This window comes from Homarus americanus, unplaced genomic scaffold, assembly GCF_018991925.1.
Source record: "Homarus americanus isolate GMGI-L3 unplaced genomic scaffold, GMGI_Hamer_2.0 scaffold47954, whole genome shotgun sequence".
In the NCBI taxonomy this organism is placed as follows: Eukaryota; Metazoa; Arthropoda; class Malacostraca; order Decapoda; family Nephropidae; genus Homarus; species Homarus americanus.
In genome coordinates, this window is record NW_024738371.1 from 1 (window position 1) to 59,758 (window position 59,758).

At 42.1% G+C, this 59,758-nt stretch overlaps 1 protein-coding gene across 1 annotated transcript; it reads left to right on the plus strand.

The window, feature by feature from the left end:
* Window positions 1-158: 158 nt before the first annotated feature.
* On the plus strand, window positions 159-36,483 carry LOC121874043 (organic cation transporter protein-like; the record flags this gene model as incomplete). The annotated part of the gene is made up of 7 exons (XM_042377910.1): window positions 159-262; window positions 5,156-5,310; window positions 8,888-9,056; window positions 17,204-17,351; window positions 24,645-24,832; window positions 33,816-33,906; window positions 36,343-36,483. Coding segments are annotated over 7 exons (996 nt in total), but the record flags the coding sequence as incomplete, so codon positions are not given.
* Window positions 36,484-59,758: the final 23,275 nt, after the last annotated feature.

The following is a 59,758-nucleotide window of genomic DNA, read 5'->3' on the forward strand; positions in this document are numbered from 1 at the left end:
TATATCAACAGTGACCATACTAAACTAACATATATCAACAGTGACCATACTAAACTAACATATATCAACAGTGACCATACTAAACTAACATATATCAACAGTTGGCCATACTAAACTAACATATATCAACAGTGTACTAAACTAACATTTATCAACAGTGGGACCTGGTGTGTAATCGGCGAGCGCTGTACTCCACCACACAGGCAATGGTATCAGTTGGGAATTTCCTTGGATATCTGTTATTTGGCTGCCTGATCGAAATGTAAGTAACGGTTTAGGGTTTTCATCAAGTTAAACGCTGCTTGTACATTTCTGACAGATATATGAATCGTTAATAATATTTAGGTCGGTTAACACTCAAAAATGTTATTAACAAAATTTTACTTTTAGTATAAAATGACTTACACCTTCTTAGGTTTACAAAAGATGTAGAAATGATTCCCTCCCTGATCCTCCGAGGAACATGATTATTTGTTGTTCCTGTCATATAAACGTTATAAAGGGATGAACAAAGCGATTTACACAGTTGCAGGTTGAAATTAGACACATAGAATGACCGTCACCCCGATGATGAAGATATGCATTTACTGATAAATAAAAAGTGACTGTAAAACCTTGTAGTGATAATCGCCACTTTATCCCATGAAGCGGTGTGAACTTTTTTGACAAAGGAAAATCTTTTGTTTGTATCAGTGTAACCCGAAAGCAAGTGTCAGACACACACACTTTCACGGGTTTACGTGCAAACTATTTCATAAGTGAACCATCAACGACCCTTAATCCTGAGGTAAACTATTCAGGCACTCAGGTTCGGACCCGTCCTGGATATAAACCTTTGTGCAGGGGGTCAATATATAGTTGCCGAGCAGTGATATTTGTATTTCCTCATAACTTTTGACTAAAGTTTAACTAATTGTTAAAGTGAATTAATGCTCTGATCCCATTGAGTATATTCATTTATAAAGATTTGTCTCAACATTTCCACATTTCTTCTTACTGAGCGGAGTAGGTGTTACCTGTCGAAATAAACGATGACGTCCCCTCAAAAGAAATCATGAAGGCAGTAATCCACTCAACGACTTCACGACCACCTCAACCCATGCCAGAAATGGACCATGACTTCCCTGACTTAGGCCAAAGTCAACATAACCGTAGCCCCGAAATGGCCAGTCAGTCCTCTTGAGATCACAGGTCCTCCAGCGACACCGTAAATCTCCATGACACAAAGACATATACTCCCAGCGACGACAGAAACCATTGGACTGCAACTACAGCCAATGATCGAGACTAGGTGATGGCCACTTACTCCACACGGGAACAAGACCCTCGAGCTGCAGCGTCAGTAGATGACTTCGACACGCAGGCCCAGGACCTGAACATCTCCCTGTACACGGGTGACGGGAAGTTCGAGGATCCGTCATTCGCTGACAAGTAGATGTTCGAAGGTTCTGGTAAGAAGTTCCAGCCTCCTAAAAATGGCAGAAGCCAAGCAAACACTCCAAGCGACGCCCCAAGCTACAGTCTCCGAAATGGCAGTCCTTCTCAGGATGAAAATTGTCCAACATAATGTCCTACACTGGTCCCCTAATAGACGTAACAAACTGTCTAATCCACACTATCAATTAGACCCAGACGTTATTCTGTTAAACAGTACTGGCATAAAGGACGAAAATAAGCTGAAGATTTTTGGCTACACTGTATACCAGAGGAATATGGCGGGTGAGCTGAACGATGGTGTCGCTGTGGCTATCAGGTCACGGCTGGTTTAAAAATAAAGCATGTGAAATGCAAAGATTTGTGGATCAACACAATATATTGCCCAAATACTCATGGCGCGACCCCACCTCTACTCATCCAATGGTAACTCCCTCATTAAAGACAATGAAGGCCTCCTTCAGCACTGGAAGGAGCACTACCATTCACTGCTCAACCGAAACACTGATGTGGATGTTCTGACTACCCAGCAGGTCCCTCAGCATCCAGAGCTGACCCACCTCAGCTATCCTCCATCCCTAGATAAGATAGCTACTGCCATCAAACGGATGAAAATTAACAAAGCCTCTGGGCCTGATGGAATCTCAGCCGAGATGTATAAAGCAGGAGGACCTCTGCTTACAAGGCGTCTCCACTCTCTCCTGGAGAATATATGGGAAAAGGAGGAAATCCCCCAAGCTCTTAAAAGACGCCTCCATCGTCAATATTTATAAGAACAAGGGAAACCAGTCAGACTGTGGCAACTACCGTGGGATCTCGCTGTCCTCTAAAACAGACTTCTTCCTGAGGCGGAAAACTTCCTCCCAGAATCTCAATGTGGCTTTAGACCAGTGGTTCTTAACCTTTTTAGGGTCGCGCCCCCTATAGCAGTTGGTCCTCATCTCCACGCCCCCCTCCTTCCTTCATATAAAATTTTAAAACCATGATAATAAACACCACCACCACCACCACCACCACATGGCCATAAACATCACTCAAAGTAGACAACGCTTGATTTTGAGTTGGCAAATTTCATTCTCGTTATTAAAACGAAACAATTAGCATTCTTTTCAATTGTTATAAGTAATTATCATTATTGTTTCGTTCATAAAAAGTCTACCCTACATCATAGCTCAATTGAAGAAAGAATTGCATGAGTGTGAGAGGTAGAAAGTTGTCACGGACGGACGTCGCGGGCGACTGGCACTGGAAATCGTCTCAGTCAGTGTTGACAATTTTTCAAATGTGAATTATCGTACTAGAGCCTCAAAATTATCGTTTCTTCATCAAATTATCGTACACTTACCGACATTATTACTACCTTAATTCAGTCACTTTTAGTGGAATTTTACATTTTGATTAACGTAGTTATCATTTACGACATTTTGAAGTATCTGTGGGGAACGAGAACCCCTCCACCCCCCTACGAAAATCCAAATATGGTCATACACACACTTGTTAAGGCCATTCCTTATTTTTTGCTCTGGGTTCGCCCCCCCCCCTGGAAATTACTCAGGCCCCCTTAGGGGGGCGTGCCCCCCGGTTAAGAACCGCTGCTTTAGACCATTACGTGGCACCACTGACATGATCTTTGCTGCTGGTCAGATACAGGAAAACTGCAGAGAATAGCGTTGTGACCTGTACATGGTTTTCATCGACCTAACCAAGGCCTTCGACTCGGTCAACAGGAAAACCCTCGGGTGAAACCTCAGTCGTTTTGGCTGTCCACCAAAATTCATCGCCATTGTGAGGCAACTCCACGATGGCATGAACGGCAGTGTCCTGCACAATGGCACCCAGTTTGAGTTCTTCCCCATCCAAACGGTGGTTAAGCAAGAATGTGTACTGGCACCAACACTCTTTTCCATTTTCTTGGCTGCCTTCCTTACTCGTGCCAGTGCCAATCTAGCTTGTGGGGTGGACTTTTAGTACTGGATGAAGGGTCTTTTCAAAAGACGACGACCTCCGGCAGGAACAATGGTGTCGGCAGCTTCCAATACTGAGCTTCTGTATGCAGACGACCTCACCCTTGTTGCTCACACTGAACACGACCTACAGGAGATCCTGAACACCTACGCAGATGCGTATGCACACTTACGCCTCGAGGTGAATGTACGTAAGACTCAAATTCTCTTTCAGCTTGCCCCTGGTTGAGTCACACCTCCACCATCTATCCAGCTTAACGGTACTACCCTCTCTAATATTACCCACTTTCGGTATCTCGGCTCCCACCTGACCACCACTGTGGACATTGATGAAGAGATTCAGCATCGGATCAGATGTGCATCTCAAGCCTTTAGCAGGCTCCGAAACCGTGTCTCCAGCTGTAGGGAGCTGAAATTATCTACAAAGTTACACGTATGCCGAGCAGTGGTCACCCTGCTATATGGCAGCAAGACTTGGGTCACATACATGAGGCACATCAAGGCACTTGAAAATTTTCACCAACATAGTCTACGTTCTATCCTCCGAGTTCGCTGGAAAGATAAGAGAATAAATGACAGTATTCTTACTGACACGAAGTGTAGAAACATTGAGGCTACCATTATCCATAAACAACTACGCTGGACTGGCCATGTTACCCGCATGGATGATAGTAGACTGCCAAAGCAGCTTCTTTACAGTCACCTAACGCATAGTAAACATAACGCTGGCGGATAACTGAAAAGGTTTATCGATAGTCTTAAGACAAACCAGAAAAAAGTGCCAAATCGACCCCCTCACCTGGGAGACGATTATTCCACACCTTGGGGAATCACCACACAAGAAATTGTCAATAATTTCCAGTTAACCCGACTGCATAGCAAGGCAGACAAGCGCCAACGCCGGAAAAACGCTTTCATTGCCCCTCCCGCACTAGATGTAGCCCCCCACATGTGCAACAACTGTGATCGACCCTGCCGGTCCCGTATCGGCCTCTTTAGTCACCCCAGAACTCACCAACCTAGGTGACAGCCTTAATAACTCATATCAATGTATCATAGATGTATGATCGTCATACTTCATTCCGAATGACAGCAAAGTAGTAGTAGTAGTGTGGGTGGTGTTGGAGGGTGTGTGTGGGTGGTGTTGGAGGGTGTGTGTGGGTGGTGTTGGAGGGTGTGTGTGGGTGGTGTTGGAGGGTGTGTGTGGGTGGTGTTGGAGGGTGTGTGTGGGTGGTGTTGGAGGTGTGTGTGGGTGGTGTTGTGTGTGGGTGGTGTTGGAGGTGTGTGTGGGTGGTGTTGTGTGTGGGTGGTGTTGGAGGGTGTGTGTGGGTGGTGTTGGGTGTGTGTGTGGGTGGTGTTGGAGGGTGTGTGTGGGTGGTGTTGGAGGGTGTGTGTGGGTGGTGTTGGGGGTGTGTGTGGGTGGTGTTGGAGGGTGTGTGTGGGTGTGTTGGAGGGTGTGTGTGGGTGGTGTTGGAGGTGTGTGGGTGATGTTGGGCGTGTGTGGGTGGTGTTGGGGGTGTGTGTGGGTGGTGTTGTAGGGTGTGTATGGGTGGTGTTGGAGGGTGTGTGTGGGTGGTGTTGGAGGGTGTGTGGGTGATGTTGGAGCGTGTGTGTGGGTGGTGTTGGGGGGGTGTGTGTGGGTGGTTTTAAAGGGTGTGTCTGGGTGGTGTTGGAGGTGTGTGGATGGTGTTGGAGGGTGTGTGTGTGTGTGTGTAAATCTCAGCAGAAGGATGATGATGACGATGGTGTGCCGGTAGGATTGGTCGCCGACGGTCTGTGTTACTAAGTGGTGCGTTATCGTTTGTGACTGGGATGGTAACGGCTTTGTCCCCAACTCTCGCTTTCTACATGGTGATGCGCATCTTGGTCGCTGCATCTTGCATTGGGTACTACAGCGGCTGCTTGATCATCTGTAAGTATCCCATAGTTTAATTAAAATAATAATAATAATAATAATAATAATAATAATAATAATAATAATAATAATAATAATAATAATAATAATAATAATAATAATAGTAATAATAGTAATAATAGTAATAGTAATAGTAATAGTAGTAATAATAATAATAGTAATAATAATAATAGTAATAATAATAATAGTAATAATAATAATAGTAATAATAATAATAGTAATAAATAATAATAAATAATAATAATATAATAATAATAATAATAATAATAATAATAATAATAATAATAATAATAATAATAATAATAATAATTATTCTATCACAGTTAAGTTCAAAAGCATTGGCAAACAAACATCAAGAAAGTAACAGATTATAATGGTAGTTGCAGGAACAATATATGAGATGCCCTCTTACGGGTTTTCCTCCAGTCATCATTGCATCTACACTTACATTCACCTGTTGCCCTCACGTTTGTGTTGGGCGTTTCTATGGCTCTCCCAAATAATAAATCTATAATTATTTATATTTTGTAAATTTACTATTTTACTATGATGTAGTTTTTTATTAAACCTCTCGTGGTCTTTTGACGCAAATTGCATCATTAAGCACTCCTGTGATGAAACAACCCCTCCCATTCAGCCATATCTCACACTAAGAGCACTCCTCCCATAAGCAGAAATGCAGGAACAGAGAACCGGCCCTATCAACCAACTAAGTTCCTCCCACTAACCACGTGCGCTGGACAATGCATCTATAAGGGTTCAAGTTTGGTCTGGATCACTCGACCCAATGTTTACTAAAATGGAAAAACCGTTCCTGTTACTGACGAAACCTACGCCGAAAGACTGCGAGGGGGTGAGGGTTAAGTTCGGTACATAAGCAAATCTTAGTAAATAGGTTTCCCACATCACGCCAAAACATTATTTCTGAATTACTTGTACTTCGGGCAGATCTTTCAAATTTATTTTATTTATCAATCCATCCGAGTTCAACGTACAGTCTCGTTCAATTCAATTTCAATTGTTTATTCCTTGATAGAGGAAGCGGGATCCTAGTGCTGTCACTAGGTACCCCTGTACAATGACACCAGATGCATCTGACAAGTGTGATAAGTATATACAGTATAAATATTATAAAGGGGCTTACTAAAGCCTAAGGAAGGAAGGAAGGAAGGATATTCCTTTAACACATAATCAATGTTATTTACAAAATATCTGGCCAGCATGGGGAGGATCATCGTGTCTCCGTCAGGGGGTCGTGGAGTGGTGGTCCAGCAGGCGTCACGGAAGCGTTGTGTGTGGGGACATCTTAGGAGCTAGTGGATAAGGGTAGTCTCGTTCAGGATTCTTCGAACACTGCTGGAGACAGCTGGCAACTCAAGACCGTTTGTTTACTATAGTACGTAGTATAATATAATACGAAACAACAAAGCCCAACCATTAATTAAGCAACATGGAACTAAGTAACCAATCACCGACCAATTTTACATTCATTCCTAATTTTTTCTATGTACTATAGTAAACAAACAGCCTTGACTTGCCAGCTGTCTCCAACAGTGTTTGAAGAATCTTGAACGAAACTGTACGTAAGCATTTAATCAACGTAATAATCAATAAATTTATATAAAAAAATTACATTTATATTTACATTTAGAGTGATATCTCCATTAGCCAGAACAATTGGTGCAGAGCACTTCTGGGAATGAGAGATTTCTGGGTAATGAGACGACTCTCTCAAAGCGGTAAAAAAAAAACCTCCTCCCTGGAATTTTCCTGGTAACAGAAAAACGTTCTCGGAAGTTCCAGAAATTGTGCACTGCATTATCTCTTGAACCCGGAAAAATATTCCCCCATCTCCGGAATTTTCTGGGAATGGGAAATTTTTTTCTGAATTTCTGGTAAAATGCTTCTGATTTTCATCTCTCAAAAATGGAAAAAATTCCCCTATCCCTGGAATTTTCCAGTATCAGGAAAATTTTCTTGCCCCTCAGAAATTCGTTCCCAAAGCCGGAATTTTCCGGAAAATTCCAGCTTTGGGGATAATTTTACAAGGCAATTTAAATTCCGGCTGTCGGAGAGTTATATGTTTGAGGGATTCCGGCTTATGGGGATATTACTGTATCACTTTACTTTTCGCAATATTGTGGGGGCTGTAGGGAAGACTGTATTCCTATTGAATACAGGCGGTTAATTCCTACATTATTGGGGATCTTAGTCATTATGACTTACTTTCCTGAGTCAACCCTTGCAACGTTCGGCAGCCTTTCTTTTGGTAGTCATTACAGCTAAACTTAAGGAAAGCATATCTGTTGCCTTTGTTTGTACAACATCACTGAGTTCATCCTGAGCTTCATTATTACACTCCACAGATTCATCCAGTGGATATAGAAGCTTTATCGAACGAATTACTTTCCCCAGTCTCCAGTGATTTCTACTACTAGAGGTTAGAATAATTCCATCCCTCATAAATTATGTAAGATTCTTGATTAAGCTTGTTTGTTCCCTGGTGTGTGGTTCATTTGACTCCTCATCAGGCTACATATTTGCACTAACCTCTTGAATTCCGTAGTTGTTGATCTACGCACTTAACTGCTCAGAGAAGGCCACTCCCATATGCATACAGTGGTTGGTTCCTCTGACTGTAACACTTTATTCAGGTGTGATAACAACTGCCTTCTGAGGGTGAATTTACTGTTTCCAGTCTTGTCAGACAAAAATGCAAATAGTTTCTGCTTGTTATCTGAATCACGTAAGAAAACTTGCCACTTTACTGGAATTTTGTTTTGAATGGCACCCTTTCTCTTTTTACCTTTCCCTCCTCTGTCTCTTGTAGACAATTTTGTTCAGTTTTGAGGTATGTATCCCACATAACATTCAGTCTCTTGGCTTCCTTTAGCTGCTGCATGTTGAACTGAAAGACGCCATTGGCCTAAAATAGTCTCCAAATATTCTGATGCAGCTTGTAGAGAAGAGGTGCACCACAGCGGCACAATCAAGTACAGTACTTTCATGTCAAAAGAGCTAGATGGCTCTATCGTAGTTTTTTCACCAGGCATGTCAACAGGTCAGATTTCTTTCCCAGACAAAGTTTAGTTCTATCAGAAACATGGTGGGTATGGCTGATTCTCATGACAGAAAAAGATACAGTACCCATATCAGCCTCCCTATTCAAGTTAGGACACCTGAAGAGGTCATCGGATCATGAATGAGCATTGATTGACTTGTGGTAGTCAGTGTACGGATTCGTGTCGAGAGCTTCCACACTGCGGACAGTGTTCAACATACACTCATTGAATACAACATGTGTTTCCACTGATATTATTTGGTAGAATGATACATTTAAATTACATTCATCAGTTTCATATTCATATTTTCCCTGGAACCATGATTTTCACAAATTTCCTTGCCAAACCTGAAAGTGTACGACATACTGATATCTGTGATTTTTTTTTATTTAATCTATCCCTATTCACTGAAATGCAACTCTAACCTGCACGACTAAAATATTAACCTTCATTTTCATCTTTGTCTTCATAGGCTGGTCTAATGAAAATTTCTTCAATAATTCCATTTACAGGTCTCGAAATTTGCTCACCAAAACACCGATCAATAATTGGATCGCTCTACGCTATTCCCTGGGCAGTGGGTTACATGGTGCTGCCCGGGGTAGCCTACCTGGTGAGGGACTGGCAGATGCTGCAGGTCGCCCTCACTATCCCCAGTATCTTCTTTGTCATATATATCTGGTAAATGGCCACTAGTTTACTAATGATTTGTTCTTTTTTCACACTTTTAAGTCTTTTCCTATTATGCTGCAAGATGACAGAAATTAAGAACAACACACGGTCACTAATCTTCATCCTTTCATTCAAACTGCTATGACATCCCCACAGACCTCTCGATGCCATGATCTCCTCTCATTTATGTTCATTGCTGCTTCTTGGACATTCTTTTCATATCACCTCGTACCACTTTACCATCCATATCCGAATTACCTTTTACCAATAATTATTTTCAACTTTGTTAATGGACAAAAAGGTTCAACCTGAATTTTGGATTTTATTGACTCTTGTCTTGGGATTTTGGATAATTGTAGTAAACAAATTAATTCCTTAGTTTTATTTTCTATGTCAGACCAGTAAAACTCTTTGAATTAAAACCGCAGTGTAATAAGGGGAAGAGATGTGTGTGTGTGTGTGTGTGTGTGTGTGTGTGTACACAGGGTGGTGTAATGCATCTTTTGTGGCAGCATTTTGTTAGTGTTAAGGTACAAGCACTGCTTGCTTCCTCTCACTTTCAGCTACCGCCTGGGGCTAGCCTTTGTGGTAAGCAGGGAAGGAACTTATATGAGTCTTGCCCTGCCAGTACACAGCCTCTTCACCAAAAAGAGTCCTGCTGTGCCTCCTCATGGCAACACGTGATAACTGGGTGCCTCACGGCTCCAGGCTAGACCAGCAGGGATAACAAGAAGGAGTGGGCCGCAAAGGAACAGCGCATAGGCTCACTAGCATGTGAACATGTCCTGGCGTCTTTGCTGATTAACCTTGGTAGGTATAAGGCTACGGAAGTAAAACCAAAATTAAAAATCTGCAGTGGAGCCCCGCATGAGGCAGACATGCTTACAGAGCTCCAGTAAGTCCCCCAACGGTGGCAAAGGCGGAAGAGGTGACCACCATGGGAACCCAACGACTACACCGTCAGACGAAAGCAATGCCTGATGGAGAGGCTACTAAGGCGAAACCCAACAAACTGGGCTATCGGCAGTCCATTGCAACTCTCCCTTTTCCCCAGTCTTTGCAACTACTTGCACCACTGAATCAGGAAAAGGGAGAGCCAAGATGTGTGGTTGCAGCCTGTGCTCCTGCCTCACCACATAAATCGACTCATACACAGCCATCATCCAGCTCATCATACCTCTGACTATCGTCAAAACCCCTATACCCCCACAAGTCCTATGGCGACGGACGAGTGGCGACGAGGACAGGAGATGACTGCCAGGAGTCACTAGTCACAACTCTGCACATGGGCGGCACAGATAAGATGGTCGTATATGCATTGGGATCGAGGCAGCAGTGCAATCCGGTGCTGTCTGTACAACTGAGCAGCCCTTTCGAGGAGCCACTCTGCTCAACCCACATAGGAGGGGCTAGTAAAGGTGCACTCAACATAGCCTGCCTAAAGAACCAACCTGACTGGGCAACCCACCCAGTAAGGTCATCCTTATGGGGTCGAAAACACAATCAAGATCACAGGTCAAAGCAAAAACAAACTATACACCCTCTTATGGTCGCTGCATGGAATGTCTGGATACTGGCACAAATGAGCATCCTGAAAGAAGAACTGCCCTTGTGGCAAAAGAGCTGTCAGGTTTAACGTCGACATAGCAGCCATTAGTGAGTCCCGGCTCCCAGACGAGGGTCGATTCATAGAATGGGGGTCCGGCTATGCCTTCTTCTGGAAGGGTAAACCTGCTTTGGAGAAAAACTGCATTTACGTAGTTGGACTTGCCATTCGCCAGTCCATCCTACATAGACTAATTGGAAAATGCCTGTTAGGCTCAAAGAGCGTCTCATGATGCTCCGAGTCCCACTGAATTACTCTCGTCATGCATTCTTCATCAGTGCATATGCCCCAACACTGTATGTAAAGGATTACCTCAAGGAGGCCTTTTATGCCGACCTTTACAGAGTGCTAACCTCTATCCCAAGAGAAGATAAGGTTGTGCTCCTTGGTGACTTCAATGCTAGAGTTAGCAGAGATGCTAACATTTGGCAGGGAACCATGGGGAGAAATGGACTAGGGAAGTGTAATCCCAAATGCACACAACCTCACTATCACCAATACTTTGTTTAGGCAGGCCGACAAGTTCAGTGGTTCTTGACAACACCCATGATTCAAACATTGGCATCTCATTGACTACATCATTGTCAGAGAAAGATATCACCGAGATGTCCTTATCACCCGAGCAACGCATGGCTCAGACCACTGTGATACAAACCAATGGCTTGCCTAGCCAAACTCTCCCTTCATGTTGTCCCAAAACAGCGAAGGCAACAAGACTCCAGAAGAGGCTTTAACATCAAGCAACTGGAGGATCCAGTGGTAGCACATGCTTTCAGAGAGCAGCTCAACGATGGGCTGATAAACAGTACCCACAACAAACAACAAAAATCCGAGTGCTAAATGGGGTCCCATCAAAGATGTCATCACAAAATCCTGCAACGAGACTCTCTGCCACATGAAAAGAAAACACCAGGATTGATTTGATGAAAGTGATCTGGAAATGGAAATACTTGTCAATAGTAAACGTGCTGATCTCACTGACTGGCAAGTAACCCTAAGTCTCGGACCAAAGCTGAAACCTTCCACGAGAAGAAAGTGGCGATCCATCACGGACTTCACAACCTAATGAATGAATAGTGGAAAAATATAGCATAGAAATGCAAATATTTTTAGATCAACACAAGATGCGTGAATTTTTCAATTCCGATAAAACATTGTAAGGCCAAACTACTCATGGCGCAGCCCTCCTCCACTCATCTTACGGTAACTCCCTAATTAAAGACAAAGAAGGCTCCATCAGCGCTGGAAAGAGCATTACCATTCCCTGCTCAACCAAAACACCAATGTGGATGTTCTCAGCACACAGAGCTGACCCACCTCAGCTATCCTCCCTCCCTGAATGAGGTAGCTACTGCCCTCAAGCAGATGAAAAATTACAAAGCCACAGGGCCTGATGGAATCCCAACCAAGGTGTATAAAGTAGGACGATCTCTTCTTATAAGCCGTCTCCACTCTCTCCTGGAGAATATATGGGAGAAACAGGAAATCACCTAAGAACAAGGAAAACCGGTCAGACTGTAAATGCCTGGATGATCAAAAGGTCCCCAGTGAATGGAAAGTGGTTTATGTGAGACCTATCTCCAAGAAGGGCGATCGTCACTCCACGAACAACTATAGACCGGTGAGCCTGACCAGCATAATATGTAAAAGTACTTGAGAGTATTATCAGAGATACCGCAATGGAACATCTAATACGAAACAACTTTGTAAAGGATTGCCAACACGGTTTTATGCCGGTGCGCTCCTGCTTAACACAATTGCTCAAGGTATTAGATATTTGGACCCATATTCTGGAACGGGGTGGTAATATCGACAATATTTACCTAGATTTTGCCAAGGCTTTCGACAGTGTACCCCACGAAAGGCTGAAAATCAAACTGGAAGGGTACGGAATTCGGGGAAATGTCCTAGCGTTTATAAAAGACTTTCTACTTGACCGCAAGCAGTGCGTAGTGATTAATGGCACGAAATCATCATCCTTACCTGTCACAAGTGGAGTACCACAGGGCAGTGTATTGGACCCGCTGTTGTTTGTTTGTTTCATAAATGACATGCCTGACGTTGTACACTCGTCCATACAAATGTTTGCCGATGACGCCAAGTTATTTCCGGAAATCAAGAACCAAGCGGACTGTGAAGAGCAGCAAGAAGGACCTCTGCGGGCTCCAATAATGGTCGAAGAAATGGCTACTGAGATTCAATGTCACGAAGTGTAAGAGGATGCACCTGGGGCGTACCAACGGTAAGGAGGCGTATCATATTTCCCAACGGGATGAAGAAACTGCACTATTTGAGACTGAATGTGAGAAGGACCTAGGTGTGTATGTTGACAATGAGCTGAAGTTCTCGGGCCATTGCGAGAAGAAGGTAAATCAGGAAAATAAATTATTGGGTCTCATATGAAGGTCGTTCAGATATCTAGACGGTCCGTCCCTCGTAACGATCTTCAAGAGTGAAGTGTTTCCCCATCTTGAGTATTGTCACCCCGCCTGGTCCCCGAGATATTGCTAGGGACTGTCAGTTGGTTGAAAATGTTCAAAGGAGGGCCACCAGACTGGTGCCTGCACTTCGGAACCTCAGCTACCCTGAGAAATTGGAGAGCCTGAACTTGCCTAGCTTATACTGCAGACGGGCAAGGGGTGACCTAATTGAGGTGTATAAGCATCTCAAGGGGCACTACTCAGTCGAGTAACCTTACTTGGAGCTGGCGGACGCTCGCCCCACAAGGGATCACAGCTCAAGATTGAAAAAGCCGCAAGTCCAGAAAACTGTGAGGGCAAACTTTTTCGGAGTGAGGGTTGTAAACTCTTGGAACAATCTACCAGAAAATGTTGTGACGGCACCGAGTGTGAGCTCTTTCAAGACAAGACTTGACCAACACTGGAGCGGGTTCAGGTACATTCAGGAGACGGTGCATGCCCAGTACTTGCCAACAGTGCGTGACAGAGACGTGACCGATCGCCCAAGCGGCTAATGAGCCGATCTTTTGGTGAAGAGGATAAAAGAAAAGGAAAAGTAATCAGAGACGTGACCGATCGCCGAAGAGGCTAACGAGCCGGTCAGTGGTGAAAAGGATAAAAAGAAAAAAGAAAGAACTCACTGCTGTCCAGAATCTCAATGTGGCTTTAGACCATTTCGTGGTACCACTGACATGATCTTTGCTGCTCGTCAGATACAGAAAAAGTGCAGAGAATAGCGTCATGACTTGGACATGGACTTCATTGACCTTACTAAGGTCTTCGACTCAGTCAACAGGGAAGCCCTCTGACCCTCAGTCATTTTGGCTGCCCACAAAAATGCATTGCCAATGTGAAACAACTCCACGATGGCATGAGCAGTAAAGTCTTGCACAATGACACCAAGTTTGAGTTCTTCCCCATCCAAACGGGGGTAAAACAAGGATGTGTTCTGGCGCCAACTCTCTTCCATTTTATTGGCTGCCTTCCTGACTCGTGCCAGGAACAAAGGTGTCTGCAGCTTCAATCACTGAATTTCAGTATGCAGACGACCTCACCTTCTTTATTCACACTGAGTATAGAGACAGGTTAAAGCATCTTAATTTGCACTCCCTCGAGAGACGTAGAGCGAGGGGCGACCTGATAGAGGTGTATATAAGTGGAAGGCAGGGCTAAACAAAGGGGACATTACAAAGGTACTCAAACTATCCAACCAGGAGCGAACTCGTAACAATGGTTTTAAATTAGACAAATTAGATTTAGTGCGAACAGGTAAACACTGGTTTGGAAACAGAGTAGTGGATGAATGGAACAAGTTACCAAATATCATCATTAACTCGAATACGCTGGATAGCTTCAAACATAGGTTGGATGCTTATATGAGCAATAGGGGTTGGGTGTAAACGGGACTGCCCAGTATGGGCCAATAGGCCCGCTGCAGTTTCCTCCATTCGTATGTTCTTATGTACAGGAGATCCTGAACTCCTACGCAGATGCGTATGCACACTTCGGACCTGAGGTTAATGCACATAAGACTCAGAATCTCTTTCAGCCTGCCCCTGGTTCAACTACACCTCCACCATCCATCTCGAATGTTATCCACTTCCAGTACCTTGGCTCCCACCTGTCCACCACTGCGAACATTGATGAAGATATTCAACATCGGATTAGATGCGCATCTCAAGCCTTAGGCAGACTCTGTACCCACGTCTTCAGCTGTAGGGAGCTGAAACTATCTATAAAGTTGAACGTGTATCGAGCAGTGGGCCCCCCCACCACCCTGCTGTATGGCAGCGAAAACTTTCACCAACGTAGTCTACATTCCATCCTCTGAGTTCGCTGGGAAGGCAAGAGAACAAAGGCCAGTATTCTCGCTGACATCAACTGTAGGAGCATCGAGACTACCATTATCCATGAACAACTACGTTGGACAGGCCATGTTACCCAAATGGACGACAGTAGATTGCCAAAGCAGCTACTTTACAGTCACCTAACGAATGGTAAATGTAACGCTAATGGACAACGGAAAAGGTATAAGGATAGTTTTAAGACAGACCTGAAAAGTGCCAAATCGACTCCCTCATCTGGGAAACGATCAATACACACCATAACGCTTGGAGGAGCACCACATGATAAGGTGTCAATACTTTCAAGTTAGCCTGACTGCACCAGCGCCGGAAAGATGCTCACGACGCCCCTCCTGCACTACTGTATATGTAGCCCTCTACATGAGCAACATCTATGGACGGCCCTGCCAGTCCCGTATCGGCCTCTCAAGTCGCCTCATAGCTCACCAACGAAGGTGACATCCTTAATAACTCATATCATTGTATCCTAGCTGGATGATCGTCATACTCGATTCCGAGTGACAGTAAAGTAAGTTGCAGTAGAGATGTTTAAGTTTAAACTTTGTAAAAAAAGTTATAATATCACAAAATCACATAATAGGTAAAAAGCAAACATAATGAACACTGATGTAGACAAAATAAATCCCTTCACTAAAATATAACTGAAGATACACACATTTGAAATGTAAAAAATAAAAATATAAACAATGAGAATGTCCTCAAGTGAATAATATCACTTATCTGTCCTTAACCATGCTGAACATACGACGTGAATAAGAGTACTGGATCTCTCTGTGTAACTTGGAGAAGATTGACAAAGCCAGCAGTTTTGGGTCAGAGGTTGACTTAAGTTTGGATTCCTGTCATCAGGGATTTGCATCGCCTGAGGGCAGGTTAAACTATTGTACGTGGCTCGTGAACAACTGTGTGTGTGTGTGTGTGTGTTTGTATTGGTCAGCCCGCACTAAACAACTAATAGTGGAATTGAGTCAAGAATGGCTGGATTGTCATCCTTGAGGGTTGATCTCATCACAACTTACAAAATGTCGTCATACCACTTTTACAAATCTGGCCACTTCTCTATCTTATAATTCTTTAATTTCTATCCCTCTGCTAAATTTACCTCAAATATGTTATTCTGTAGCTTTCATTTGTTTCTTCCTCTAGTGATTATTATTTCAACTCTATAAACTACCATCACCAAAAGGTTATCGGATATGAGTACCATTCATCAGTAATTTGAATGAATTGACAAAGATCATTACAGTCTCACATATAAGGTCAGAAATACTCAACAGAAGCTGTTTGTTTGTTGAGTGATGCTCAGGTGAGGGTTAGATGGTGCTTTATGGTGTCTTCACCATGAATTTAGCAATTAAATCCAGATTTAGAAAGAAAAAATAATAATATATATATATATATATATATATATATATATATATATATATATATATATATATATATATATATATATATATATATATATATATATATATATATATATATATATATATATATATATATATATCTTGATAAAATCACACGGGAAGATGGAAACAACGGAGTACCTTAGCTTTCGTCTTTATTCAAGACATCTTCAGAGGCAACTGGATTACATGGACAGAGAGAGGCTTAATATACAGGGTGACCTAAAACATGAGGTCAGGTCAAAATGATGACATCCACTAATCCCCACACCAACACACACGTAGAGGAGCTTAAGAGAAGGGAGGTGACGTGACTAGCCAAGTCAGGTCAGAAAAAGGGGACCCAAAATAACTATCATACATCTAGATCAAAGGTTTTCAAAGCATTTTTAACCTTGGGCCACTGACAAATAAATTTATGTAACATATTATCAGTTTTGAACTGACCATCACTAAGGTTTATTGATTTTAATTCTTAATCAAACTAGCTTCAACAAGAAGTCTTTCACACAAGATGATTTGAATACTTCTAAGCTTTTTCCCAAGCAATGGGGTGATTATTATTCCTAACATGAACAAACAAGGCACTGCTTTCAGATGCAGTTCTGATATTATACTTATGTTGTTTGATTCTGAGCTGCAGTGTTTTTCCTGTCTGACCTACATAATTACAATTACATTTACATGATATATATATATATATATATATATATATATATATATATATATATATATATATATATATATATATATATATATATATATATATATATATATATATATATATATATATGACAAGGTGGTGGTGGCTCTCCATCAGGACATTACCAGAGTCCCCGCGGTGGCTGGTGATTCACGGGAAGAAAGAGGAGGCGCTCAAGGTGCTCACCAAGGCAGCTTCAGTCAACGGTAAGACACTGCCACCAGAACAAGAGATGCTGGCTGCTATGGATAGGATCAAACAGAAGGTGAGCGTCACAGCTTTTTACTTTTATATATTGCACACAAGAGTTTCCACGGCGCTACACTGTCAGGTACAACAAGAACAGTGAATTTGTAAGGTTACAGCTTTATGTGAAGTTTTTGTTTAATTAATGAATATTTTCTTTGATCTACCATTTAGCTACAATACACCTGAGGTGGACTTGAACAATTGGTTTTACTATGTTTATTTTGTTGTTGTATACCGTACCAAGGATGTTTTATGTCGACAAATCATCAACCTTGATGCGAAACATGTAAGTCGTGTATTATTGAACTGTATAATGTAGAAGCTTTCTTTTAGAGTATTTAGACTGAAGGAGATCTGGTAGATAAGGCGTATGGAGTTATTTTCTCGGATAAAGTTGATTTTTTAGTTCTTTCCAGTAGTAATAGAATGGACCTATGGACTCCACCCCTACCCCACACCCAGCCTGACCCCAGGGGCAAGGCGTCTCCACCCTTTCCTTCACCCACCCAACCGCCCTTTCGAGTCCATTTTTTTATGTAGAGAAGGAATGGGGTGAAAGAAGATTGGAGGTAGGGGAATTGATAGCACAAAAATTGAAGAAATTGAAAAGATACAAGAAGGTGGTCTGATTGCCTTGCTAGTTATTGTGGCTGGTTTTCTTAAGGCTGGATTGTGGTTGGCTGGTCTCTCAGTCGGCAGCATCATTAGGCAGTCTACTCTATCCCATATATAGGCGATTCGAGGGTAATTTTTCTTTTTCCGCCGACCCTACTGGCGGATGCTGGTCTAGAGAGGTTGTCTATTGCCTGGCCGTATAGATCGGGGGTGGTAACTTTTTGGGAACCATCTATGGTTGTTGTCATAGTCTGGTGGGAGTCTTTGTTGGAGTTCTTGCTCTGATCTTTCTATGTTTTGCCAGACTCTGCTGGCCAGGGTGTACAGCTGCTGGTTGATGGGTCTTAGGGCCAAATGCAAAACTTCTGTGGTGTACACGATGCTGTGGTATCCCGGCGGTCGTAATACAATGGAAGAAAAGTGTAGTGATTATTCAAGAATGGCCATGGTGGTTCCCGACCGTCGTTTGTTGTTACTACGTCATCGTGGTGTAGTCAGGTGTACCAACTGGCGGAAGACTGGGAGGTTGGTATGCTTGCACCCTCAAAACGTTGTCAGTGGCACGACACGTTTACTCTTGCTACACGATTTACGAGCATGAAAAACTTGTATCCCAAGTTAAGGTGCACCTCATTTTCCTATTTTCTTGGATTATAAACCAATTCTGGGAATAAAATACGATCACTTACAGTGAATATATATAAATAAAGCCTGTGGCAACCATAAGAACATAGGAATAAAGTGTAATATCTGTTCCTTTCTTCTTTATCCTAATTAAATCTAACAATAAAGTAATAAGTTTGTCACGAACTTGGGGTTGGGTGAGTGTAAATAAAGAGAATTATGGCCTGTTCTGTGGGTGAAGTCAGTAGACAGGGCCGGATTCAGGAGTGGGCAAAGTGGGCAGCTGCCCAGGGGCCTCCACATATTACAATATTTTATTTATTCATGTTTATCTATTCTATCACGTTATGTTCAGCAAGAAGTGTGATAGAAATTAGGCTGGCTACTCCTTGAAATTCATGCAAAGAAGTGTGATTGAAAATTTTTGACAATTAGGGCTGGTCTCCACATCCCAGTGTCATCACTTTTTTTGAAGTCATCTCTCTGTAATAACTAATAATATTTTCTTTTCTGTGAAGACCGTTGAAAATTTTTGACATGTGCGGTAGTAGCTATATCAGGGCTGGTCGACTTGAAACCACATGAATGACTCCAGTCATGTCTCACTTTTTTTGTGTGTGTGCTGGGAATTTGTACACTATCAATAAATATACAGTTAATTAAAAATTTCTCAATGTTCTAAGTTCCTCAATATAACTGCATGTGGCTTCAAAATTCTCCAAAGAAGTGTTCAAATTTCAAGATTTTCCCGGGGGGCTTACAGCGCTCCCCGGAACTCCCAGATGTTTAGGCTCGCTTTACTCGCCATCCCACCCTCTCGGGTAGTTATAATGAGGGGGGCCTCCACAAAGAGGCTGCCCATGGGCCTCCACAGGTCTAAATCCGGCACTGTCAGTAGAATATAACGAAGTACAGTATTAGGTATTATAGTTTTGCTATGACAGTTATGAACTCACTGTACAGATGAATTGGGATAAAATCTTGAAAAATATCACCATAACTGTTAGTTTTCTACCAAACAGGAAATTATCTTTGTACCCAAAAATCTACATGATATGAAACCTTGAGATAATGTTTCCTATTTGTCTCCACCTGATTATAGCAAGACATGAACACTTTCCCAAAGTCAGGAGTAAAAATTTATACAATACAGTCAACCCTCGCTTTACGCGGTCCCACTTCATGCGTTTCCACGTTTACGCGGTACCCTGCCGAACATGGAATGCTCACTTTCCGCGGTGTGTGTACCCTTTTACGCGGAGAGCGGCGCGAGCAGGGTGCGCACAAGGTCGCCCAGTCATCAAACATTACCGAGTTCTTCACCCGCCACCCACCACAGCCGGCCCAAGTCAGTGATAGTGATAATGATATGGACTTATATGGACTTTGAGGGGTTTGACAAAGTGGCCCTGCAAGTCTCTGAGGTGGATAGTGATACAATTGATACAAGTGATTCAGGTGAGGGCCAATAATCTGCCCTCTGCCTCGGAACCAAACCCCCATCCCTGTGTGCCCAGCCATCTTTTCTACTAATGTAAGTATTAAAAAACCTAATATTATTGATATTTCTCTTAATTATTAATCGTGTGTGCATACCATCATAAAATTAAGAAATTATTTTTACTACAACGTAGGTATTGTGTCTGAAAAAGTGGTTTGGGGGTCGGCCCGGTCTCTATTTCAATTAATCCCATATGTTATGTTGTTCACTTTACGCATTTCTCACTTTACGCGGGCCGCCGTGGGTTCAATTGACCGCGTAAAGTGAGGGTTCACTGTATGTTAATGACATGGACTAAACCAGCAGTTAAAGAAAAGTATCCTCTGTTTAAATGGTCTTTTATTTGGAAAATCATTCCATGTAAATACTGTATATGGATCCTCACCAGAGAGTCTTCATATAGTTAGTGTGCAGACATTTGTTTACAAGGCATATACTCAACTATTATGGAAAGGAAGACATATTAGGTTAGGTTAGATTAGGTTCATCTTGTGAGCAAATGTCATGGAACCCATATACAGTAGGTATATTCATGAAATTCTACCTCCTAATCAGAGACTAAAAATGTTAAACATAAAACAAGATGATAATTAAATGGCTTAAAAATATCCTCAATACAGTCTGCAATGTTAATTGCAAATTATTTCTGCATATAGTCGCTGCCTCAGCTACCATGTTTAAATTTTTGGATGTGAAAACCGATGAAAAATATCTGTTTAGATTATTAATCATTTCATCGTCTCGTGTTTTAGTTTGATACATTTGGAAGAATCCCTTTGGGTTTGACTTCGCCTTCCTTGCTATCTTCAGTTCATTATTCCTCTCTACTTTTCTTATCTGTCTTAACCCTACTGGCCAATACTTTATAATAAACTCCAGTAATATTCTTTAAATAAAGATTTATTCATTTGGGGTCATTGTTATTTGATTTGAGTTTTCTGTATGGTATGTTCTGCCTTTATGCATTCAGTAATTCAGTATTTAAATTATGGAACTCGTTAACCTCAAATCTCATGGTCAGGTCATCCTCAACAGTCATATTTTGTGAGGTTACCATTGTCAGGTCACCAGGTAAAGTGAGGTCGCCTTCTGTGGGTACATTATGTGAGGTCACGTCATGTAATTCAACCCCAAACATAATACCCCTTCTCTCAGCTATTTTTTCAACCTATCAAAGTTTGCCTTTCTGAAATCATTGACTTTAACGGAATTTTCCTTGCGACTGACATTAAGTTCTACTTTAAATCTCACATCTTTGTCGTCGCTGTTAGCTAGTTCGTTCCTTACCACGACATTACTGATGAGGTTTTCTCTGTTTGACAGAACTAAATCGTATATATTATTACCCCGGGTCGATTCGAATATACAGTATGTTGACTTAGGAAACGGTCCTGAACTGTTTCAAGAAAATCCTCTGTTTCTGAGTTACTCGTAAGGTCAATCCAATCTATTTGACTAAACATAAGAACATAAGAAAATAAGGAGTCTGCAATAGGCCGGTTGGCCTGTGCATGGCAGCTCCTGTCGAGAGTTACTACCACTCTCTATCGTCCATGAATCTATCTAGCCTCCTTTTGAAACTTTCCAGAGTTCCCGCACTTACTACAAAGTTGCTAAGCTTGTTCCACTCGTCCACCACCCTATTTGTGAACCAGTTTCTTCCTATCTCCCTCCTAAACCTAAACTTATCCAACCTGAATCCGTTGCTCCGAGTCCTATCCTGCTCGGATATTATAAGAACTTTATCTATATCCCCTTTCTTGATTCCTTTCACCCACTTAAATACTTCTATCATATCTCCCCGCACTCTTTGTCTTTCTAGGGAATGCAAGTTAAGTTTCTTCAACCTATCCTGATATGGAAGGTTTCTAAGTCCCGGAATCATTTTTGTCATTCTTCGCTGCACCGACTCTAGTGAATTTATATCCATTCTATAATAGGGCCACCAGAACTGGACCGCATAATCGAGGTGAGGCCTGACTAGCGCAAGATATAGTTGCAATAAGACCTCTGCACTCTTGTTACTTACACTAAAGTTAAAGTCGCTAGTATACAGACTTTGCTATGTCTGGATTTCCTGCATATTTCATCTCAAATAAGTTGTTCATTAACCCTATCGAGATTATGGGATCCATATATTACTCATATGATTATTTTTTCCTACCATCGGTTAATTCTATCCAGATTGTTTATGTATTCAGTTCAGTTTTTATTTCCTTATTAATTTCACACTACAAATTATCCCTGACATAGATTGCTACCATGTCTCCATTCCTAATCTGCCTAATGGTATGAAAAAAATTGAAATCCTTAGTTTGGTATTTGACAGGTAACTCACGTGAGTAAGTTTATCCACGTTTTGACGAATGCTATTATGTTGATTTCTTTGGTACAACCAACACCTTGATTTTATCCATTTTCTTTCTCATACTTCTACTCTTTGCATAGTACACATTTAAGCTAGTTGACACACAATAGTACTGTATAGAAGTAGCATAGCAGTATCAATACCAGTAACGTATAGCATCATCAACATCAGTATAGAATAATCAACAACAGTACTATATTCACCACCACAGCACAATATGTTCAATAGCATGGCACTATATGCAACACCACATCCCAGCATTATATTTTTCACCACAGCATGGTACTATAATCGGCACCACAACCCATTACTGTAATCGGCACCATAATCACACCAAACCACAGCACTATGTTCAGCACACTTGCTTTACTCAAAGTAAGGCATGTAGTTTCTGTAGTTTCCTCTCACTTGGACGGTGGTGACTTGATCCGTTAGGGGAGACACCGACCTAGTGGTTTTTTTTTTTTATGGGAATTAGCCCACCCAGGCACAAGTCACTGACCCACATCGGGGCCTGGGGGGCGAAAATGTAATAATAATAATGATGATGATGATGATGATGATGATGATGATGATGATGATGATGATCCACAAAGAAATACAAAATGAAAAAAAATCAAAAGTGAGGAACAATATATGTATGTTGCGTTGTCAATAGTAAGAGAAACAATTGAGACCCTGCAATTGTGTGTAAATGAGGCAGAAAGTCAGATCAGCAACCTGGGACTTTGTCACAATTTTCGTGATGCCATGTGGCAGCAGGGTCTACCACAGACAACACATTATGCTTCCAATATCTTCCCAGGCGGTAGTGCCTCCCTGTTTGGTAGCTTCCTAATACCTACTACCTAAGAATCTTGTAGACGCCGTAGACCTCCTCCAGCTTTTGTGTGGCAAGGAGTTCCGGGAGACATTCTCACCGTCACGTTTGACAAATAGCCACCTGGAAGGAACGGTCAAATCCGCCACGTGGACTCGATACAGTTTATTTCGGTCAAACTGTCAAATAATAATACTCGACTTTCAAGAGGGAACTAAAGGTTTAGTGTTATATCAGATATGAATACATTTACCTAATACTGGCACCAAAATGAGTAAATTATCCTAATATTGATACACAATAGATTGCAAATTGTTAGGAGTTAATTATTATTCTCCACGTCCACAGTTAAACACAGATAGTTTTATACTTACATGTTGTGGGACTGATTCAGAGAGCCTCGCTACTGTCCATATGTTGACGTCTCAGGGCCAGGCCTGTACGCTAAACGCTAAACAGAGAATTCCTTGTCATGTCGAGGGAGCCAACACACTACTGTACACTTGGTTGTCCACCCTTCCTACCTTACCATTTGTCTAGTTGTAAAATACTTACTGTAAATTCTACAAGCTTACGTTATATTCTAAGTCAGAGTAATATAATTAGCTATCAATTACAACCGGCTCCGCAGACCACCGACTAGCACCCACCATCTCCATACTCTTGTGCAGTCCAGGAATGCTCTGCCCTCTTCCCTCAGGTTTTGCTCAAATACAACTACGTTCGAGACCACAGACAATTCAGATACGAAACTCTGAAACACATAATACATGAGCCAAAACTATGAATCATACAATGAATCCATGACTCAGGTCCGGAACATCGAGTCAGGAGATGGAATAACCGGGGGCAGTGGTCGGGCAGCAGAAATGCACGCTGATGGTCAAGCACCAATCCGCTCACTGAAATTCTGTTTTATCAACATGTATCTCAGGGCCGTGCAGAGGAGGCCAAGGAGCTACATTACATGCCCCTTTCCATCTATGATTGAGTAAATGTGGAGGGAAAGTGGTCAGCTTCAAATTTAAATTATAGATAAAAGAACACCGCTTAATGGCATATGTCATCGTGATCCATGATTAGCGACGGCTGAAAAATGCTCACTCATCACCCTTTTTCGGGTTTCAGCCCCGGCCACTTAATGTTCTCTGCAGGTTCAAGGTCATTCTGCAGTTTAAGACTAAGTTATTTGTATTATAAAACAGGGGGTGGATAAGCAAGGTGAAATGGGACTAATCCAATAAATTGAGAAAGCATTGGGTAGCTTACTGTTCACTTAAAGTTAGCCTCCTTAGATAGTTGAAACACTCCTTTATTGGCAAAGTTTTGCCGTCACTGACTGTCGTCAAAGAGAATCAAGGATCAAAATAGTATTTTTCAGTGCCTGAACATGAAGGAAGAGCCAAGGGAGGAGCTGGGCTTGTGGAGGCAAGTGGTGGCGAGAGTACAGTGGTTCGTAGCCCCAATACGCCTGCCCCATTTGAGGAAGATCGCTCTGCCTGTCTTCTTCTGCTGGTTCACCTGTGCCATGGTCTACTATGGCGTGTCTTTCAGTGCCACCAACCTCAGGTGCGTAATTGATAACTTGTGATAAAACTCAGTTACCAACATCAATTGTGTGTGTGACTGAATGCTGTACTACCATTTTATGATGTGTTTGTTTATTTGTTATTATTATAATAATACACTTCAACAAATAAAGGTTTTAAATTCAGAAACTGGGTTAGTAATTACATTCAATGCAACCAACTGCAATTCAGCCGTTGTGTATGTGAAGTAACACGGATTACTGCTACCAATCCCAGGTGTTTTTGTGACTTCATTAGGATAACCTATTATATCCAGGGTCATGTGTTAGTCAAACGAAATACAGGGCCAAAAAGAACTTTACACCTGACGCTTTGACACTGAAAAAGTCCTTAGTGACAACACGTCAGGATGTAAAGTTGTCTCTCTGACCCTGTGTTTCCTATTCTTTGTAAAGAACCTCAGTTGTGTACGTGACGTGACATGACTCAGCGTCAACAACCTCGGGTGTGTTTGTGACTTCTTTTGACATATCATTGCACCAGCCTTCATTTTGTATATAGCGTTTTGACATAAATCAATTCTACCAACTACATCTAACCTGTATACTATTACTACCCCAATACCCCAGCACTGTACTACTAATGCCACACTTAGCTGAGTAGTAGTTGTACCACAGTCAAGTTTAATATAGTACTACAACAAAGTAAATTCCTACTATTATCACAACTACCGTTTAACTACTGCTCTACATCTGCCCAACTACTGCTACTCTACATCTGCCCTATTACTGCTGCTCTACATCTGCCCAACTACTGCTGCTCTACATCTGCCCTATTACTGCTGCTCTACATCTGCCCTATTACTGCTGCTCTACATCTGCCCAACTACTGCTACTCTACATCTGCCCTATTACTGCTGCTCTACATCTGCCCTATTACTGCTACTCTACATCTGCCCTACTACTGCTGCTGCTCTACATCTGCCCTATTACTGCTTCTCTACATCTGCCCTACTACTGCTGCTTTACATCTGCCCTATTACTGCTGCTCTACATCTGCCCTATTACTGCTGCTCTACATCTGCCCTATTACTGCTACTCTACATCTGCCCTATTACTGCTGCTCTACATCTGCCCTATTACTGCTGCTCTACATCTGCCCTATTACTGCTACTCTACATCTGCCCTATTACTGCTGCTCTACATCTGCCCTACTATTACTGCTGCTCTACATCTGCCCTACTACTGCTGCTCTACATCTGCCCTACTACTGCTGCTCTACATCTGCCCAACTACTGCTCCTTACTTGCTAGTAATACTAACACAGTCACTTTCCTATTCCTACTACCACAACTACCCTACTACCACTGCTACTATAACTACCCTCCAAGTATAACAACTACCTCGCTTCTTCTCAAACTACCCTACTACCACTACTACTATAACTACCCTCCAAGTATAACAACTACCTCGCTTCTTCTCAAACTACCCTACTACCACTACTACTATAACTACCCTCCAAGTATAACAACTACCTCGCTTCTTCTCAAACTACCCTACTACCACTACTACTATAACTACCCTCCAAGTATAACAACTACCTCGCTTCTTCTCAAACTACCCTACTACCACTACTACTATAACTACCTGCTCGCTTAGGTCCATTATATACGAAGACTCCAGACTGCTTCTGTTTTGACCAATAATAGTTTCCTGTGCTGTATTTTCACTGTCATTTCTGAAATAAAGGAGTTAAATAATTCATTTTAGACATACTATTTAAATGTGACATCCATGTTCCTTTTATATTAAGGTGATGGTGAAGTGCCACACAAAAGTCCTTTTACACACTTGAGAATCCGACTCTCTGAACTGCATGTATAGCTAACGTGACCCCTTAGTATTTCATTTGAGATTAGTACAACTTCGAAGAGGAATGTAAAGGAACTTTTGTACAGTTTGGGACTTTTCCAACTGTTACAGTCAGCGTTGTTAATCCGTGATGTGTGAACCCCGAGAGTTTCGACTCGTGAATCCAAAGCATTTACGATTGAAGGGGAGAGGTGGTCCAGGGGATGACAAGGGTTGGTGTGTGAGTAGGTGGCAGGTTATCTGCGTTGAGGAGAGTGTTCAGGACTAGAGGGATGGGAAATTTTTAAGGAGATACTCGTGCAGTTACCACGTAGTATGTATTAACCAAGGATATAAATTGCATTTCACACAGTATACTGTATGTACTGAAACGATTGAAATATTTATTGCCTCGCCAGCGAGTAGACCCGGGTTCGATTCCTGAGCAGGATGAAACTAGGGGCAAGTTTCTTTACTTTATTTGCCTCTATCCAGAATTATATGGGGACCTGGGTGTTAACTGATTTATGGATCGTGTTCTGGGGTAATGGTTAGTCAGTGCAGTTGGCGATTTGTCCGGTCTTCTCGGATTATTCCTTGATACTGGGTCATCCAACTGGTTAACTCGGGGTGTGGTTGTTGTGTTGGCGACAGCTTCCACACTTTAAACAATTTCACGCCTAGGTGGCGGCCGTAGGGCTGGCCATCCTCGAACACGAGGGGCGACCATTACTTTTTTACTTGTGTGTGGAGTAGAGGGAAGAAGGGGGCAGACCGCCGAGACACCCACTATAACCCACTATACTTGGAAATCATAAATATCAAATCACGATAATCACTCATATCGTTAATAATGACAGAAGCAAACCCACCGTGATTGCACGGTCGTCAGCAGAGGTGGGAAATATGACTGTGAACAACTTCATATTTAACCGCCTCTGCTAACGGCCGTGTTATATTTCAATGTGATTCTGATCTTTTAATATGTTAGTTTTTGTATAATGTAGTATTAATGATACGTAATTTGTCGGTAAAAATAAGTATATTTTAAATGCATCCTCCGAAAGCGTGAATTTGCTACCCGAGTTTAAGAGTTAATTCACGTATAATACTTCTCATAAACTTCCTACGTGCTTATGTTTGAAATAATGAATGTATGTATCTTCATATAATTTAGCAAAATATCTCTCGTCGGAAACGGTCATCCCAACGATTATGAATAAACTCATTTAAAAATACAGCTGTAACTCTTGAGGAGGGGGCGGGGCATCTCTTCTCAGCTGAGAAAAAACGCACTATAGTGTTAGTTGTGAGCAGGTCTGTGCACTTCTGACGGCCGATCGAGTTAGTGAAGATCAAGGACGAAAACATGAAATTCAAGGAAGTGATTGCGAGGATGAAGGAGGAAGACGCGATACAAAGAAAGCCCGTATCTATTAAGTAGAGCGGGCGGGTCGAATCGTGTTGCGTCTCTGTAACAAAGCGTGTTTGGCATTCGGCCCTTCGATGTTGAGCGGCAGGAATTGGACAGTGATTACATAAAAACATCAAGATCGTCTTAGTGATGTGAAAGTGTAAATCGATGTAGGATTTTTAATGCTAGACGCGATTGTATTTTTAAAAACTCAATTTCCACCGAGTTGGAGGTACAGCCCAGGTCAGGAGGCAAACACAAAATCACTGCCATATGACAAAGCTTCAATTTTTTTTTCATGTAGTTGTGGTCACGGCTGTGATAAAGGCCAACCAGGGAGTGTAGTACTGTGATTTTAGGTAAATCAGTTCATAGTGTCATCAGTGACCGTGGAAGAGGTTGTAAATAACTTAAAGTGAATACAAACTGGCAAGCAAGCTGGTAAGGCACCGTGCCAGCAGAGACCAAGTCGTGTCATAGATGCCACAGAGACTTTAAATTTTATTTTGTTTGTGTGCTTTCTCAAGGACTGAAACTGTGCCTACAATACACCATTCACAGGGAGATACAGTGTACACAGTGATAGCAGAAGACAACTCTATAGGCAACAGGGGAGGTGGTTAAATCCAGCAGAGAGCAGCTAAGTACTGTTCTTTTTTTCTATTTAGTTTTAAATAGGTGTAGATCTATACACAGTCTGCACCCCCCCCCACAGCAACAACAACAACCATGAGTATGATATGCAATTACTGCAGGGGGACGTTGGATATGGAGGATACAGGCCTGACGAATGCAACGTTTAGGAAGATGCTAACTGCCGTAAAGCATGAAGGCTGTTGCTGGTATTGCCCTGACTGCATAGTCAAGGTGAAAGAGGTGATTTCCAGCCATAAGGGTTCCCCAGGGACGAAAATAGATGAAGCTGGAGCCCTGCTCGTTGCCAAACTAGAGCAAGTTGGGAAAGAGATCCTTGCTAAGACTGAGGAAGTAGCCGATAGAATGGAAGCATTAGCAGGGCCACGGGGAGTGGCGGAGAGTAATGCAGGATCAGAACAGGTTCTACAGCAGCTAGGGACTCTGAAGAAGTGGGCTGAAGAAATTAAAATTAACGGACCTACTGTTAGGGGAGAGGAGGATCAACGGAAACGTTGCCAGCGCAGGAACAATGTAATATTTTTTGGAGTCCCTGAGAACCAGGCGGAGGGAACTGAGAGTAAGGTAACACACGATAAGATGCAGTTTCAAAATATTTGTACAGAGGTTCTGAAGATGCCATCAACCCTAAAGGATGTGAGGAGGCTGGGACAATAGCAGGGGGATAAGCCTCAGCCCCTCAGGATCACACTAGTGAGCGAGGAGGAAAAACGGGGGGCTATTCGGCAGGCAAAAAACTTAGTAAGAAGCGAGGCACCTCGGGGTGTATTCATTCACCCAGACCGCTCGGTAATGCAGAGGGAACAGCACAAGAAGCTCCTGTAGGACTTGAAGCAGAGGAGGGAGGAGTCAAGAAGGAACGAGGACGGGTGTACATGGGTTATATTCATGGGGAGGATAGTGGAAGCAAGTGTGCCGACACAGGGCCAGGGGGCAGCAGTGCGCCCTCCACCCGCTCTACCCCCCACCCGGGAGGCGGCACCAGCTCCGCCTAACGGACAGGAGGAGGCGAGCGCCGTGTAAACAATGACATTTCTAACCACACCCTGCAAAATACAGTGTACTTAGCAAATGCTGCAGCTTCTGAGGATGGGGGGGGGGGGGGGGGGAGCGGGGTTACTACTAAGAGCAGAAATGTTACGGAGAACAAATTCTGGCCTGAATGTCATATACAAATGCCAGTTCGATCACAGGAAACTTCAGTTCACGTTTGCAAATACAGGAGATGTGGGCCTCGGATTTTCAGTCACGATCGCATCCAAACTCAGGACAGAGAACAATTGGGCACTTGCAAGTAATTATGTCAAATAACTGGTCAGTTGCTTGGCTTAAAGCTTGTCCTCTTGCAAGTTTTCCTCTCCCAAGTTCTTTTGGTTCTTTCACTGATTTGCCTGATTAAAACACCGTATCTCAAAGCATCTCTCAATGTGAGCAACTCCGACTTCAGGAGCTCTTACACAAACAAAGACATTGCCAGTGATATGACCAAAGCTGTCTTGGCACAGTACACTCTGGCTAACGCTCAGCTCAAGCCTCCAGTCATAACAAGTCAGAAGAAGATTAGTGAGAAACTGCTAGCCAGTTGGGAAAAGGCAAGAGATACCTCTCTTGGGAGAGGAAAACTTGCAGTTAAGGACAGCTTTGCCAAGCAACTGGACCAGTTATTTGACATAATTACTTGCAAGTGCCCAAATCTGAAGATATCACATGATTCTGCACATAGAACTACATCATTAATACCATGGGCCGATTTTTCAAACTAAAAAAAAAAAAAATCGCCTCCATATGACACACCCTAGTGTATATGACATTCAGGCCAGAATTTGTTCTCCGTAACATTTCTGCTCTTAGTAGTAACCCCGCTCCCCCCCCCACCCCCATCCTCAGAAGCTGCAGCATTTGCTAAGTACACTGTATTTTGCAGGGTGTGGTTAGAAATGTCATTGTTTACACGGCGCTCGCCTCCTCCTGTCCGTTAGGCGGAGCTGGTGCCGCCTCCCGGGTGGGGGGTAGAGCGGGTGGAGGGCGCACTGCTGCCCCCTGGCCCTGTGTCGGCACACTTGCTTCCACTATCCTCCCCATGAATATAACCCATGTACACCCGTCCTCGTTCCTTCTTGACTCCTCCCTCCTCTGCTTCAAGTCCTACAGGAGCTTCTTGTGCTGTTCCCTCTGCATTACCGAGCGGTCTGGGTGAATGAATACACCCCGAGGTGCCTCGCTTCTTACTAAGTTTTTTGCCTGCCGAATAGCCCCCCGTTTTTCCTCCTCGCTCACTAGTGTGATCCTGAGGGGCTGAGGCTTATCCCCCTGCTATTGTCCCAGCCTCCTCACATCCTTTAGGGTTGATCTCAGTTCCCTCCGCCTGGCTCTCAGGGACTCCAAAAAATATTACATTGTTCCTGCGCTGGCAACGTTTCCGTTGATCCTCCTCTCCCCTAACAGTAGGTCCGTTAATTTTCATTTCTTCAGCCCACTTCTTCAGAGTCCCTAGCTGCTGTAGAACCTGTTCTGATCCTGCATTACTCTCCGCCACTCCCCGTGGCCCTGCTAATGCTTCCATTCTATCGGCTACTTCCTCAGTCTTAGCAAGGATCTCTTTCCCAACTTGCTCTAGTTTGGCAACGAGCAGGGCTCCAGCTTCATCTATTTTCGTCCCTAGGGAACCCTTATGGCTGGAAATCGCCTCTTTCACCTTGACTATGCAGTCAGGGCAATACCAGCAACAGCCTTCATGCTTTACGGCAGTTAGCATCTTCCTAAACGTTGCATTCGTCAGGCCTGTATCCTCCATATCCAACGTCCCCCTGCAGTAATTGCATATCATACTCATGGTTGTTGTTGTTGCTGTGGGGGGGGGTGCAGACTGTGTATAGATCTACACCTATTTAAAACTAAATAGAAAAAAAGAACAGTACTTAGCTGCTCTCTGCTGGATTTAACCACCTCCCCTGTTGCCTATAGAGTTGTCTTCTGCTATCACTGTGTACACTGTATCTCCCTGTGAATGGTGTATTGTAGGCACAGTTTCAGTCCTTGAGAAAGCACACAAACAAAATAAAATTTAAAGTCTCTGTGGCATCTATGACACGACTTGGTCTCTGCTGGCACGGTGCCTTACCAGCTTGCTTGCCAGTTTGTATTCACTTTAAGTTATTTACAACCTCTTCCACGGTCACTGATGACACTATGAACTGATTTACCTAAAATCACAGTACTACACTCCCTGGTTGGCCTTTATCACAGCCGTGACCACAACTACATGAAAAAAAAATTGAAGCTTTGTCATGTGGCAGTGATTTTGTGTTTGCCTCCTGACCTGGGCTGTACCTCCAACTCGGTGGAAATTGAGTTTTTAAAAATACAATCGCGTCTAGCATTAAAAATCCTACATCGATTTACACTTTCACATCACTAAGACGATCTTGATGTTTTTATGTAATCACTGTCCAATTCCTGCCGCTCAACATCGAAGGACCGAATGCCAAACACGCTTTGTTACAGAGACGCAACACGATTCGACCCGCCCGCTCTACTTAATAGATACGGGCTTTCTTTGTATCGCGTCTTCCTCCTTCATCCTCGCAATCACTTCCTTGAATTTCATGTTTTCGTCCTTGATCTTCACTAACTCGATCGGCCGTCAGAAGTGCACAGACCTGCTCACAACTAACACTATAGTGCGTTTTTTCTCAGCTGAGAAGAGATGCCCCGCCCCCTCCTCAAGAGTTACAGCTGTATTTTTAAATGAGTTTATTCATAATCGTTGGGATGACCGTTTCCGACGAGAGATATTTTGCTAAATTATATGAAGATACATACATTCATTATTTCAAACATAAGCACGTAGGAAGTTTATGAGAAGTATTATACGTGAATTAACTCTTAAACTCGGGTAGCAAATTCACGCTTTCGGAGGATGCATTTAAAATATACTTATTTTTACCGACAAATTACGTATCATTAATACTACATTATACAAAAACTAACATATTAAAAGATCAGAATCACATTGAAATATAACACGGCCGTTAGCAGAGGCGGTTAAATATGAAGTTGTTCACAGTCATATTTCCCACCTCTGCTGACGACCGTGCAATCACGGTGGGTTTGCTTCTGTCATTATTAACGATATGAGTGATTATCGTGATTTGATATTTATGATTTCCAAGTATAGTGGGTTATAGTGGGTGTCTCGGCGGTCTGCCCCCTTCTTCCCTCTACTCCACACACAAGTAAAAAAGTAATGGTCGCCCCTCGTGTTCGAGGATGGCCAGCCCTACGGCCGCCACCTAGGCGTGAAATTGTTTAAAGTGTGGAAGCTGTCGCCAACACAACAACCACACCCCGAGTTAACCAGTTGGATGACCCAGTATCAAGGAATAATCCGAGAAGACCGGACAAATCGCCAACTGCACTGACTAACCATTACCCCAGAACACGATCCATAAATCAGTTAACACCCAGGTCCCCATATAATTCTGGATAGAGGCAAATAAAGTAAAGAAACTTGCCCCTAGTTTCATCCTGCTCAGGAATCGAACCCGGGTCTACTCGCTGGCGAGGCAATAAATATTTCAATCGTTTCAGTACATACAGTATACTGTACAGTATAAGCTCTGTGTGAAATGCAATTTATATCCTTGGTTAATACATACTACGTGGTAACTGCACGAGTATCTCCTTAAAAATTTCCCATCCCTCTAGTCCTGAACACTCTCCTCAACGCAGATAACCTGCCACCTACTCACACACCAACCCTTGTCATCCCCTGGACCACCTCTCCCCTTCAATCGTAAATGCTTTGGATTCACGAGTCGAAACTCTCGGGGTTCACACATCACGGATTAACAACGCTGACTGTAACAGTTGGAAAAGTCCCAAACTGTACAAAAGTTCCTTTACATTCCTCTTCGAAGTTGTACTAATCTCAAATGAAATACTAAGGGGTCACATTAGCTATACATGCAGTTCAGAGAGTCGGATTCTCAAGTGTGTAAAAGGACTTTTGTGTGGCACTTCACCATCACCTTAATATAAAAGGAACATGGATGTCACATTTAAATAGTATGTCTAAAATGAATTATTTAACTCCTTTATTTCAGAAATGACAGTGAAAATACAGCACAGGAAACTATTATTGGTCAAAACAGAAGCAGTCTGAAGTCTTCGTATATAATGGACCTAAGCGAGCAGGTAGTTATAGTAGTAGTGGTAGTAGGGTAGTTTGAGAAGAAGCGAGTAGTTGTTATACTTGGAGGTAGTTATAGTAGTAGTGGTAGGTAGTTTGAGAAGAAGGAGGTAGTTGTTATACTTGGAGGTAGTTATAGTAGCAGTGGTAGTAGTTTTAGAGGCAGAGGTAGTTGTTATACTTGGAGGGTAGTTATAGTAGTAGTGGTAGTAGGGTAGTTTGAGAAAAGCGAGAGGTTGTTATACTTGGAGGGTAGTTATAGTAGCAGTGGTAGTAGGGTAGTTGTGGTAGTAGGAATAGGAAAGTGACTGTGTTAGTATTACTAGCAAGTAAGGAGCAGTAGTTGGGCAGATGTAGAGCAGCAGTAGTAGGGCAGATGTAGACAAGGTAGGGCAGATGTAGAGCAGCAGTAATAGTAGGGCAGATGTAGGAGCAGTAATAAGATGTAGAGTAGCAATAGGGCAGGTAGAGCAAGCTGAATAGGGCAGATGTAGAAAGCAGTAATAGAGATGTAGAGCAGCAGTAATAGGGCAGATGTAGAGTAAGTAAAGGGGCAGATGTAGAGTAGCAGTAATAGGGAGATGTAGAGCAGCATTAGGGCAGATGTAGAGCAGCAGTAATAGGGCAGATGTAAGCAGAGCAGTAGGGACAGAGAAGCAGTAATAGGGCAGATGTAGAGCAGCAGCAGTAGTAGGGGCAGATGTAGAGCAGCAGTAATAGGGCAGATGTAGAGCAGCAGTAATAGGGCAGATGTAGAGTAGCAGTAGTTGGGCAGATGTAGAGCAGCAGTAATAGGGCAGATGTAGAGCAGCAGTAATAGGGCAGATGTAGAGCAGCAGTAGTTGGGCAGATGTAGAGCAGCAGTAATAGGGCAGATGTAGAGTAGCAGTAGTTGGGCAGATGTAGAGCAGTAGTTAAACGGTAGTTGTGATAATAGTAGGAATTTACTTTGTTGTAGTACTATATTTAACTTGACTGTGGTACAACTACTACTCAGCTAAGTGTGGCATTAGTAGTACAGTGCTGGGGTATTGGGGTAGTAATAGTCTACAGGTTAGATGTAGTTGGTAGAATTGATTTATGTCAAAACGCTATATACAAAATGAAGGCTGGTGCAATGATATGTCAAAAGAAGTCACAAACACACCCGAGGTTGTTGACGCTGAGTCATGTCACGTCACGTACACAACTGAGGTTCTTTACAAAGAATAGGAAACACAGGGTCAGAGAGACAACTTTACATCCTGACGTGTTGTCACTAAGGACTTTTTCAGTGTCAAAGCGTCAGGTGTAAAGTTCTTTTTGGCCCTGTATTTCGTTTGACTAACACATGACCCTGGATATAATAGGTTATCCTAATGAAGTCACAAAAACACCTGGGATTGGTAGCAGTAATCCGTGTTACTTCACATACACAACGGCTGAATTGCAGTTGGTTGCATTGAATGTAATTACTAACCCAGTTTCTGAATTTAAAACCTTTATTTGTTGAAGTGTATTATTATAATAATAACAAATAAACAAACACATCATAAAATGGTAGTACAGCATTCAGTCCTTTGTCACACACACAATTGATGTTGGTAACTGAGTTTTATCACAAGTTATCAATTACGCACCTGAGGTTGGTGGCACTGAAAGACACGCCATAGTAGACCATGGCACAGGTGAACCAGCAGAAGAAGACAGGCAGAGCGATCTTCCTCAAATGGGGCAGGCGTATTGGGGCTACGAACCACTGTACTCTCGCCACCACTTGCCTCCACAAGCCCAGCTCCTCCCTTGGCTCTTCCTTCATGTTCAGGCACTGAAAAATACTATTTTGATCCTTGATTCTCTTTGACGACAGTCAGTGACGGCAAAACTTTGCCAATAAAGGAGTGTTTCAACTATCTAAGGAGGCTAACTTTAAGTGAACAGTAAGCTACCCAATGCTTTCTCAATTTATTGGATTAGTCCCATTTCACCTTGCTTATCCACCCCCTGTTTTATAATACAAATAACTTAGTCTTAAACTGCAGAATGCAGGATGACCTTGAACCTGCAGAGAACATTAAGTGGCCGGGGCTGAAACCCGAAAAAGGGTGATGAGTGAACATTTTTCAGCCGTCGCTAATCATGGATCACGATGACATATGCCATTAAGCGGTGTTCTTTTATCTATAATTTAAATTTGAAGCTGACCACTTTCCCTCCACATTTACTCAATCATAGATGGAAAGGGGCATGTAATGTAGCTCCTTGGCCTCCTCTGCACGGCCCTGAGATACATGTTGATAAAACAGAATTTCAGTGAGCGGATTGGTGCTTGACCATCAGCGTGCATTTCTGCTGCCCGACCACTGCCCCCGGTTATTCCATCTCCTGACTCGATGTTCCGGACCTGAGTCATGGATTCATTGTATGATTCATAGTTTTGGCTCATGTATTATGTGTTTCAGAGTTTCGTATCTGAATTGTCTGTGGTCTCAAACGTAGTTGTATTTGAGCAAAACCTGAGGGAAGAGGGCAGAGCATTCCTGGACTGCACAAGAGTATGGAGATGGCGGGTGCTAGTCGGTGGTCTGCGGAGCCGGTTGTAATTGATAGCTAATTATATTACTCTGACTTAGAATATAACGTAAGCTTGTAGAATTTACAGTAAGTATTTTACAACTAGACAAATGGTAAGGTAGGAAGGGTGGACAACCAAGTGTACAGTAGTGTGTTGGCTCCCTCGACATGACAAGGAATTCTCTGTTTAGCGTTTAGCGTACAGGCCTGGCCCTGAGACGTCAACATATGGACAGTAGCGAGTCTCTCTGAATCAGTCCCACAACATGTAAGTATAAAACTATCTGTGTTTAACTGTGGACGTGGAGAATAATAATTAACTCCTAACAATTTGCAATCTATTGTGTATCAATATTAGGATAATTTACTCATTTTGGTGCCAGTATTAGGTAAATGTATTCATATCTGATATAACACTAAACCTTTAGTTCCCTCTTGAAAGTCGAGTATTATTATTTGACAGTTTGACCGAAATAAACTGTATCGAGTCCACGTGGCGGATTTGACCGTTCCTTCCAGGTGGCTATTTGTCAAACGTGACGGTGAGAATGTCTCCCGGAACTCCTTGCCACACAAAAGCTGGAGGAGGTCTACGGCGTCTACAAGATTCTTAGGTAGTAGGTATTAGGAAGCTACCAAACAGGGAGGCACTACCGCCTGGGAAGATATTGGAAGCATAATGTGTTGTCTGTGGTAGACCCTGCTGCCACATGGCATCACGAAAATTGTGACAAAGTCCCAGGTTGCTGATCTGACTTTCTGCCTCATTTACACACAATTGCAGGGTCTCAATTGTTTCTCTTACTATTGACAACGCAACATACATATATTGTTCCTCACTTTTGATTTTTTTTTCATTTTGTATTTCTTTGTGGATCATCATCATCATCATCATCATCATCATCATCATCATCATCATCATCATCATCATCATCATCCTCATCCTCATCATCATCCTCATCCTCATCATCATCATCATCATCATCATCATCATCATCATCATCATCATCATCATCATCATCATCATCATCATCATCATCATCATCATTATTATTACATTTTCGCCCCCCAGGCCCCGATGTGGGTCAGTGACTTGTGCCTGGGTGGGCTAATTCCCATAAAAAAAAAAAACCACTAGGTCGGTGTCTCCCCTAACGGATCAAGTCACCACCGTCCAAGTGAGAGGAAACTACAGAAACTACATGCGTTACTTTGAGTAAAGCAAGTGTGCTGAACATAGTGCTGTGGTTTGGTGTGATTATGGTGCCGATTACAGTAATGGGTTGTGGTGCCGATTATAGTACCATGCTGTGGTGAAAAATATAATGCTGGGATGTGGTGTTGCATATAGTGCCATGCTATTGAACATATTGTGCTGTGGTGGTGAATATAGTACTGTTGTTGATTATTCTATACTGATGTTGATGATGCTATACGTTACTGGTATTGATACTGCTATGCTACTTCTATACAGTACTATTGTGTGTCAACTAGCTTAAATGTGTACTATGCAAAGAGTAGAAGTATGAGAAAGAAAATGGATAAAATCAAGGTGTTGGTTGTACCAAAGAAATCAACATAATAGCATTCGTCAAAACGTGGATAAACTTACTCACGTGAGTTACCTGTCAAATACCAAACTAAGGATTTCAATTTTTTTCATACCATTAGGCAGATTAGGAATGGAGACATGGTAGCAATCTATGTCAGGGATAATTTGTAGTGTGAAATTAATAAGGAAATAAAAACTGAACTGAATACATAAACAATCTGGATAGAATTAACCGATGGTAGGAAAAAATAATCATATGAGTAATATATGGATCCCATAATCTCGATAGGGTTAATGAACAACTTATTTGAGATGAAATATGCAGGAAATCCAGACATAGCAAAGTCTGTATACTAGCGACTTTAACTTTAGTGTAAGTAACAAGAGTGCAGAGGTCTTATTGCAACTATATCTTGCGCTAGTCAGGCCTCACCTCGATTATGCGGTCCAGTTCTGGTGGCCCTATTATAGAATGGATATAAATTCACTAGAGTCGGTGCAGCGAAGAATGATAAAAATGATTCCGGGACTTAGAAACCTTCCATATCAGGATAGGTTGAAGAAACTTAACTTGCATTCCCTAGAAAGACGAAGAGTGCGGGGAGATATGATAGAAGTATTTAAGTGGGTGAAAGGAATCAATAAAGGGGATATAGATAAAGTTCGTATAATATCCGAGCAGGATAGGACTCGGAGCAACGGATTCAAGTTGGATAAGTTTAGGTTTAGGAGGGAGATAGGAAGAAACTGGTTCACAAATAGGGTGGTGGACGAGTGGAACAAGCTTAGCAACTTTGTAGTAAGTGCGGGAACTCTGGAAAGTTTCAAAAGGAGGCTAGATAGATTCATGGACGATAGAGAGTGGTAGTAACTCTCGACAGGAGCTGCCATGCACAGGCCAACCGGCCTATTGCAGACTCCTTATTTTCTTATGTTCTTATGTTTAGTCAAATAGATTGGATTGACCTTACGAGTAACTCGGAAACAGAGGATTTTCTTGAAACAGTTCAGGACCGTTTCCTAAGTCAACATACTGTATATTCGAATCGACCCGGGGTAATAATATATACGATTTAGTTCTGTCAAACAGAGAAAACCTCATCAGTAATGTCGTGGTAAGGAACGAACTAGCTAACAGCGACGACAAAGATGTGAGATTTAAAGTAGAACTTAATGTCAGTCGCAAGGAAAATTCCGTTAAAGTCAATGATTTCAGAAAGGCAAACTTTGATAGGTTGAAAAAATAGCTGAGAGAAGGGGTATTATGTTTGGGGTTGAATTACATGACGTGACCTCACATAATGTACCCACAGAAGGCGACCTCACTTTACCTGGTGACCTGACAATGGTAACCTCACAAAATATGACTGTTGAGGATGACCTGACCATGAGATTTGAGGTTAACGAGTTCCATAATTTAAATACTGAATTACTGAATGCATAAAGGCAGAACATACCATACAGAAAACTCAAATCAAATAACAATGACCCCAAATGAATAAATCTTTATTTAAAGAATATTACTGGAGTTTATTATAAAGTATTGGCCAGTAGGGTTAAGACAGATAAGAAAAGTAGAGAGGAATAATGAACTGAAGATAGCAAGGAAGGCGAAGTCAAACCCAAAGGGATTCTTCCAAATGTATCAAACTAAAACACGAGACGATGAAATGATTAATAATCTAAACAGATATTTTTCATCGGTTTTCACATCCAAAAATTAAAACATGGTAGCTGAGGCAGCGACTATATGCAGAAATAATTTGCAATTAACATTGCAGACTGTATTGAGGATATTTTTAAGCCATTTAATTATCATCTTGTTTTATGTTTAACATTTTTAGTCTCTGATTAGGAGGTAGAATTTCATGAATATACCTACTGTATATGGGTTCCATGACATTTGCTCACAAGATGAACCTAATCTAACCTAACCTAATATGTCTTCCTTTCCATAATAGTTGAGTATATGCCTTGTAAACAAATGTCTGCACACTAACTATATGAAGACTCTCTGGTGAGGATCCATATACAGTATTTACATGGAATGATTTTCCAAATAAAAGACCATTTAAACAGAGGATACTTTTCTTTAACTGCTGGTTTAGTCCATGTCATTAACATACAGTGAACCCTCACTTTACGCGGTCAATTGAACCCACGGCGGCCCACGTAAAGTGAGAAATGCGTAAAGTGAACAACATAACATATGGGATTAATTGAAATAGAGACCGGGCCGACCCCCAAACCACTTTTTCAGACACAATACCTACGTTGTAGTAAAAATAACTTCTTAATTTTATGATGGTATGCACACACGATTAATAATTAAGAGAAATATCAATAATATTAGGTTTTTTAATACTTACATTAGTAGAAAAGATGGCTGGGCACACGGGGATGGGGGTTTGGTTCCGAGGCAGAGGGCAGATTATTGGCCCTCACCTGAATCACTTGTATCAATTGTATCACTATCCACCTCAGAGACTTGCAGGGCCACTTTGTCAAACCCCTCAAAGTCCATATAAGTCCATATCATTATCACTATCACTGACTTGGGCCGGCTGTGGTGGGTGGCGGGTGAAGAACTCGGTAATGTTTGATGACTGGGCGACCTTGTGCGCACCCTGCTCGCGCCGCTCTCCGCGTAAAAGGGTACACACACCGCGGAAAGTGAGCATTCCATGTTCGGCAGGGTACAGCGTAAACGTGGAAACGCATGAAGTGGGACCGCGTAAAGCGAGGGTTGACTGTATTGTATAAATTTTTACTCCTGACTTTGGGAAAGTGTTCATGTCTTGCTATAATCAGGTGGAGACAAATAGGAAACATTATCTCAAGGTTTCATATCATGTAGATTTTTGGGTACAAAGATAATTTCCTGTTTGGTAGAAAACTAACAGTTATGGTGATATTTTTCAAGATTTTATCCCAATTCATCTGTACAGTGAGTTCATAACTGTCATAGCAAAACTATAATACCTAATACTGTACTTCGTTATATTCTACTGACAGTGCCGGATTTAGACCTGTGGAGGCCCATGGGCAGCCTCTTTGTGGAGGCCCCCCTCATTATAACTACCCGAGAGGGTGGGATGGCGAGTAAAGCGAGCCTAAACATCTGGGAGTTCCGGGGAGCGCTGTAAGCCCCCCGGGAAAATCTTGAAATTTGAACACTTCTTTGGAGAATTTTGAAGCCACATGCAGTTATATTGAGGAACTTAGAACATTGAGAAATTTTTAATTAACTGTATATTTATTGATAGTGTACAAATTCCCAGCACACACACAAAAAAAGTGAGACATGACTGGAGTCATTCATGTGGTTTCAAGTCGACCAGCCCTGATATAGCTACTACCGCACATGTCAAAAATTTTCAACGGTCTTCACAGAAAAGAAAATATTATTAGTTATTACAGAGAGATGATTCTTTGCATTATTCATGAATTTCAAGGAGTAGCCAGCCTAATTTCTATCACACTTCTTGCTGAACATAGTTTTACGTGATAGAATAGATAAACATGAATTTTAAAGAATGAAATAAAAATAATCCAAATGAATAAACAAATAAATAAAATATTGTAATATGTGGAGGCCCCTGGGCAGCTGCCCACTTTGCCCACTCCTGAATCCGGCCCTGTCTACTGACTTCACCCACAGAACAGGCCATAATTCTCTTTATTTACACTCACCCAACCCCAAGTTCGTGACAAACTTATTACTTTATTGTTAGATTTAATTAGGATAAAGAAGAAAGGAACAGATATTACACTTTATTCCTATGTTCTTATGGTTGCCACAGGCTTTATTTATATATATTCACTGTAAGTGATCGTATTTTATTCCCAGAATTGGTTTATAATCCAAGAAAATAGGAAAATGAGGTGCACCTTAACTTGGGATACAAGTTTTTCATGCTCGTAAATCGTGTAGCAAGAGTAAACGTGTCGTGCCACTGACAACGTTTTGAGGGTGCAAGCATACCAACCTCCCAGTCTTCCGCCAGTTGGTACACCTGACTACACCACGATGACGTAGTAACAACAAACGACGGTCGGGAACCACCATGGCCATTCTTGAATAATCACTACACTTTTCTTCCATTGTATTACGACCGCCGGGATACCACAGCATCGTGTACACCACAGAAGTTTTGCATTTGGCCCTAAGACCCATCAACCAGCAGCTGTACACCCTGGCCAGCAGAGTCTGGCAAAACATAGAAAGATCAGAGCAAGAACTCCAACAAAGACTCCCACCAGACTATGACAACAACCATAGATGGTTCCCAAAAAGTTACCACCCCCGATCTATACGGCCAGGCAATAGACAACCTCTCTAGACCAGCATCCGCCAGTAGGGTCGGCGGAAAAAGAAAAATTACCCTCGAATCGCCTATATATGGGATAGAGTAGACTGCCTAATGATGCTGCCGACTGAGAGACCAGCCAACCACAATCCAGCCTTAAGAAAACCAGCCACAATAACTAGCAAGGCAATCAGACCACCTTCTTGTATCTTTTCAATTTCTTCAATTTTTGTGCTATCAATTCCCCTACCTCCATGTTTTTAGGTCACCCTGTATATTTAAGCCTCTCTCTGTCCATGTAATCCAGTTGCCTCTGAAGATGTCTTGAATAAAGACGAAAGCTAAGGTACTCCGTTGTTTCCATCTTCCCGTGTGATTTTATCAAGATATATATATATATATATATATATATATATATATATATATATATATATATATATATATATATATATATATATATATATATATATATATATTATTATTATTTTTTCTTTCTAAATCTGGATTTAATTGCTAAATTCATGGTGAAGACACCATAAAGCACCATCTAACCCTCACCTGAGCATCACTCAACAAACAAACAGCTTCTGTTGAGTATTTCTGACCTTATATGTGAGACTGTAATGATCTTTGTCAATTCATTCAAATTACTGATGAATGGTACTCATATCCGATAACCTTTTGGTGATGGTAGTTTATAGAGTTGAAATAATAATCACTAGAGGAAGAAACAAATGAAAGCTACAGAATAACATATTTGAGGTAAATTTAGCAGAGGGATAGAAATTAAAGAATTATAAGATAGAGAAGTGGCCAGATTTGTAAAAGTGGTATGACGACATTTTGTAAGTTGTGATGAGATCAACCCTCAAGGATGACAATCCAGCCATTCTTGACTCAATTCCACTATTAGTTGTTTAGTGCGGGCTGACCAATACAAACACACACACACACACACAGTTGTTCACAAGCCACGTACAATAGTTTAACCTGCCCTCAGGCGATGCAAATCCCTGATGACAGGAATCCAAACTTAAGTCAACCTCTGACCCAAAACTGCTGGCTTTGTCAATCTTCTCCAAGTTACACAGAGAGATCCAGTACTCTTATTCACGTCGTATGTTCAGCATGGTTAAGGACAGATAAGTGATATTATTCACTTGAGGACATTCTCATTGTTTATATTTTTATTTTTTACATTTCAAATGTGTGTATCTTCAGTTATATTTTAGTGAAGGGATTTATTTTGTCTACATCAGTGTTCATTATGTTTGCTTTTTACCTATTATGTGATTTTGTGATATTATAACTTTTTTTACAAAGTTTAAACTTAAACATCTCTACTGCAACTTACTTTACTGTCACTCGGAATCGAGTATGACGATCATCCAGCTAGGATACAATGATATGAGTTATTAAGGATGTCACCTTCGTTGGTGAGCTATGAGGCGACTTGAGAGGCCGATACGGGACTGGCAGGGCCGTCCATAGATGTTGCTCATGTAGAGGGCTACATATACAGTAGTGCAGGAGGGGCGTCGTGAGCATCTTTCCGGCGCTGGTGCAGTCAGGCTAACTTGAAAGTATTGACACCTTATCATGTGGTGCTCCTCCAAGCGTTATGGTGTGTATTGATCGTTTCCCAGATGAGGGAGTCGATTTGGCACTTTTCAGGTCTGTCTTAAAACTATCCTTATACCTTTTCCGTTGTCCATTAGCGTTACATTTACCATTCGTTAGGTGACTGTAAAGTAGCTGCTTTGGCAATCTACTGTCGTCCATTTGGGTAACATGGCCAGTCCAACGTAGTTGTTCATGGATAATGGTAGTCTCGATGCTCCTACAGTTGATGTCAGCGAGAATACTGGCCTTTGTTCTCTTGCCTTCCCAGCGAACTCAGAGGATGGAATGTAGACTACGTTGGTGAAAGTTTTCGCTGCCATACAGCAGGGTGGTGGGGGGGCCCACTGCTCGATACACGTTCAACTTTATAGATAGTTTCAGCTCCCTACAGCTGAAGACGTGGGTACAGAGTCTGCCTAAGGCTTGAGATGCGCATCTAATCCGATGTTGAATATCTTCATCAATGTTCGCAGTGGTGGACAGGTGGGAGCCAAGGTACTGGAAGTGGATAACATTCGAGATGGATGGTGGAGGTGTAGTTGAACCAGGGGCAGGCTGAAAGAGATTCTGAGTCTTATGTGCATTAACCTCAAGTCCGAAGTGTGCATACGCATCTGCGTAGGAGTTCAGGATCTCCTGTACATAAGAACATAAGAATGGAGGAAACTGCAGCGGGCCTATTGGCCCATACTGGGCAGTCCCGTTTACACCCAACCCCTATTGCTCATATAAGCATCCAACCTATGTTTGAAGCTATCCAGCGTATTCGAGTTAATGATGATATTTGGTAACTTGTTCCATTCATCCACTACTCTGTTTCCAAACCAGTGTTTACCTATTTCACGCCTAAATCTAAATTTGTCTAATTTAAAACCATTGTTACGAGTTCGCTCCTGGTTGGATAGTTTGAGTACCTTTGTAATGTCCCCTTTGTTTAGCCCTGCCTTCCACTTATATACACCTCTATCAGGTCGCCCCTCGCTCTACGTCTCTCGAGGGAGTGCAAATTAAGATGCTTTAACCTGTCTCTATACTCAGTGTGAATAAAGAAGGTGAGGTCGTCTGCATACTGAAATTCAGTGATTGAAGCTGCAGACACCTTTGTTCCTGGCACGAGTCAGGAAGGCAGCCAATAAAATGGAAGAGAGTTGGCGCCAGAACACATCCTTGTTTTACCCCCGTTTGGATGGGGAAGAACTCAAACTTGGTGTCATTGTGCAAGACTCTACTGCTCATGCCATCGTGGAGTTGTTTCACATTGGCAATGCATTTTTGTGGGCAGCCAAAATGACTGAGGGTCAGAGGGCTTCCCTGTTGACTGAGTCGAAGACCTTAGTAAGGTCAATGAAGTCCATGTCCAAGTCATGACGCTATTCTCTGCACTTTTTCTGTATCTGACGAGCAGCAAAGATCATGTCAGTGGTGCCACGAAATGGTCTAAAGCCACATTGAGATTCTGGACAGCAGTGAGTTCTTTCTTTTTTCTTTTTATCCTTTTCACCACTGACCGGCTCGTTAGCCTCTTCGGCGATCGGTCACGTCTCTGATTACTTTTCCTTTTCTTTTATCCTCTTCACCAAAAGATCGGCTCATTAGCCGCTTGGGCGATCGGTCACGTCTCTGTCACGCACTGTTGGCAAGTACTGGGCATGCACCGTCTCCTGAATGTACCTGAACCCGCTCCAGTGTTGGTCAAGTCTTGTCTTGAAAGAGCTCACACTCGGTGCCGTCACAAAATTTTCTGGTAGATTGTTCCAAGAGTTTACAACCCTCACTCCGAAAAAGTTTGCCCTCACAGTTTTCTGGACTTGCGGCTTTTTCAATCTTGAGCTGTGATCCCTTGTGGGGCGAGCGTCCGCCAGCTCCAAGTAAGGTTACTCGACTGAGTAGTGCCCCTTGAGATGCTTATACACCTCAATTAGGTCACCCCTTGCCCGTCTGCAGTATAAGCTAGGCAAGTTCAGGCTCTCCAATTTCTCAGGGTAGCTGAGGTTCCGAAGTGCAGGCACCAGTCTGGTGGCCCTCCTTTGAACATTTTCAACCAACTGACAGTCCCTAGCAATATCTCGGGGACCAGGCGGGGTGACAATACTCAAGATGGGGAAACACTTCACTCTTGAAGATCGTTACGAGGGACGGACCGTCTAGATATCTGAACGACCTTCATATGAGACCCAATAATTTATTTTCCTGATTTACCTTCTTCTCGCAATGGCCCGAGAACTTCAGCTCATTGTCAACATACACACCTAGGTCCTTCTCACATTCAGTCTCAAATAGTGCAGTTTCTTCATCCCGTTGGGAAATATGATACGCCTCCTTACCGTTGGTACGCCCCAGGTGCATCCTCTTACACTTCGTGACATTGAATCTCAGTAGCCATTTCTTCGACCATTATTGGAGCCCGCAGAGGTCCTTCTTGCTGCTCTTCACAGTCCGCTTGGTTCTTGATTTCCGGAAATAACTTGGCGTCATCGGCAAACATTTGTATGGACGAGTGTACAACGTCAGGCATGTCATTTATGAAACAAACAAACAACAGCGGGTCCAATACACTGCCCTGTGGTACTCCACTTGTGACAGGTAAGGATGATGATTTCGTGCCATTAATCACTACGCACTGCTTGCGGTCAAGTAGAAAGTCTTTTATAAACGCTAGGACATTTCCCCGAATTCCGTACCCTTCCAGTTTGATTTTCAGCCTTTCGTGGGGTACACTGTCGAAAGCCTTGGCAAAATCTAGGTAAATATTGTCGATATTACCACCCCGTTCCAGAATATGGGTCCAAATATCTAATACCTTGAGCAATTGTGTTAAGCAGGAGCGCACCGGCATAAAACCGTGTTGGCAATCCTTTATAAGGTTGTTTCGTATTAGATGTTCCATTGCGGTATCTCTGATAATACTCTCAAGTACTTTTACATATTATGCTGGTCAGGCTCACCGGTCTATAGTTGTTCGTGGAGTGACGATCGCCCTTCTTGGAGATAGGTCTCACATAAACCACTTTCCATTCACTGGGGACCTTTTGATCATCCAGGCATTTACAGTCTGACCGGTTTTCCTTGTTCTTAGGTGATTTCCTGTTTCTCCCATATATTCTCCAGGAGAGAGTGGAGACGGCTTATAAGAAGAGATCGTCCTACTTTATACACCTTGGTTGGGATTCCATCAGGCCCTGTGGCTTTGTAATTTTTCATCTGCTTGAGGGCAGTAGCTACCTCATTCAGGGAGGGAGGATAGCTGAGGTGGGTCAGCTCTGTGTGCTGAGAACATCCACATTGGTGTTTTGGTTGAGCAGGGAATGGTAATGCTCTTTCCAGCGCTGATGGAGCCTTCTTTGTCTTTAATTAGGGAGTTACCGTAAGATGAGTGGAGGAGGGCTGCGCCATGAGTAGTTTGGCCTTACAATGTTTTATCGGAATTGAAAAATTCACGCATCTTGTGTTGATCTAAAAATATTTGCATTTCTATGCTATATTTTTCCACTATTCATTCATTAGGTTGTGAAGTCCGTGATGGATCGCCACTTTCTTCTCGTGGAAGGTTTCAGCTTTGGTCCGAGACTTAGGGTTACTTGCCAGTCAGTGAGATCAGCACGTTTACTATTGACAAGTATTTCCATTTCCAGATCACTTTCATCAAATCAATCCTGGTGTTTTCTTTTCATGTGGCAGAGAGTCTCGTTGCAGGATTTTGTGATGACATCTTTGATGGGACCCCATTTAGCACTCGGATTTTTGTTGTTTGTTGTGGGTACTGTTTATCAGCCCATCGTTGAGCTGCTCTCTGAAAGCATGTGCTACCACTGGATCCTCCAGTTGCTTGATGTTAAAGCCTCTTCTGGAGTCTTGTTGCCTTCGCTGTTTTGGGACAACATGAAGGGAGAGTTTGGCTAGGCAAGCCATTGATTTGTATCACAGTGGTCTGAGCCATGCGTTGCTCGGGTGATAAGGACATCTCGGTGATATCTTTCTCTGACAATGATGTAGTCAATGAGATGCCAATGTTTGGATCATGGGTGTTGTCAAGAACCACTGAACTTGTCGGCCTGCCTAAACAAAGTATTGGTGATAGTGAGGTTGTGTGCATTTGGGATTACACTTCCCGAGTCCATTTCTCCCCATGGTTCCCTGCCAAATGTTCGCATCTCTGCTAACTCTAGCATTGAAGTCACCAAGGAGCACAACCTTATCTTCTCTTGGGATAGAGGTTAGCACTCTGTAAAGGTCGGCATAAAAGGCCTCCTTGAGGTAATCCTTTACATACAGTGTTGGGGCATATGCACTGATGAAGAATGCATGACGAGAGTAATTCAGTGGGACTCGGAGCATCATGAGACGCTCTTTGAGCCTAACAGGCATTTTCCAATTAGTCTACGTAGGATGGATTGGCGAATGGCAAGTCCAACTACGTAAATGCAGTTTTTCTCCAAAGCAGGTTTACCCTTCCAGAAGAAGGCATAGCCGGACCCCCATTCTATGAGTCGACCCTCGTCTGGGAGCCGGGACTCACTAATGGCTGCTATGTCGACGTTAAACCTGACAGCTCTTTTGCCACAAGGGCAGTTCTTCTTTCAGGATGCTCATTTGTGCCAGTATCCAGACATTCCATGCAGCGACCATAAGAGGTTGTATAGTTTGTTTTTGCTTTGACCTGTGATCTTGATTGTGTTTTCGACCCCATAAGGATGACCTTACTGGGTGGGTTGCCCAGTCAGGTTGGTTCTTTAGGCAGGCTATGTTGAGTGCACCTTTACTAGCCCCTCCCTATGTGGGTTGAGCAGAGTGGCTCCTCGAAAGGGCTGCTCAGTTGTACAGACAGCACCGGATTGCACTGCTGCCTCGTTCCCAATGCATATACGACCATCTTATCTGTGCCGCCCATGTGCAGAGTTGTGACTAGTGACTCCTGGCAGTCATCTCTGTCTGTCCTCGTCGCCACTCGCCCGTCGCCATAGGACTTGTGGGGGTATAGGGGTTTTGACGATAGTCAGAGGTATGATGAGCTGGATGATGGCTGTGTATGAGTCGATTTATGTGGTGAGGCAGGAGCACAGGCTGCAACCACACATCTTGGCTCTCCCTTTTCCTGATTCAGTGGTGCAAGTAGTTGCAAAGACTGGGGAAAAGGGAGAGTTGCAATGGACTGCCGATAGCCCAGTTTGTTGGGTTTCGCCTTAGTAGCCTCTCCATCAGGCATTGCTTTCGTCTGACGGTGTAGTCGTTGGGTTCCCATGGTGGTCACCTCTTCCGCCTTTGCCACCGTTGGGGGACTTACTGGAGCTCTGTAAGCATGTCTGCCTCATGCGGGGCTCCACTGCAGATTTTTAATTTTGGTTTTACTTCCGTAGCCTTATACCTACCAAGGTTAATCAGCAAAGACGCCAGGACATGTTCACATGCTAGTGAGCCTATGCGCTGTTCCTTTGCGGCCCACTCCTTCTTGTTATCCCTGCTGGTCTAGCCTGGAGCCGTGAGGCACCCAGTTATCACGTGTTGCCATGAGGAGGCACAGCAGGACTCTTTTTGGTGAAGAGGCTGTGTACTGGCAGGGCAAGACTCATATAAGTTCCTTCCCTGCTTACCACAAAGGCTAGCCCCAGGCGGTAGCTGAAAGTGAGAGGAAGCAAGCAGTGCTTGTACCTTAACACTAACAAAATGCTGCCACAAAAGATGCATTACACCACCCTGTGTACACACACACACACACACACACACACACACACACACACACACACACACACACACACACATCTCTTCCCCTTATTACACTGCGGTTTTAATTCAAAGAGTTTTACTGGTCTGACATAGAAAATAAAACTAAGGAATTAATTTGTTTACTACAATTATCCAAAATCCCTAGACAAGAGTCAATAAAATCCAGAATTCAGGTTGAACCTTTTTGTCCATTAACAAAGTTGAAAATAATTATTGGTAAAAGGTAATTCGGATATGGATGGTAAAGTGGTACGAGGTGATATGAAAAGAATGTCAGAAGCAGCAATGAACATAAATGAGAGGAGATCATGGCATCGAGGTCTGTGGGGATGTCATAGCAGTTTGAATGAAAGGATGAAGATTAGTGACCGTGTGTTGTTCTTAATTTCTGTCATCTTGCAGCATAATAGGAAAAGACTTAAAAGTGTGAAAAAGAACAAATCATTAGTAAACTAGTGGCCATTTACCAGATATATATGACAAAGAAGATACTGGGGATAGTGAGGGCGACCTGCAGCATCTGCCAGTCCCTCACCAGGTAGAGCTACGGGCAGCACCATGTAACCCACTGCCCAGGGAATAGCGTAGAAGCGATCAATTATTGATCGGTGTTTTGGTGAGCAAATTTCGAGACCTGTAAATGGAATTATTGAAGAAATTTTCATTAGACCAGCCTATGAAGACAAAGATGAAAATGAAGGTTAATATTTTAGTCGTGCAGGTTAGAGTTGCATTTCAGTGAATAGGGATAGATTAAATAAAAAAAATCACAGATATCAGTATGTCGTACACTTTCAGGTTTGGCAAGGAAATTTGTGAAAATCATGGTTCAGGGAAAATATGAATATGAAACTGATGAATGTAATTTAAATGTATCATTCTACCAAATAATATCAGTGGAAACACATGTTGTATTCAATGAGTGTATGTTGAACACTGTCGCAGTGTGGAAGCTCTCGACACGAATCCGTACACTGACTACCACAAGTCAATCAATGCTCATTCATGATCCGATGACCTCTTCAGGTGTCCTAACTTGAATAGGGAGGCTGATATAGAGTACTGCTTTTGTCATGAGAATCAGCCATACCCACCATGTTTCTGATAGAACTAAACTTTGTCTGGGAAAGAAATCTGACCTGTTGACATGCCTGGTGAAAAACTACGATAGAGCCATCTAGCTCTTTTGACATGAAAGTACTGTACTTGATTGTGCCGCTGTGGTGCACCTCTTCTCTACAAGCTGCATCAGAATATTTGGAGACTATTTTAGGCCAATGGCGTCTTTCAGTTCAACATGCAGCAGCTAAAGCAAGAGACTGAATGTTATGTGGGATATACCTCAAAACTGAACAAAATTGTCTACAAGAGACAGAGGAGGGAAAGGTAAAAAGAAAGGGTGCCATTCAAAACAAAATTCAGTAAAGTGGCAAGTTTTCTTACGTGATTCAGATAACAAGCAGAAACTATTTGCATTTTTGTCTGACAAGACTGGAAACAGTAAATTCACCCTCAGAAGGCAGTTGTTATCACACCTGAATAAAGTGTTACAGTCAGAGGAACCAACCACTGTATGCATATGGGAGTGGCCTTCTCTGAGCAGTTAAGTGCGTAGATCAACAACTACGGAATTCAAGAGGTTAGTGCAAATATGTAGCCTGATGAGAGTCAAATGAACCACACCGGGAACAAACAAGCAATCAAGAATCTTACATAATTTATGAGGGATGGAATTATTCTAACCTCTAGTAGTAGAAATCACTGGAGACTGGGGAAAGTAATTCGTTCGATAAAGCTTCTATATCCACTGGATGAATCTGTGGAGTGTAATAATGAAGCTCAGGATGAACTCAGTGATGTTGTACAAACAAAAGGCAACAGATATGCTTTCCTTAAGTTTAGCTGTAATGACTACCAAAGAAAGGCTGCCGAACGTTGCAAGGGTTGACTCAGGAAAGTAAGTCATAATGACTAAGATCCCAATAATGTAGGAATTAACCTGTATTCAATAGGAATACAGTCTTCCCTACAGCCCCACAATATTGCGAAAAGTAAAGTGATACAGTAATATCCCATAAGCGGAATCCTCAAACATATAACTCTCCGACAGCCGGAATTTAAATTGCCTTGTAAAATTATCCCCAAACTGGAATTTTCGGAAAATTCCGGCTTTGTTTCTGAGGGGCAAGAAAATTTTCCTGATACTGGAAAATTCAGGGATAGGGAATTTTTCCATTTTTGAGAGATGAAAATCAGAAGCATTTTACCAGAAATTCAGAAAAAAATTTCCCATTCCCAGAAAATTCCGGAGATGGGGAATATTTTCCGGGTTCAAGAGATAATGCAGTGCACAATTTCTGGAACTTCCGAGAACGTTTTCTGTTACCAGGAAAATTCAGGGAGGAGGTTTTTTTACGCTTTGAGAGAGTCGTCTCATTACCCAGAAATCTCTCATTCCCAGAAGTGCTCTGCACCAATTGTTCTGGCTAATGGAGATATCACTCTAAATGTAAATATAAATGTAATTTTTATAAATTTATTGATTATTACGTTGATTAAATGCTTACGTACAGTTTCGTTCAAGATTCTTCAAACACTGTTGGAGACAGCTGGCAAGTCAAGGCTGTTTGTTTACTATAGTACATAGAAAAAATTAGGAATGAATGTAAAATTGGTCGGTGATTGGTTACTTAGTTCCATGTTGCTTAATTAATGGTTGGGCTTTGTTGTTTCGTATTATATTATACTACGTACTATAGTAAACAAACGGTCTTGAGTTGCCAGCTGTCTCCAGCAGTGTTCGAAGAATCCTGAACGAGACTATATCCACTAGCTCCTAAGATGTCCCCACACACTAGCAGCTTCCGTGACGCCTGCTGGACCCCCACTCCGACCCTGACGGAACGATGATCCTCCCCATGCTGGCCAGATATTTTGTAAATAACATTGATTATGTGTTAAAGGAATATCCTTCCTTCCTTCCTTCCTTCCTTAGGCTTTAGTAAGCCCCTTTATAATATTTATACTGTATATACTTATCACACTTGTCAGATGCATCTGGTGTCATTGTACAGGGGTACCTAGTGACAGCACTAGGATCCCTTCCTCTATCAAGGAATAAACAATTGAAATTGAATTGAACGAGACTGTACGTTGAACTCGGATGGATTGATAAATAAAATAAATTTGAAGATCTGCGAAGTACAAGTAATTCAGAAATAATGTTTTGGCGTGATGTGGAAACCTATTTACTAAGATTTGTATGTACCGAACTTAACCCTCACCCCCTCGCAGTCTTTCGGCGTAGGTTTCGTCAGTAACAGGAACGGTTTTCCATTTTAGTAAACATTGGGTCAGTATTCAGACCAAACTTGAACCCTTATAGATGCATTGTCCAGCGCACGTGGTTAGTGGGAGAACTTGTTTGGTTGATAGGGCGTTCTCTGTTCCTGCATTTCTGCTTAAGAGGAGAGTGCTCTTAGTGTGAGATATGGCTGAATGGGAGGGTTGTTTCATCACAGGAGTGCTTAATGATGCAATTTGCGTCAAAGACCACGAGAGGTTTAATAAAACTACATCATAGTAAAATAGTAAATTTACAAAATATAAATAATTATAGATTTTTATTTTGGGAGAGCCATGAAACGCAACACAAACGTGAGGGCAACAGGTGAATGTAAATGTAGATGCAATGATGACTGGAGGAAAACCCGTAAGAGGGCATCTCATATATTGTTCCTGCAACTACCATTATAATCTGTTACTTTCTTGATGTTTGTTTGCCAATGCTTTGAACTTAACTGTGATAGAATAATTATTATTATTATTATTATTATTATTATTATTATTATTATTATTATTATTATTACTATTATTATTACTATTATTATTACTATTATTATTATTACTATTATTATTATTACTATTATTATTTACTATTATTATTATTACTACTATTACTATTATTTACTACTATTACTATTACTATTACTATTACTATTACTATTACTTACTATATTACTATTATTATTATTATTATTATTATTATTATTATTATTATTATTATTATTATTATTATTATTACTATTATTATTATTACTATTATTATTATTACTACTATTACTTTACTATTACTACTATTACTATTACTATTACTATTACTATTACTATTTATATTATTACTATTATTCTATTATTATTATTATTATTATTATTATTATTATTATTATTACTATTAATTTTATTACTACTATTACTATTATTACTACTATTACTATTACTATTACTATTACTATTACTATTACTATTACTATTATCTATTATTACTATTATTATTATTATTATTATTATTTATTATATTATTATTATTACTATTATTATTACTATTATTACTATTATTACTATTATTTATTATTATTATTACTATTATTATTATTACTATTATTATTATTACTATTATTATTATTATTATTATTATTATTACTATTATTATTATTACTACTATTACTATTACTATTACTATTATTACTATTATTACTATTATTATTATTATTATTATTATTATTATTATTATTATTATTATTACTATTATTATTATTACTATTATTATTATTACTATTATTATTATTACTATTATTATTATTACTATTATTATTATTACTATTATTATTATTACTACTATTACTATTACTATTACTATTATTACTATTATTACTATTATTATTATTTATTATTATTATTATTATTATTATTATTATTATTATTATTATTATTATTTTAATTAAACTATGGGATACTTACAGATGATCAAGCGCCGCTGTAGTACTTGCCAAGATGCAGCGACCAAGATGCGCATCACCATGTGAAAGCGAGTTGGGGACAAAGCCGTTACCATCCCAGTCACAAACGATAACGCACCACTTAGTAACACAGACCGTCGGCGACTAATCCTACCGGCACACCATCGTCATCATCATCCTTCTGCTGAGATTTACACACACACACACACCCTCAACACCATCACACCTCCAACACCACCCAGACACACCCTTTAAACCACCACACCCCCCAACACCACCACCCACACGCTCCAACATCACCACACACCCTCAACACCACCCACACACCCTCCAACACCACCCATACACACCCTACAACACCACCCACACACACCCCCCAACACCCACCTACCTCAACATCACCCACCCAACACCACCCACACACCCTCCAACACCACCCACCACACCCTCCAACACCACCACACACACCCTCCACACCACCCCACACACACCCTCAACACCACCCACACACCCTCCAACACCACCCACACCTCCAACACCACCCACACACACCCCCCAACACCACCCACACACCCCCCAACACCACCCACACACACGCTCCAACACCACCCACACACACCCTCCAACACCACCCACACACACACCCTCAACACCACCCACACACACCCCCCAACACCACCCACACACACCTCAACACCACCCACACACACCCTCCAACACCACCCCACACACACACCCTCAACACCACCCACACACACCCTCCAACACCACCCACACACACCCTCCAACACCACCCACACACACACCCTCCAACACCACCCACACACACCCTCCAACACCACCCCACACACACCCTCAACACCACCCACCTACTACTACTACTTTGCTGTCATTCGGAATGAAGTATGACGATCATACATCTATGATACATTGATATGAGTTATTAAGGCTGTCACCTAGGTTGGTGAGTTCTGGGGTGACTAAAAGAGCCGATACGGGACCGGCAGGGTCGATCACAGTTGTTGCACATGTGGGGGCTACATCTAGTGGGGAGGGGCAATGAAAGCGTTTTTCCGGCGTTGGCGCTTGTCTGCCTTGCTATGCAGTCGGGTTAACTGGAAATTATTGACAATTTCTTGTGGTGATTTCCCAAGGTGTGGAATAATCGTCTCCCAGGTGAGGGGTCGATTTGGCACTTTTCTGGTTTGTCTTAAGACTATCGATAAACCTTTTCAGTTATCCGCCAGCGTTATGTTTACTATGCGTTGGGTGACTGTAAAGAAGCTGCTTTGGCAGTCTACTATCATCCATGCGGGTAACATGGCCAGTCCAGCGTAGTTGTTTATGGATAATGGTAGCCTCAATGTTTCTACACTTCGTGTCAGTAAGAATACTGTCATTTATTCTCTTATCTTTCCAGCGAACTCGGAGGATAGAACGTAGACTATGTTGGTGAAAATTTTCAAGTGCCTTGATGTGCCTCATGTATGTGACCCAAGTCTTGCTGCCATATAGCAGGGTGACCACTGCTCGGCATACGTGTAACTTTGTAGATAATTTCAGCTCCTACAGCTGGAGACACGGTTTCGGAGCCTGCTAAAGGCTTGAGATGCACATCTGATCCGATGCTGAATCTCTTCATCAATGTCCACAGTGGTGGTCAGGTGGGAGCCGAGATACCGAAAGTGGGTAATATTAGAGAGGGTAGTACCGTTAAGCTGGATAGATGGTGGAGGTGTGACTCAACCAGGGGCAAGCTGAAAGAGAATTTGGATTACCTTACATTCCTCGAGGCGTAAGTGTGCATACGCATCTGCGTAGGTGTTCAGGATCTCCTGTAGGTCGTGTTCAGTGAGCAACAAGGGTGAGGTCGTCTGCATACAGAAGCTCAGTATTGGAAGCTGCCGACACCATTGTTCCTGCCGGAGGTCGTCGTCTTTTGAAAAGACCTTCATCCAGTACTAAAGTCCACCCCACAAGCTAGATTGGCACTGGCACGAGTAAGGAAGGCAGCCAAGAAAATGGAAAAAGAGTGTTGGTGCCAGTACACATTCTTGCTTAACCACCGTTTGGATGGGAAGAACTCAAACGGGTGCCATTGTGCAGGACACTGCCGTTCATGCCATCGTGGAGTTGCCTCACAATGGCGATGAATTTTGGTGGACAGCCAAAACGACTGAGGTTTCACCCAGGGTTTTCCTGTTGACCGAGTCGAAGGCCTTGGTTAGGTCGATGAAAACCATGTACAGGTCACAACGCTATTCTCTGCAGTTTTCCTGTATCTGACCAGCAGCAAAGATCATGTCAGTGGTGCCACGTAATGGTCTAAAGCAGCGGTTCTAACCGGGGGCACGCCCCTAAGAACTGAGTAATTTCAGGGGGCGAACCCAGAGCAAAATAAGGAATGGCCTTAACAAGTGTGTGTATGACCATATTTGGATTTTCGTAGGGGGTGGAGGGTTCTCGTTCCCCACAGATACTTCAAAATGTCGTAAATGATAACTACGTTAATCAAAATGTAAAATTCCACTAAAAGTGACTGAATTAAGGTAGTAATAATGTCGGTAAGTGTACGATAATTTGATGAAGAAACGATAATTTTGAGGCTCTAGTACGATAATTCACATTTGAAAATTGTCAACACTGACTGAGACGATTTCCAGTGCCAGTCGCCCGCGACGTCCGTCCGTGACAACTTTCTACCTCTCACACTCATGCAATTCTTTCTTCAATTGAGCTATGATGTAGGGTAGACTTTTTATGAACGAAACAATAATGATAATTACTTATAACAATTGAAAAGAATGCTAATTGTTTCGTTTTAATAACGAGAATGAAATTTTGCAACTCAAAATCAAGCGTTGTCTACTTTGAGTGATGTTTATGGCCATGTGGTGGTGGGTGGTGTTTATTATCATGGTTTTAAAATTTTATATGAAGGAAGGAGGCGTGGAGATGAGGACCAACTGCTATAGGGGGCGCGCCCTAAAAGGTTAAGAACCACTGGTCTAAAGCCACATTGAGATTCTGGGAGGAAGTTTTCCGCCTCAGGAAGAAGTCTGTTTTAGAGGACAGCGAGATCCACGGTAGTTGCCACAGTCTGACTGGTTTCCTTGTTCTTATAAATATTGACGATGGAGGCGTCTTTTAAGAGCTTGGGGATTTCCTCCTTTTCCCATATATTCTCCAGGAAGTGGGAACCCTTGTAAGCAGAGGTCCTCCTGCTTTATACATCTCGGCTGAGATTCCATCAGGCCCAGAGGCTTTGTTAATTTTCATCCGTTTGATGGCAGTAGCTATCTTATCTAGGGATGGAGGATAGCTGAGGTGGGTCAGCTCTGGATGCTGGGGACCTGCTGGGTAGTCAGAACATCCCATCAGTGTTTCGGTTGAGCAGTGAATGGTAGTGCTCCTTCCAGTGCTGAAGGAGGCCTTCATTGTCTTTAATGAGGGAGTTACCATTGGATGAGTAGAGGTGGGGTCGCGCCATGAGTATTTGGGCAATATATTGTGTTGATCCACAAATCTTTGCATTTCACATGCTTTATTTTTAAACCAGCCGTGACCTGATAGCCACAGCGACACCATCGTTCAGCTCACCCGCCATATTCCTCTGGTATACAGTGTAGCCAAAAATCTTCAGCTTATTTTCGTCCTTTATGCCAGTACTGTTTAACAGAATAACGTCTGGGTCTAATTGATGTGTGGATTAGACAGTTTGTTACGTCTATTAGGGGACCAGTGTAGGACATTATGTTGGACAATTTTCATCCTGAGAAGGACTGCCATTTCGGAGACTGTAGCTTGGGGCGTCGCTTGGGTGTTTGCTTGGCTGCCATTTTTAGGAGGCTGGAACTTCTTACCAGAACCTTCGAACATCTACTTGTCAGCGAATGACGGATCCTCGAACTTCCCGTCACCCGTGTACAGGGAGATGTTCAGGTCCTGGGCCTGCGTGTCGAAGTCATCTACTGACGCTGCAGCTCGAGGGTCTTGTTCCCTGTGTGGAGTAAGTGGCCATCACCTAGTCTCGATCATTGGCTGTAGTTGCAGTCCAATGGTTTCTGTCGTCGCTGGGAGTATATGTCTTTGTGTCATGGAGATTTACGGTGTCGCTGGAGGACCTGTGATCTCAAGAGGACTGACTGGCCATTTCGGGCTACGGTTATGTTGACTTTGGCCTAAGTCAGGGAAGTCATGGTCCATTTCTGGCATGGGTTGAGGTGGTCGTGAAGTCGTTGAGTGGATTACTGCCTTCATGATTTCTTTTGAGGGACGTCATCGTTTATTTCGACAGGTAACACCTACTCCGCTCAGTAAGAAGAAATGTGGAAATGTTGAGACAAATCTTTATAAATGAATATACTCAATGGGATCAGAGCATTAATTCACTTTAACAATTAGTTAAACTTTAGTCAAAAGTTATGAGGAAATACAAATATCACTGCTCGGCAACTATATATTGACCCCTGCACAAGGTTTATATCCAGGACGGGTCGAACCTGAGTGCCTGAATAGTTTACCTCAGGATTAAGGGTCGTTGATGGTTCACTTATGAAATAGTTTGCACGTAAACCCGTGAAGTGTGTGTGTCTGACACTTGCTTTCGGGTTACACTGATACAAACAAAGATTTTCCTTTGTCAAAAAGTTCACACCGCTTCATGGGATAAAGTGGCGATTATCACTACAAGGTTTTACAGTCACTTTTTATTTATCAGTAAATGCATATCTTCATCATCGGGGTGACGGTCATTCTATGTGTCTAATTTCAACCTGCAACTGTGTAAATCTTTGTTCATCCCTTTATAACGTTTATATGACAGGAACAACAAATAATCATGTTCCTCGGAGGATCAGGGAGGAATCATTTCTACATCTTTTGTAAACCTAAGAAGGTGTAAGTCATTTTATACTAAAGTAAAATTTTGTTAATAACATTTTTGAGTGTTAACCGACCTAAATATTATTAACGATTCATATATCTGTCAGAAATGTACAAGCAGCGTTTAACTTGATGAAAACCCTAAACCGTTACTTACATTTCGATCAGGCAGCCAAATAACAGATATCCAAGAAATTCCCAACTGATACCATTGCCTGTGTGGTGGAGTACAGCGCTCGCCGATTACACACCAGGTCCCACTGTTGATAAATGTTAGTTTAGTACACTGTTGATATATAGTTTAGTATGGCCAACTGTTGATATATGTTAGTTTAGTATGGTCACTGTTGATATATGTTAGTTTAGTATGGTCACTGTTGATATATGTTAGTTTAGTATGGTCACTGTTGATATA